Raw genomic sequence first — 72,089 nt, forward strand, 5'->3', positions numbered from 1 at the left:
CCATACTCGCAGCCTCTGACATCTCCTGTACCATGCCCACAGCCTCTGACATCTTGACATCTCTTGTAATATGCCCGCAGCCTCTAACCATCTCTTGTATCATGTCCGCAACCTCTGACCATCTCTTGTCTTATATCATGTCTGCAGTCTCTGAGGGGGGTCTGGAGAGGAGTTTAGAGTAGGAAAAGCACCAGGATGGGGGTCATGGGAGAAGTCAGACTTGTGTGAACTGTGGAGAGGAGACTATAGGAAAACGAGAACCACTAAGCTGGAGCAGACCGACTGATTCCTGCACGGTGCACCTGAGAGGAGGTCAGTGACCGTGCCGCCAGGCCAGTCTGGGGGGTTATTGATGTAAGGGGGGAGTAAATACAATAATGTAGTGGGGCACTGATATAAAGGTTTCCCCCCTATATCAGTAACCCCACCCCCCCCTTACCTTATATGTATTCTTTCTGTGGAAGGTGGTCTCTGTAGTATAGTACGCTCTTCAAATGTGCTTTAAAATGTATTGTTTTCCCTTTTTATGAACAAGAAAATAATGACGCTATGTTGTTGGGCTGGTATAATGATGCTATGGGGCTGGTATGAAATTATTTCCATGGCTGGTTTTTATTCCCAGTCTGGCCCTGCCTGAGTATAGTAGTGGCCTGCATCTGTGGGGAAGTTGGATTAGGTTACTGCTACCTCCAGTTCTCTGCAAACTTTGCATGGACAAAATTCTCCCTTGCTGTGGTTTTGTACACCCTAACTTTTCTCCTCTCCAAATGTTGGCAATTGCTGTCACCGCATCATCCACCTTTCCTCATTGCTACAGCCAAATTGGTAGTAAGCTCAAGCTGCAGGAACACCGTTGCCTTTTGCTGCTCCTTGCCTTTAACAAGGGGACCCCCAGATCCTGCCCCCCCCATGTGAATTGGTAATGGGTTACATTGTACCCCTACCATTTCACAAAAAAAGTGAGACAGCTTGGGACAAGTCCTTGTTAACGAGTCTTAACGTGCTATTTGAAACTAATAATGAAAAGTGAAGATCACAGTACCTGAAACTAATAATTCCAAGCTTGAATTAGTGATCCAGAAAGTTAACCCCAATGAACAAGTGAAACCACCAGTGTGAATCAGCCACCCCAGAGTGAAACCTATAAGGCACAGCCGCCACGCCCACCAACATCACGCTGGCATACCCTGTGGAATGGAGGCACTATTAACTAGACCCACAGGCCGCCCAAAATCGGTGCCAAAATCTCTGATCTTCACTCTAATCTTCACTTTTCATTATTAGTTCCAAATGGCACGTGAAGACTCAATCACACACAATTTTTCTTGGTGGTAATTTTCTGGAGATTTTTTTTTCTCTTCTTTACCTATTCAACACTTTCCACTTTCATTAATCTGGACTTCACCTAGATTCCCTAGTATCTTATTGTCCTATTCTTTACCAAGCATAGGACTTATTGTACGTTACACCATAATATACTAGTTCATCCTGTTGGTTTCAGCATTCACGGTCTTTATGACTATTTTCACTTCTTGATTACTGCCCTCCTTGGATGTTATCCTTGTTTGGTCCTGGGCTGTCCACGCACCTCAGCTCCCGATTAGTGATGCCCCTAAAGGGCCTCTGATCCATAGTGTCACACTCTCTTAATGTAGGTATACAGCTTGTAAGTATTTCAGAGAGTGGGGGTTTTTCCAGTAAATTCCACATCCTATTAATTTCATTTTAAATCCCTTTTCCTTGACAGGGTCAGATCCACTGCTGTCTTTAAGGCAGGGCAAAAGGGGCAGCTGCCCGGGGCCCAAAATCAGCTGCCTCATACTTGCCAACTATCCCAGTTTAAATTCCCTTGTCGCTTGAAGTTTTAGTCCTGTGCTGTGTCCCGATATCTTAGTGTGAAGTGCTGCTACTAATGCTGCCCAGCTCTGCCCTATTGTGTACAGATGACTCACCTGCAAGCCCTGTGTTTACATGTAAATACCGGCATCCATATGTAAATAGCGGTGACATACATAAGTAAATAGCTGTGGCTGGTGGTATGGATATGTAAATAAAGGCGCCATTCCTATGTAGCTCATGCCCCCCTGCAGTGAGGGGATGATGTGCTGTAACCTCTAGCAACCAATCAGTGAGCAGTAATATTGTACAGTAATCTCTAGCAACTAATTAAGCAGAAATCATTTGCTGTAACCTCTAGTAACTAATCAGTGAGCCGTAATGTGTGCTGTAACCTCTAGCAACCAGTCAGTAAGCAGTAATGATATGCTGTAACCAATGGTAACCAATCGCAAATGATGCCTGATCTGATACAGTAACTGATTTTAAGTCTAGCTGCCATTTATTGTATGTCTCAGAGCAGGTGGAGAGGGAAATTGCATGGGGAGGGCCCAAGAAAATTTTTGCCCGGGGTCCAATCAATATTAAAGACGGCCCTGGTCAGATCATATAGAAATTCTTCCCATCATACTGCAATACTCAGTTAATCCACATGCATGCTTCTGAAGAGTGGATAAATCCACGAAATGTATAAAGCTACTATATGCTGTGTTTTTGCTCATTTTATGTTTTTTCAGTAAATTTTTACTTTATTAATGTATTATGTGATATCTATTGTCTGCAATTATGTTCCAAACTGCCTTCATTGTATGTAGATCTATTTTACGAATTATATTGGATGTTATGCTTATTTATGATTACCATTATGTATTATAAATTGATTTCCAATAAATTTGAATTTGTAATCCTGCGTTCTTCATTTAAAGTCCCAATTCCTTGTCCCCTTTTTTCTCATTTAGATAGAGGTGGAGGCAATTGACCTTACCAGGTCACCACCTCATTTAATATCCCAATGTTCTCCTTTCCCTTTTCTATTAGTTGGTAGGTGAGACTTCATGTGTGGCTGACATCTCTCATTTGCCCTGTTACAAGTGGTGGGCCATCTTAAGCTGTAGCAACAGCCAATCACAGTCCAGAGCTGCATCCTCTCTCTCCCTGGGGCTTTCACTTATCACAGGGAAGGGGGAAACTGTCTTTGCAAAGATTTACTTTCAGCGTTGCTGGGTGGATGTCCCAGCTAATGCTATACTACTCCAGCACTTACTGACAAATGGCTGCTGGGAACCCACCCTGTTATTTTTATTTTTTTGTTCCAAGTGTTTTTTATTGGTAAAATCAAACAAAGTGACATGTTACATAATATATTGTACATGTTGCATCAACTTTACATAAATGTTAACAACAACTGAGTTTTTATTATGCGAATCCAGCTAGATCTTGCGTCAAATGCCCTTGCATATTCCTTACCGTGTAGCAGCGGATCTCTTATGTTGTGGCGGAATGTGTCCTACTCGGGTTATCCCAGTGTATATGGCTTGAGTGGTCTTTCTAGTGTTGGATGAAGTTAAACATACTTCATCAGGGTGTTTGTCAGGATGTAGTATTCAGGCGAGGGGTAACGTGAGTTAGTTCACTGTTTTAACCGGTGGCGCACTTGCTGGAATGGTGTGATATTGTCTCGTTAGGATCTGTGCGTAGAGACACTTTAGGGGCTTCTGTCAAGAAAGTGGAGCTTATGTGTCATCAATTGTTCGATGGTACCATGTTGAGGGTGGGGAGATGTTTAATCTAGGGGATGATGTAGGAAAAGGGGGGCAGACAAGAAAGGGGGGGTCAGAGGAATATAGAGGGGTGTGGGGGTCAGCTGGGGGTGGAGGGGTTGTGGTGTGTATCTGTGCGGGTGGTCTTGTCGGCCGTTTCTTGCCTCCCTCCCCAAAGGTTGCCTTTATTTGTTTGGGGTATGCATATTTTCCTCATGCTGTGGGGTGGAGCGGTCTTTCTGCCCACCCTGTTATGACGAGGGAAATGGCATATAACAAAGCCCACCATTACTGGGCTCTCCAAGCACAAAGACTGGGAAGCTCATTATGGTTAGTTGGTTGCTATAGCAATGGGATCCCACATTAGATCGATGGGTAATCAAAGAACAAATGGTCAGGGTTTACTTCCTCTTTAAATCACATTCACTTAACATTAAAAAAAAATTCACTTAACATTAAAAAAAAAATCACTTAACATAAAAAAAAATGCCTGTGATTTTTCTAAATACAGAATATAATAAACTTTTACAAAACTCAATATATTACTGATCAGTATTTTACAACACTAAAAGCTAGCCATATAGGTATCTGCAGCAGTTAGCAATGCAAAATAACCCTGACTTTGACATTTGCATGCTGGAAATATCTTAGCATCCAAGGCCGCGTACACACGCGGGGACTGTTCGCCCAACTTTGTCCGCTGAACAGTGTTTCGGCGGACAGTCCGCTCGTGTGTGGGCTTTCAGCGGACAGTTTCAGCGAACAGTCTGCTGAACAAAGTTTTTCGGAATTTCCGAAAAACTGTCCGCTGAAACTTTGTTTCAGCGAACAGTCCCCTCGTGTGTAGGCTTGTTCGTCAAACTAAGTTCCACGCATGCTCAGAAAGGATTTACACGCCGAAAGTTGTATTGCAGTGTATAGGACGTCGTATTTTTCGTCCCGTCGTACGTGCCGTTCACGTCATCGCGCAAGTTTCAGCGGACTGTTCGTTCATCGTGTGTGGCCAAGTCCGTCCATGCTAATTTTGAGCGGACTGTCCGCTGAAACTGTTTGACGAACAAAGTTGAGCGAACAGTCCCCGCGTGTGTACGCGGCCTAATGTTACAGAATGGGTTTGCATAGTCAAATCTTGTCCAAACCTCTGCTGGTTACTCAAATCACTCAAGTAATATGTTTGCAAATTAATTGTAGCATTTGTCATAGCAATTGCAGAGCCTCAGTGTTGTTTACCAACCATCTTGTTCAGATCATTTTTAATGTTTCAGAATAGAATTGAAATCAATTCCATACTGTTTTCTGCCATTTGCAAAGTAGATAAAACATTTCAAGTTTGGTCTCTTTCAAAATTCTTACGGTTCAGATCTAACATGGGTTTGAGGTGAACCCTGATGAGTTTACTTCCTCTTTTTTTCCCTGCAAAGGTAAAGCATAATGGACTGCTATGCATCGCATAGTAGCCCATTATGTGTCACTTACCTGACACAGGAGCCAGCGAAGTCGCCGCTGTCCCCTGTAGTCCGCCGCATCCGTTTTCGGGCAAATATCTCCTAAATCATATAGGTTTAGGAGATATTGCTTGGACCTACAGGTAAGCCTTAATCTAGGCTTATCTTTAGGTCAAAGTGGTTTGTAAGGGTTTACAACCACTTTAAACAATTGGTGACAGAATGAGAGCTTGCCAATATTTATTTTTTAGCCTGCATCGCATACTAGCACGTTATCTTATGCCCCGTACACACGATCGGAAATTCAGCCAGCAAAAGAACGATGAGAGCTTTTGGTCGGAAAACGTGACCGTGTGTATGCTCCATCGGACTTTTGCTGGCCAAATTCCCGCCAGCAAAAGATTGAGAGCAGGTTCTCAATTTTTCGGTTGGAAAAAGTTTTGATAGGAAATTCCAATTGTCTGTAGCAATTCCTACGCATGCTCGGAAGCATTGGACTTAATTTTCTCGGCTCGTCGTAGTGTTGTACATCACCGCGTCCTTGACGGTCGAGAGTTCAGAGAACTTTTGTGTGACAGTGTGTATGCAAGCCAAGCTTGAGCGGAATTCCGTCTGAAAAACCATCCAAGATTTTTCAGACGGAAAATCCGCTATTGTGTGTACGCTTACCTTAAAACAAAACTCTCCAGCGGTACGCTGTTCCTGCTGACAGGGCTTCCATCCTAACCGGTCTTCCGCCTGGGTTGGCAGGCTCAGTTTCTTTGATTGGACGAGCTGTGATGATGTCACTCCTGCGTATATGTGCGGGAGCCACTGTTCATGGCACAGGTATGCCGTTTCTTCAGAGCGCATGCCACTGATGGCTTATGGCATGTAAATATCTCCTAAATGGTGCATGTTTAGGATATATGTACTGTACCTATAGGTATGCCTTATTATAGGCTTTACCTATAGGTAGAAATCAAACAAGAGAGTTGACTCCCACTTTAAAGCAGAACGCCAGGAATTATCTTTATTGACAACTGATATTGGTCCAGTTTGGCATTATGTAATTATCTATATCTTATATCTGGAAAGGTAGTTGAAATGCAGAAAAGCACAGCAGTGTAACCCTCACTACATAGAGTGATGAACTGAGCTTCCCGTGCCAAGCTTCTCTTCTGCACAAAGAACACTGCTCCAAGTCGATCCTGGAGTATTAGATACTAGACGAGCTTGTGACTGAATAAATAATATGCAAATATTTGGACGACTGCACTCTGATAAAAAAAAAAGCAACTTCTTTATTTTTGCATACACATAAAGATAATACAGTGCAGTAGAGGAAGTAAGACCCTCTAATGCATTTCATGCAATAGAGTGCTTAATCAATTAGGGCTGCAACTAACGATTATTTTCATAATCGATTAGTTGGCCGATTATTGTTTTAATTAATGGAACGGTTAATAACCTTAAAAAAAAAAAAAAAAGTGGGTCAAATTGACGTTCATTTTCAACCACAGTGATGGGAAAATTTGGAAATAATAGAAAACTGCTCGGTCAAAGGAATTTTCAGACACTGTATGTGATTTTCATTCAGAAATTATATTAATTTTAAAAACAGAATGTTAAAAACAAGTGAAAATTTCAAACAAAATTCTTTCATTCAGCGAATGTACCAAGATTTTTTGTCTGAATATTTTCATCTAAAAATTGATCCGAGTGACCAGCATAAGGCTCGGTACACACCTACGCAGTTTGCTTTTGATCTGTTTCTCCAGGGCTTTTTGCTGTGTGTTTTTGATTTCTGCGCACGTGATTTTACTGCAATTTGCGTTTTTGCATTTTTTTTTTTTGGGCAGATTAAAAAACACAAATTGCTTCAAAAACGCATTACATGCTTTTCTGCAGCTTCTCCATTGAAGTATATTGAACCAAAGAAGCACCATTTTGCGTTTAAAAGTCCCTGACCGTTTCCAAATACGCAGCGGCTGAAAAAAAAAAAGCACAGATATGAGCGTGTCCCATAGGAAACCATGTAAATTAACTGTAGTGCAGTTGTGCAAAAAGCACCAATAAAAATATAGATGTGAACCAGGTCTAAGACATTTAGTAACATAATGGGGTTAAAATGAGCCCTTTATAGTAAAAAAAAAAAAAAAAAAAAAAAGATAATCACTACTTTAAGGGGTTCATTTTTTTTACTGTAGAACGGTGAAAGTAATATTTACAGTAGCGATTATTTGCTCTTTTTGTACTATAAAGGGCTCATTTTATTTTTTTTATTTTTTAACCCCATTATGTTACTGGCCGATTAATCGATTTTGAAAATAGTAATCGATTAATTTCATAATCGATTAGTTGTCGATTAGTTGTTTCAGCCCTATAATCAATGCAGGACCCCCAACAAGAACCAGAAGATTGCGGCTATAGCTGTATGTAGCACATAGAGATGGGCTGAACACCCCCCTGTTCAATCTGCAGCAGAACTCCCGAACAGAGAAAACACTCTGCCCCGAACGGCGGGCCCTATTAAAGTCTATGGGACCCGAACTTGAAAAATCTAAAGTCCTCATGTTGAAGGCTATATGCAAGTTATTGGCCACAAAAAGGGTATGGGGATCTGGGTCCTGTCCTGGGGGACATGTATCAATGCAATCGCCGCTGGTGTCCCACGATTGGGTCACAGAGTTGAAGAACGAGGAGAGGTCTGTGTAAACAAACCTCTCCCCGTGCTTCCCTGTGTGGCTGTCACCGATCATCTCTTCCCTTTTATAGGGAAGGACGATCAGTGACGTCACATGCCAGGCCACGCCCCCCCTACAATTAAAAAAAACATATAACGTCATACATAACACTACACTGCCTCCTTGTGGTTAACTCCTTCACTGTCAGTGTCATTTACACAGGAATCAGTGCATTTAAATAGCAATGATTATTGTATAAATGATAATGGTGTCAAAAATGTCCGATGTGCCCGCCATAATGTCGCAGTCACAATAAAAAAAAAAAAAAAAAAAAATCGCTGATCGCCGCCATTACTAGTAAAAAAAATATATATTCACAAAAATGCTATAAAACTATCCCCTATTTTTTTTAAACGCTATAACTTTTGCGCAAACCAATCAATAATTGCGATTTTTTTTTTTTACCAAAAATATGTAGAAGAATACATATCGGCCTAAACTGAGGAAAAATTTTTTTTTTTATATTTTTGGGGATATTTATTATAGCAAAAAGTAAAAAATATTGAATTTAAACGAGCGCGCAATTGTCCGTTAAAGCGACGCAGTGCCGAATCGCAAAAATGGGCTTAGTCCTTTGGCTGCAAATTGGTCCGGGGCTTAAGTGGTTAATATACAGTAGTGCCTGCAGGGGTCCCTTTAATGTGCCTGTAAAAGTGGCGCATCTGTACCGTGTATAGAACCCGCTGCAACCAAACCGACATTTCAAAAAATATATAAAAATGAATGAAATTACATTTTAAGTTGCCAGCAATAGAATAAAAACAATAAAATTTAAAAAAAAAGCGTAGGGGTCACCTCCCAATCCATGTGGATTGGGGAAACCCCCAAAACAGTTTTTCTTACTTTTATTGCAGGCGATGTTTTTTGTTTTTTTATTTTTATTTAGCTGTTGGTTGAGGACTCATCGGTTGTTAAGGATGCCGTAGCTGACTTCACGGCTTCGCTCCTTTAAAATCAGCTATTCACTTCGCACTGATTGGGCAAAGCTTTGCCCAATCAGGGCTTAAAATGGGCGCAGTGCATGCATTGCAGGGCGTTCAGCAGGGCGAACACCTGCTGAATGCCTTACAAATTCAGGTGTTTGCCGGATTTTGGAACAGGTGATGTTCCGGTCGAACTTTTGCTCTGCCCAAACCGTTCGCCAAATTCTAGTAGAGCAGTGATTTTCAGAATCCTAAGTGATCCTAATGAGATAGAGATTATATATATATATATATATATATATATATATATATATATATATATATATATCACAATATATATCTATTTGGGTGTTCTTTAGCTTCTGTGAGCAGAGTCCACAGCAGTAATGCCATTTAACCACTTAAGGACCACCGCATGTAAATATACATCGGCAGAATGGCATGTACGGTCACAAGCATGTCCCTGTACGTGCCTGCCTTCCAGCGGGTGTGAAGCTTCCCCTGCCTGTGTAGTGTAAACACAGGCAGAAGGAAGTGATGTCACTCTCCTCGGGGCAGTCTTTTTGACCGGACGGCGAAAAGAGATAGTAAGTGCACCAATCACTACACTGACATGTAGGTACACATAGGCACACAAATCACCCCCCTCCCAGTCACAGTGTCACCGATTGCAGTGATCATTTATTTACTGATCACTGCATTTAGTGTCAGTTGTGACAGTAAAAAGTGTCAGGGCAGCCCCTTACCCCCGCCCCCCCCCCCCCATAAAGGTTTAACCTGATTGCCCCTAGAGTTAACCCTTTCACCCCCTTTTGCCAGTGTCACTAAGCAATCGTTTTTCTGATCGCTGCATTAGTGTCACTGGTGCCGCTAGGTAGCTAGTTATTTTTTTAGGTTCACCGCCAGGTTTTTATAGCATTAGGTACCCCCAGGTGCACTTGCAGTGCAAAGTGGATTTTCCTTTAGTAAATAACCCCCACTGTCTCACCCTGCTCTGCACATACTCAGTCGCGCTCTATTTTTTCAGCACTGTGTCAAATGAGGCCGATCTGCTGACAGCCTAAAGATTTACTGCTGCTTAGGGGCTCTGGGCTTCAGCAAAACAGCAGCTTCCATCAAGAATAAACATGGGCAATGCTGGAGGCAATTTACAGCACCCACTGGGGGTTATTTACGAAAGGCAAATCCACTTTGCACTTGAAATGGAAAGTGCAGTCGCTGTAGAGTCGCTGTGGGACATGCAAGGAAAATTTAAAAAAAAACAGCATTTTAGCTTGCACATGATTGGTAATAAAATCAGCAAAATCCCCTCATTTCAGATCTACCCCTCAGATTTACAGCGACTGCACTTCAAAGCTCACTTGTAGTGCAAAGTGGATTTGCCTTTCATAAATAACCCCCACTAGTTTGGTAGCATAATTACAAATGTAGAACGCATGTTGCTTGCTAAAGAACATGATTTTTATCAAGTTGTTATAAAGTTCCACTGTGATCTACTGCTTCCTCCTCTGTGGGTGAGCTGATCCCCTCACTATTTAAATTATTGTAAATCTTCTGTTATGTCATTATATAATTTGCTGCTATTTGATTACTTGCTAATATTTTTATTTATTCTGTAGACTATCCTCCTGAAGAAGTGGTTCGCAGCGAAACCGGTAGAGGAAACGTTTCTATACCCCTCTTCAATAGAAACCTTATGGGGCTACCCGTCGGTAGTTTATTAAATTGTGGTGTATATGATTTTAGCAATATGGAAGTTTTGATGGATTTCATTTTTTTGCCTTTATTAAATTATTTGTAATTTTTTATAACAAAGTCTTCTATGAATTATTTATTTAGTACCGCAATATTCCCCTCAACAAACATTTTTGGGTGTGGATATCAAGGGAGCAGTCTCAGCAACTGCCCCGATATGCTTAGAATTCCCAATTCTTGACAATTATGCCCTGTACACACGAGCAGAATGTCCGTCAGAAAAAAAACATTTTACCGATGGAAATTCCACTCAAGCTTGCATACACACTGTCACACAGAAGTTCTCCGAACTTTTGACTGTGAAGAACGTGGTGAGGTACAATACTGACGAGCCGAGAAAATTAAGTTCAATGCTTCCGAGCATGCATTGGAATTTTGCGTGTCGGAATTGCTACAGACAGTCAGAATTTCCAAACTGAACTTTTTCCGTTGTAAAAATAAGAGAATCTGCTTTCAATCTTTTGCTGGTGGAAATTCCGCCAGCAAAAGTCAGATGGAGCCTACACACGGGCGGAATTTCCAACCAAAAGCTCACATCGGACTTTTGCTGGCGGAATTTCCAATCGTGTGTACGGGGCATTACTGTGCTAACACATTGATTTGGTTGGAGGGCTATGTGACTGACGGTGTCTTGTTGGGCCCTGAGCCCTACTCCACAGAAGTTATGGTTTCCATACACTGCACTGATGATGGCCAAATAGCCTGAAACATTGCACTATAGACGACTATACAAGAGCAGTTCTGGATGTGCAGCTGGCCAGAGGGACAAAAAGTAATCATTTGTGTGGCTCCCCCACTGCCCTGAAATTAGAAATAATAATTCAGCCTGTGTGAACTAGGCTTTAGAGTCCCCTTCGCATCCAAATATGAAATAATGAGTCTATTGTTCTCTCTAAGTTAATAAGATACTTAATTTATAGAAAAAAAAAAAAAAAACACACACAGGTCTGTTACATTACAGAGAGCACTAGGCAGGATGGTCAAACTCTGGTACCCACAGCCACATTCAGACAACCTGCTCAACCATTACAATGATAGCGGAAGGAAGACCATGAAAATGTGAGTTTAGTACAACAGGCCAAATTCATGAAGCTTTACACAAGGATAAGAAACTTTATTTTGGCCCATTTTCCAACCACTTTTATTAAATGAGGTTCCTTATACTGATATTAAAGGTTTGTAAGCTGAGCCCCATAACTGTCTGAATAGGACTTCAGTGGGGATTTCCAGATACAAGTTACATCATGAGCCTCAAATCTCAATGATGTCACAAGTCTCCAGCTCCCGATGTTTAGCCAACAATGACCTCACGGGGAAACTGATAGACACATTTGTCTGAAGAACATTTTAAAAAGCGGACAATGCAAAAAAATAAATAAAAAAATCACATAATTCCAGTCAGAAAAGGTTGATACAAACATTTTTATTTATGGAGATGCTACTGTTGATACATTGTGTGATGTCCGGTCTGGGAAGGTGTGTAGAGAAAACACGGGTATCCCCCAAGAATAAAGTCCAAAACATAAAACGCCAGCATGCTGGTAAAAAATGTTGTCCCCAGTCCAGCTTTCATCTAAAAAAAGAAAATAAGGGAACAAAGATAAAGTATTAGAGCAAAGCCAACGTACACCATGTTCAAATACAATACATCAAAAGCTGCAATTGTGTGCAGGTACTCTTTATGGAGGGATCGGGGGTCTAAAAGACCTCCCATCCCTTCTTTACACTTCAAAGTATTCAGATCGCCGAAAACAGCGATTCTGAATACTGTATATTTTTTAAAACCGGCGCCATTGGCAGTCGAGTAAACGGGAAGTGATGTCATGGCGTCGCTTCCGTGTTTACTATTAGCAGACTGGAATGACGCCGATTACGGCGTCATTCCAGTTCCTCCCCAGCAGCCGGAGGCATCCAATCGTGAATCGGCGCTCCCGATCAAGCGGGAGCACCGGTAACAGCGGTGAGAGGCGGCGGGCGTCCTCTCCCGCTCCTCCGGCATAACAGCCGAGCAGCTTTTAGCTGCTTCGGTTGTTATGGCTAGATAGCCAATCGCCCGCTGTAAAAAACGGTACTGGGATGATGCCTGCAGGTGTGGGCATCATCCCGGTATACCCTCGGAAGCCAAGTACGCACATCTGCGTACGCTCGGCAGGAAGGGGTTAAAAACAAGCATGAATGCAGTTCTGTAATATATTAGTAAATGTATTTTTAAAATTTCAAGTAGTGTAAGGACCTAAAATCTGACCTGGTGTTGGCCTATTGCAGTTTCTGTACAGTGAGCATGGAGTGTGAGAAGAATAAGCAGCACAAGCAGCCAATCAGTTCATGTGCTAACAAGAATGTTGTTAGGAGGAGAAAGCAGCGTGAAAGATTAGCTCATCGCTGTGCTGCTTCTCCTTTCACTGTCCAATCACAGGAGGGTCCAGGGTGATCTGGGCTCAGAAGAAGTGGGTTGAATGATGCTGGACATCAAACTCGGGTCATCTTGTGGCAGAAAAGACGTACTACAGGGAAAATTCTCTGGATTGAAAGTGAATATTGCTACAAAAGCGGCTTCATTTTTGGCTGAAGTTTTACTTAAAGTCGAGTTCCACCCATATAAAAAAATGTAGCGGCTGACTTTTAACTACTTGCCGACCGCCGCACGACGATGTACGTCGACAGAATGGCACGGGCAGGCATATGGGCGTACAGGTACATCCATGCCTTCCCGTGGGTGGGGGGCCCAATTCGTTCCGGCACCGAGGAGAGAGGATCGGTGAGTTGCACCAACACGACACTACATAGTAGAACATGCCAGGCACACTCACACCCCCCCTTCACCCCCCAATCACCCCTGCCCCCCCAGTCACAGTGAGACCAATTGCATTTTTTTTTGCATTGGTGTCATTTGTGAGTGTAATAACTGTTAGGGCAGTTAGGGTTAGCCCCCTTTAGTTCTAATGTACCCCCCTAACCCCCCCAATAAAGGTTTAACCCCGTGATCACCCCCGTCGCCAGTGTCACTAAGGCAGGGTTCACATTGCAGCGGTTTATGAGAACGGATGTGATTCGCACCGCACTGCAGTGCAAATCACATCCGATCTCTGTGCGATTCGAGTTCAGCCATACAGATAGTATGGCTGAATTCGCGCCGCAAATTCGCACGGGACCCTTTTTTTGGTCCGCAGCAGAATCGGATCGCATGGGTGTTCACACCATGCGATCCGAGTTTGCAGATCGCACTGCGATATGCGAACTGATCTGGGGGTGTCATTAACATTTCACTGACACTCCCAGCAGTTCGCATAGGGCAGTGTGAACTGCCGCCGGGAGGCATGCGATGCGGGAACCCGCCGCGGATTCGTGGCGTTCCCGCATCGCTCCAGTGTGAACCCAGCCTAATAAGCGATCGTTTTTGTGTTCGCTGTATTAGTGTCACAGGTGACGCTAGTTAGGCAGGTAGGTATTTAGGTTCGCCACAGATTTTTATAGCGCCAGGGACCCCCATATACTACCGCATAAAGCCCCCTGATTGCCCCCTAGTTAACCCTTTCACCAGTGATCACCATATAACTGTTACAGGTGACGCTGGTTGGTTAGTTATTTTTTTATAGTTTCAGGGCGCCCGCCATTTATTACCTAGTCTCACTAGTGTACACCTAAATTTAGGGGTGTCTACTTTCCAAAATGGGGTCATTTGGGGGGGGGTTTGTGCCATCTTGGCATTTTATGGCCTTCAAAACTGTAACGCCCTTAGAAAGCCTGAAGGTGGTGATTGGTTTTCGGGGCCCCGTACGCGGCTAGGCTAACAAAAAGTCCCACATATGTGGTATCCCCGTACTCAGGAGAAGCCGCAGAATTTATTTTGGGGTGTCATTTCACATATGCCCATGGCATGCGTGAGCAATATATCATTTAGTGACAACTTTGTGGAAAAAAAAAAAAAAAAAAAAAGTTTGTAATTTTCCCGCAACTTGTGGCAAAATATAAAATATTCCATGGACTCAACATGCCTCTCAGCAAATAACTCGGGGTGTCTACTTTCTAAAATGGGGTCATTTGTGGGGGTTTTGTGCCATCTTGGCATTTTATGGCCTTCAAAACTGTAATAGGTAGTGAGGAGTGAAGTCAAATATTTACGCCCTTAGAAAACCTGAAGGCGGTTCTTGGTTTTCGGGGTCCCGTACGCGGCTAGGCTCCCAAAAAGTCCCACATATGTGGTATCCCCGTACTCAGGAGAAGCAGCAGAATTTATTTTGGGGTGTCATTTCACATATGCCCATAGCATGTGTGAGCAATATATCATTTAGTGACAACTTTGTGTAAAAAAAAAAAACAATTTTTTTTTTTTGTCATTATTCAATCGCTTGAGGCAAAAAAATAAAATATTCAATGGGCTCAACATGCCTCTTATCAATTTCCTTGGGGGGTCTACTTTCCAAAATGGGGTCATTTGGGGGGGTTTTGTACTGCCCTGCCATTTTAGCACCTCAAGAAATGAGATAGGCAGTCGTAAACTAAAAGCTGTGTAAATTCCAGAAAACGTACCTTAGTTTGTAGATGTGACAACTTTTGCGCAAACCAATAAATATACAATTATTGACTTTTTTTTTACCAAAGACATGTGGCTGAATACATTTTGGCCTAAATGTATGACTAAAATTGAGTTTATTGGATTTTTCTAATAACAAAAAGTAGAAAATATCATTTTTTTCAAAATTTGCGGTCTTTTTACGTTTATATCGCAAAAAATAAAAATCGCAGAGTCAGTCAAATACCTTTAAAATAAAGCTCTATTTGTGGGAAAAAAAGGACGCAAATTTTGTTTGGGTACAACATTGCATGACTGCGCAATTACCAGTTAAAGCAGCGCAGTGCCAAATTGTAAAAAGACCTCTGGTCATTGACCAGCAAAACGGTCCGGTCTGAAAGTGGTTAATAATCAAACACTCACCTGTCCCACGGTCCAGTGTTGTGGGTGCAGGAAGCCTCGCTCCTCTCCACGGCGCCAGCATTCTAAATGTGGGTGCCTGGCTGTGGCTTCACAGCCGGGCGTGCACTGAATATGCGCGTGCCATGCTGTGAATGGGCAGACAATCTTCTGGGACCTATGACATGTCCCAGAAGATTGCAGGGAGGAGGTGATCTTCCCTTCTGGTGCCGCAGAGCCAGAGGAGGAAGTGGGAGCTGGGTGCCTATAAAAACAGGGTACCCCCGCTCCCCCCCCCCAAAAAATGACATGACAAATGTGGCACATCAGTAGGTCACCAGCACTTAAAGTGGAAGTTCCATTTTTGGGTGGAGCTCCCCTTTAATTTATAGAGTTCCAGTGTGTAAGGCTGAAGGCAGCAGATGGGGAGGGGGGGGGGACCGCTGTGCGGCAATCTTACCAGGAAGAGGGAGCGTGTACCTGTCAAAACCATGTACCCGCTCCCCCCTCCCTGCCAAAAAATGCCAAATGTGGTGGTGGAGGGTACGAACAAACGGAGGGTCCCGTTTTGGGTGGAGCTCTGCTTTAAGATTATGTCGCTAATACAAAATGTACCAAAACCTCATCTGGGAGAATGTAGCGATAAATCCATATCCCCAAAAAACAATTCATGACACCGAGACTGAATATTTAGACGTAAAATAACCAATTCTAGACAGTGTGGTACATCCTCCTTATAATGAAATAGTAAAGTCGGTGTAAGCTGCACCCCCACCATAATTATCTCCAGCATCCAATCACAGTATAACAATTCTAACTCAAGGGTGTTGTGAGGAGTCTAAAGGGGAATAAATATACCCAAAAACTATTGTACAGTTCAAATAGCACCAGAATAAGGCTAATCGGGTATTAGTAACATTGAATATTACACAGAGAAATAAAATACATTTTGTGAATTACTGTAAAACCAGAATGGAAGCTGCATTCAGTTTGGATTTTGGACTTTGCTGGCTGCATGCTTGTTCCAGGCCAGTGACTAAGGAAGAAGGTTATAAGGATGACAGTCGGTACCAATGCCATGGATTCCAAATCACAGCCACACCAAACATTGTAAAAAGGGAAAGATCAAAGCTGATATTTTCTAGTTCCACCAGGTGGCAGCACATTACCAAAGTTTTTCAGTGCCAATGCTACTAGGAAGCCTGGGCTGCTTGTTATGACGTCTAAAAGGATAAAGAATATTATTACTTTAGAACAGTTCACTAAAATTGTCGGTTTCATAATTCAATAAAAGATTTTTCGGCCATACTTCTCTTGTGGGTAACAAGGGTGCACTTACTTTTGCACTCCTGTGACCCGGAGTCAGCTTATTTTGGGCTATTGCCTGCTGTCAGCGAACATGGCAGGGAAGTTACAGGCTCTGGAAGGATCCCGATCATATTGTCGGGATCCACCCAGCTTCCTGATTGACAGCTGGCTCTGAATCTCAGCATACAGCTGCGCCCACCCCTCCTCTCAGGTGAAGCCGGAGGAGAACTGAGCAATCAGCAGTCTTGCGATTCCAAGTTTTCTGTCTTAAAGAGGAGCTCCGGGCTACTTTGGAAAAAGTCAGCAGCTACAAATACTGCAACTTTTAAAATAAGGACACTTACCTGTCCAGGGATCCTGCGATATCCTCTCCTGAGCCAATTCTTCAATTGGCTTTGGGTGCAGGCGCCGCCATCTCTGGTAAGGGAAAGGGGAAGTGAAGCCTTGCAGCTTTACAGCCTGTTACCTACTGTGCATGCGCGAGTCACACTGCGCCTTGTGAATGGTCCCGCAATCTTCTGGGACCTGTGTGTGGGGGAGGGGTAGGGGGCGAAATTACGGGTCAGTTCTCATGGTGATCTGAGCCGGAAGTGGGAGCGAGTACTTGTCTAAACCAGGAACCCCCCCCCCCCCCCTACAAAAGTGCAAAATGTGGCAGTGGAGGAAGCAAACAAAAAGGAGCTTTCCCTTTTGGGTGGAGCTCTGCTTTAAATCCTGTATAAAGGTTTTTCTTTTTATATCCCCCAAACTTCTCCCATCAAGATAAAAAGCCTTCTCTGTTCAGCAGCCCCCCTAATACTTGCCTGAGGTCCCTCTAAACCCAGCCATGTTGCAGAAGTGTATTGGCTGCCCAGGACTCCCTTCCTCATTGGCTGAGACAGCAGCGAGGCACCATTAGCTTCCGCTGCTATCAAAGTCAGTCAGCCAATGAGGAGAGAAAGGGGGTGGGGCCAGGCCATGGCTCCATGTCTGAATGGAGCAGGGGCTCGGCTTGGGTGCCCCCCGTAGCAAGCTGCTTGCTGTGGGGACACTCAACAAGAAGGAGGGGCCAGGGGCACCGAAAAGGGACCAGAGAAGAGGAGGATTTGGGCTGCTCTGTGCAAAACCACTGGAACAGCAATGAAGTATAACATGTTTACTTTTTTTCCTAGTTAAAAATAAGAAAGAAGACTTTACAATCCCTGTAATACTGATAGAGTTGTGTGAAGTCCCCAAAGCATTTGGATGACAGGTCCATGTCGGCTCTGCTATGCCGACAAGGACAGAGCCCGCTCTCCTCTATGGAAAAAGACATGCAGTCATTGGATCCCCCCACCCTCTGAATGGATTAACCCCCCACACACATTGGTGGTCACAGGAAGTGACATGGAACCCCCACCATTGGTGCTCAGTGCCAGTGAAAGTTCCATTGGTTATAAACACTTCCATATACCCAGTGATGTGACCGGCCACAGAGGAAACAAATCCCCCTACGGAAGATGGATCTCTATCTGCAGTCTTCTCTACACTTATCTACCATTCAAAGTACTGAAATTATACAGCTTGTCTGAGAGTTCACAAAAAAAAAGGGGGGGGGGGGGATGGGGAGCTGAGGTTACACTACAGAGATCAATGAGGAGAGCCGATTGGAAGGAAGAGACACCCCCACCCCCCATCATATAGGAACAGAGATGAGGCTGTCAATCACCTCGAGCTGGGGGAGGGGAGGACAGAACTTCTAAGTGCAGTATTAACCACTTCAGCTGCGGAAAGTTTACCCCCCTTCATGACCAGGGCATTTTTTTGCGATACAACACTGCCAATTGCGCGGTTGTGCGACGCTGCACCTAAACAACATTTACCTCCTTTTTTCCCACAAATAGAGCTTTCTTTCAGTGGCATTTGATCACCCCTGCGGTTTTTATTTTTTTTTTAGAAAAAAAAAAGAAATAGCGACAATAAAAAAATAAAAAAGGGAATAATTTTTACTTTCTGCTATAAAATATATACAAATAAAAATGCAATTTAATTTTTTCATCAATTTAGTCCAATATATATTCTGCTCCATCCCAATAAGTGTATATTGATTGGCTTGCGCACAAGTTATAGCGTCTACAAACTACGGGACACGGGATTTTTTTTCTAGTAATGACGGCGATCAGCGATTATTTTAGTGGGATTGCGATGGACAAATCTGACACCAAGGCCCCTTTCACACTTGTGCAACCTGAAAGTTGTGCCATTTTTGCCACGATTTAAAGCAATGCCCGTGTAATCTTTATGTCTATGGACCTCAAGTCGCACCAAAGCAGGGCAGGGACTACTTTAAAGTGGCACAGATATGAATGGTACCCATTGGAAATCATGGGGTACGACTTGTCATGCCACTTTGTAGTCCCAAGTGGCACAAGTGTGAAAGGGGCCTAAGGTCCTTATCACACACGTGTGGCTTTGGACATCACACATGACAAGTCGTACCCCATGATTTCCAATCATCATCACCCATATCTGTGCCACTTCAAAGTCGTCCCTGTACTACTCTTTTCCACTTTGATGCAAGTTGACATCCGTAGACATGAAGTTTACACCGTCATTCCCTGAAATGGCATGAAAATCGCACAAATACCAAGTCGGGTGAAAGGGATCTCACTTTTTGGGGACCAGTGACACGAATACAGGGCAAAAAAAATTAAAAATGCACGGCATTAATGACACTGACAGAGAAGGGGTTAACAGTGGCGGCGATCAAAGCATAAGATGTGCTCCTAGGAAGTGATTTCTGTGTGTGGGGGGAGGGGTGGGGGTGACTGGAGGAAGACGGAATGGCGGTCTGCCTCTCCTGAGAACGATCAGCGTGTCCCAGTGGGCATCGCGTCCGCTAGACCCGCCGATTGGGAGCGAGTTGACTGGTGGCGCACGCCCCAGACCCAGCGCACAAAATGACGTACAGGTATGTGATTTTGTGTAGGAGGGATCTGCATGGAGAGCTCCATATCAGAGTAATACACAATGACTTCTCTCTCCTCCTCTCTTTATACACAGATTTCTCTTCTATCTCTATCACTACTGGCTGCATCTAGTGCACATTTATGGATATACCTGAGGACTGTGTGTATATAAAACCTCTAGAGACGGTATATACACCCCAGATCATTATCACCTATATACTATTCTACAGTCTACTTGTATAATATCAAGGTCTCCATATATGGCTGAGAACAATTGTATTTTATCTCCAGGGCTCTCCTCTCCCCCCCCCACTTTTACTCACCAAACTCCTTTCATGTTTTAGTGAATCAGATGGAGGTCCCTCCCCTGTCACCTTTCTTTTCGGTGTCAGGAAAAGCTGTCAGCAATGATTCATGCAGACATCAGAGGAAGGAGGCAGTGGACAGAAATGAGCCTCACTGCTCTGGACTGAGACAAGTACACACTAGAGAGGGAAATCCTCTGATCACATTTCATTACAACCACTTCAACCCCCCGAAATTACCAGTCATGGAAATCCATCCCTACATTACATGTCTGTGGCAGGAAAAGGAGGTGGGGGGGAAGACTGGCTGGTACACAAAGACTGGGGGGGCAGGTGGCACAACACGGCTGCGGAGGGGGGGCAGGTGGCACAACACGGCTGCGGAGGGGGGGCAGGTGGCACAACACGGCTGCGGAGGGGGGGCAGGTGGCACAACACGGCTGCGGAGGGGGGGCAGGTGACACAACACGGCTGCGGAGGGGGGGCAGGTGACACAACACGGCTGCAGAGGGGGGGCAGGTGACACAACACGGCTGCAGAGGGGGGGCAGGTGACACAACACGGCTGCAGAGGGGGGGCAGGTGACACAACACGGCTGCAGAGGGGGGGCAGGTGACACAACACGGCTGCGGAGGGGGGGCAGGTGACACAACACGGCTGCAGAGGGGGGGCAGGTGACACAACACGGCTGCGGAGGGGGGGCAGGTGACACAACACGGCTGCAGAGGGGGGGCGGGTGACACAACACGGCTGCAGAGGGGGGGCAGGTGACACAACACGGCTGCAGAGGGGGGGGCAGGTGACACAACACGGCTGCAGAGGGGGGGCAGGTGACACAACACGGCTGCAGAGGGGGGGCAGGTGACACAACACGGCTGCAGAGGGGGGGCAGGTGACACAACACGGCTGCAGAGGGGGGGCAGGTGACACAACACGGCTGCAGAGGGGGGGCAGGTGACACAACACGGCTGCAGAGGGGGGGCAGGTGACACAACACGGCTGCAGAGGGGGGGCAGGTGACACAACACGGCTGCAGAGGGGGGGCAGGTGACACAACACGGCTGCAGAGGGGGGGGCAGGTGACACAACACGGCTGCAGAGGGGGGGCAGGTGACACAACACGGCTGCAGAGGGGGGGCAGGTGACACAACACGGCTGCAGAGGGGGGGTGGGTGATTAGTGAACACGGTGGGGGGTGATTAGTGAACACGGAGGGCGGTGGGGGGGTGATTAGTGAACACGGAGGGGGTGGGGGGGGTGATTAGTGAACACGGAGGGGGGTGGGGGTAATTAGTGAACACGGAGGGGGGTGGGGGGTAATTAGTGAACACGGAGGGTGGTGGGGGTTAATTAGGGAACACGGAGGGGGGTGGGGGGTAATTAGTGAACATGGAGGGGGGTGATTGGGGGGTCTCCAGCTCTGTTTCCCCCCGGACTTTCCTCCTCACTACTCCCGCGGTCTCCTCTCCTCCCCCCGGCTCTCCTCCTCACCTGCACAGCTCTGCGCCCCCCGGCCTCCATTTCTGCCCCCTCGGGACGGTTTCCTCTCAGCTCTCCCCTCAGTAACTGTCTCCGTTCATCCTCCATAGAGATTTCCAGTACTAAAGATGGCCGACGGGTGATGATGAAACCAAAAAAATCACTGCATTCAGCTGATCGGGAGACACCTATGGCGGGGATCGGTATTACAGCCGGAGAAGACAGATTGCCATCTTGTGGCCAAATTCAAGAATAACCATTAAAATCACCCAATACTGTTGAAATTTGAAATAAAATTAATAAAATGATATAAAATTGATATGGGTTTGGGTGATATGACATAGTTGTTGTGAGGTGCATCAGGTCAGGCGCTTCAGTAAGAGACGCTGTGATTGGTCACAGGTTCTTCTTTACTCCAGTCTCAGGCGGTCTCAGGTCACTTCTCCTTAGCGAGTTGACGGAGTGACATTCAGAGAGGAGAGCTCCTGCATTTCACTGCGATTTTCAGCGACTGACAGCAAATAACTGCGATTTTTATCATTTTTATTGATATTTATCGCTATTACTAACCCTTATTATAATATTATTCTTAATATTATAATTTTTTAGCCTTTTTTCAGGTATACAGGCATCCAACACCAGCAGGATGCCTCGGCCTTCACGTCCCGGATCCCGGCGAAGGCGCTCACGTCAGGACGGCGACGAGTCACCAATCGCCCACCGGACGCGATCCAGAGCCCCAGATCGGCGGAGACAGGAGGCGGAGCCACCCAGGAACAGGAGCCGTTCGCCAAGACACCGCGACAGGCCTGCTGAACATCTCCCAGCACCGCCGCCGGCCATGGAGCCGCGTGGCGAGGAGCAGGTAATCTGTATCATCTGTTTTGCAGGTATTGAAGATGGAGAAGACACGACCACTGTGACCTGCGCTCACCAATTCCACACGGCGTGCATCCAGCGGTGGATGGAGCAAAGCGCAACCTGTCCACTGTGCCGGGCTGCCATCCCCATTCCCCAACAGGACCACGGCCATCAGGGGAACAACAACAGGTTTGACATTCGGGTTGATGAAAATGGTAATATGTGGTTCATTGACATTGAGCAGCAGCTGATCCGCAGGGTTGACTTTCAGGTTAATGAAGATGATGATGAGTATGTGGTAATGTGGCAGTGATCCCTATAGAGTAACATCTTTTTTCTTTATATATACAGGATTGTAATAGTAATTGTTTATACTTGTAGTAGTTGTATAGTAGTTTAAAAAAAAAAATCTATTTTTATAAATATATAACAGATATTTTCTTTTTATACAGCATGCTTGTAGTAGTAATTGTAGGAGTGCAACGGATCGTCACCAATCCGTGATCCGAACGGGTCACCCCTCTCGGATGGGCACATGCCGCGATCCGCAGGGCGCTCCGCGGTCTCTGCCTTAGGAAAGGCCTTGGCTTCGGTCTAGCTCCTAAGCGGCGGCAATCTTTCTACACCCAGGCTGTTTACAATGTGATTGCTCCGACGGAGCGATCACTTGCAAACAAACCGGCTTGACGCCGGTTCCTCTCTCCCTCTCTGTACTAATCTGTACAGTAGAGGGGAGAGATTGGATGGAAGCAGCCATCCCTCCATACCCTGGCAATACCCTGCCAATACTCTGCTATACCCAGCAATACCCTGCCAATACTTTGCCATACCCAGCCATACTCTGCCATACCCAGCCAATACTCTGCGATACCCAGCAATATCCTGCCAATACTCTGCTATATTACAGTGGGGACTATATGGTGGTGGAATTTTCACAGGTTTTTGCAAATTAAATTATTATTTGCTGATCCGAAAAATGATCCGATCCGTGACTCTGATCCGAGGAATGATCCGATCCATTTGTTTTTTGATCCATTGCACCCCTAAGTAATTGTAATTGTTTATGCTTGTAGTAGTTTCATAGTAGTTTTGCAAAAAACAAAAAAAAATAAAAATTGTATAAATGTATATGTATAAGTATAACAAATATTTTCTTTTTATACAATATGCCTGTAATTGTAATTGTTTATGCTTGTAGTAGATTTATAGTAGTTTAAAAAAACAACCCCCCCCGCAAAAAAAAATTTTTTTATAAATATATGTATATATGTATAAGTATAATAGATATTTTCTTTTTATACAGCATTCTTGTAGTAGTAATTGTAATTTTTTATGCTTGTAGTAGTTTTATATTAGTTTAAAAAAAAAAAAAAAAAAATGTATAAATATATTTATGTATAAATGCATAAGTATAACATATATTTTCTTTTTTATACAGCATGGTTGTAGTAGTAATGGTAATTGTTTATGCTTGTAGTAGTTTTACAGTAGTTTAAAAAGAAAATTACAAATATATATGTATAAGTATAACAGATATTTTCTTTTTATACAGCATGCTTGTAGTAGTAATTGTAGGGGTGCAACGGATCGTCACAGATCCATGATCCGAACGGGTCACCCCGCTCGAATTGGCACAAAAAATGTATAAATATATTTATGTATAAATTCATAAGTATAACATATATTTTCTTTTTTATACAGCATGGTTGTAGTAGTAATGGTAATTGTTTATGCTTGTAGTAGTTTTACAGTAGTTTAAAAAAAAAATTACAAATATATATGTATAAGTATAACAGATATTTTCTTTTTATACAGCATGCTTGTAGTAGTAATTGTAGGGGTGCAACGGATCGTCACAGATCCATGATCCGAACGGGTCACCCCGCTCGAATTGGCACATGCCGCAATCCGCAGGGCGCTCCGCAGTCTCAGTCTTAGGAAAGGCCGTGGCTTCGGCCTAGCTCCTAAGCGGCGGCCATCTTTCTACACACAGGTCGTTTACAATGTGATCGCTCCGACGGAGCAATCACTTGTAAACAAACCGGCTTGATGCCGGTTCCTCTCTCCCCTCTCTGTACTAATCTGTACAGTGGAGGGGAGAGATCGGATGGAAGCAGCCATCCCTCCATACCCTGGCAATACCCTGCCAATACTCTGCAATACCCTTCCAATACTCTGCAATACCCTGCCAATACTCTGCAATACCCAGCAATACCATGTAATACCCTGCCAGTACTCTGCAATACCCTGCCAATACTCTGCCATACCCAGCCAACACTCTGCCATACCTAGCCAATACTCTGCCATACTCAGCCAATTATCTGCCATACCCTGCCATACTGTCAGAAACCATGAAACAAACTGAGACAGAAGTACAATCAAATCACACTTTTTTATTAATAAAAATAAAACGGTAAATAGAAAAAAGCGTAGTCAAGCATAGCCAGAGTCCTGTAGCCAGATCTGGTAGTCAGCCAGTCCAAAGTTCATAAACCAATATTGCAGTGGGGAGATTGTGGATATTACAGTGGGGACTATATGGTGGTGGAATTTTCACAGGTTTTTGCAAATTAAATTATTATTTGCTGATCCAAAAAATGATCCGATCCGTGACTCTGATCCGAGGAACGATCCGATCCATACGTTTTTTGATCCGTTGCACCCCTAATTAATTGTAATTGTTTATGCTTGTAGTAGTTTTATAGTAGTTTTGAAAAAAACAAAAAAACAAAAAAAAATTGTATAAATGTATATGTATAAGTATAACAAATATTTTCTTTTTATACAACATGCCTGTAATTGTAATTGTTTATGCTTATAGTAGTTTTATAGTAATTTAAAAAAACAACCCCCCGCAAAAAAAATTGTATAAATGTATAAGTATAATAGATATTTTCTTTTTATACAGCATGCTTGTAGTAGTAGTTGTAATTGTTATGCTTGCAGTAGTTTTATAGTAGTTTTGGAAAAAAGAATGTATAAATATATATGTATAAATGCATAAGTATAACAGATATTTTCTTTTTTTATACAGCATGCTTCTAGTAGTAAATGTAATTGTTTATGCTTGCAGTAGTTTTATAGTAGTTAAAAAAAAAAAAAAAAAAAGTATAAATATATATGTATAAATGCATAAGTATAACAGATATTTTCTTTTTATACAACATGCTTGTAGTAGTAAATGTAATTTTTTTATGCTTGTAGTAGTTTTATAGTAGTTTTGAAAAAACAACCCCCCCAACAATTTTTTTTTTTATAAATGTATAAATATATATGTATATATAGATACATATACATATCCAGTTGCCGACCGCCGCACGCCGATGTACGTCGGCAGAATGGCACGGGCAGGCATATTGGCGTACAGGTACGTCCATGCCTTCCCGCGGGTGGGGGGCCCAATCGGGGCCCCCCCCCCCGGTGCCAGCGGCGGTCATGGCCACCCCCTCGCGATCGCTCCTGACGAATGAAATTCTAGCACTAAATCACTTCCTCTCCTGTATTGTAAACACAGGCAGAGGAAGTGATGTAATCTCTCCTCGTGTCGGTCTTTTTCATTCCGGCACCGAGGAGAGAGGAACACGCCAGGCACACTTTCACCCCCCTTCACCCCCCGATCACCCCCCCCAATTACCCCTGCACCCCCAGTCACAGTGACACCAATTGCATTTATTTTTTATTTTTTTATTATTGCATTGGTGTCATTTGTGACTGCAATAATTGTTAGGGCAGTTAGGGTTAGCCCCCTTTAGCTCTAGGGTACCCCCCTAACCCCCCCAATAAAGGTTTAACCCCGTGATAACCCCCCGTCGCCAGTGTCACTAATACAGCGATCGTTTTTCTGATCGCTGTATTAGTGTCACAGGTGACGCTAGTTAGGCAGATAGGTATTTAGGTTCGCCGCAGCTTTTTATAGCGTCAGGGACCCCCATATACTACCGCATAAAGCCCCCTGATTGCCCCCTAGTTAACCCTTTCACCAGTGATCACCATATAACTGTTACAGGTGACGCTGGTTGGTTAGTTATTTTTTTATAGTTTCAGGGCACCCGCCATTTATTACCTAATAAAGGTTTAACCCCCTGATCACCCGGCGGGTGATATAAGTTTGAGGGTCAGATAAGGTCTGCGTCGCCCCAGGCAGCGTCAGGTTAGTGCCAGTACCGCTAACACCCACGTGCAAAGCATACACCTCCCTTAGTAATATAGTATCTGATTAGATCTATATTAGCGTCGCCAGCAGTTTAGGTTTCCCAAAACGCATTGTTAGCGGGATCAGCCCAGATACCTGCTAGCACCTGCGTTTAGCCCCTCCGCCCAGCCCAGCCCACCCAAGTGCAGTATCGATCGATCACTGTCACTTACAAAACACAACACACATAACTGCAGCATTCGCAGAGTCAGGCCTGATCCCTGCGCTCGCTAACAGTTTTTTTTGTAGCGTTTTGATACAGTCGCTGACAGCCTAGGTGCTTTTTTACCTGTGAGTCTCACTAGTGTACCCCTAAATTTAGAGCCCAAAATGGCAAAGAGAAGGTACACTAGTGAAGAGGCCTACACGTTTCTGAGCATGACAGATAGTGAAGAGGAAATTGGTTTAGGGTATCCCCGCGCTGTCGTCAAGGGCCTAAACTATTTAAAAGGATAGGTTGCAGCAAACTACCGACAGGGGTATGAACCCTAACCCCCAGATAATAAAAGTGAAAATCAAACAGATGGTGTTGCGCTACCTGAACTAGATATAAATATAAATATAAAGAGCCTAGTACTGGAAAGATTAAAATCTAACTATAAATCAACTAGCCTATCTAAAATAAAAATTAAGGTGTCTTGTGCTAGTGTATTCTAAAACTTGAATTCCAGAAATCATGTGTTTATATATCAACATAAGTAACTAAGCAAAAGGAAAAAATATTCCATAAAGTGCAAATGTTAAAACGTGCAATTCATAATGCATGAAAAAATGATAAAATACAGTCTATAGTGAAATTGAATAAAGTGCCAGTGATGGTTAGTTCCGTAATCTTCTTAAACATAAAAAAGTTATTAAATATATATATATAAGACAGTCTATATAAAAGCTGAAATAGGTGCTCAGTGACTTGTTCAGTGCTTCTCAAAAAGAAAAACAGGTGCCAGCAATCGTGTTGTAATTTCTGTGTCTCCAGTATACACGGCACACTAGGTGAAATGGCCCCTTACCTTACTGCTGTAAGGCAAACAGCAAATCAAGCAGCAAAAACAAGGGTCCAGGGATTCTATCCCAATTCCTAGCAGGTGGATATTGGTCCCCTCAGGTAGGTATTTTTCCTCTCAGATAGTTTCCATATAGATCTTTGGCTTCAGTATAGCTCCCAGAGGTCTCATAGGAAAGATAGAGGTACACTCGGATGGTGAAGTACGTTCGTAAAATTTATTGTAACGATATATAAAAAGAGGTACTCACAAACATACGATAAAATACAGCATTAAAAACGGACGAGCAATCCGCTCGTGTATGCGAACGTCACTTCCGGTATCCTCGTTCCGACGCGTATCGTCACTAGTCACGTGACTTCATCAGGGAATGGGATACTCTAGTACGGAAGTGTCTTTTATATGCACGTGTATGGCGGCCATTTTACTGAAGTCTCCCATAAGATAACATTGGCACCGCCATCTTTTTGGAGTCTTCCATAGGCTAACATGGTGCAGCCATCTTTTAGGAGTCAATCTCCACCCAGCATCATTTTCCACATATCTAGGCTACACCCGCGGCCATTTTTCGTTGGTCCAGGTTAGCAGCCATTTCTATACAAGGGTTATTTATCAAATGTCATAGGTCACGTTAGTATTATAGCCCCATATTTTACACTAAAAATTATCTAAAACCGTTCTTTAATATAGATTTATAAAACAAATGGTAAGGTAACATTTTATCTCATGGTTGGTATATATTAGCACTATATTCCCCCTCGATATAGTGCCCCTTTTTGTCAGGAACCGGAAATGGCGTTCAGGGTGAACCCAGAATGGTTCATTTATACTATCACAATACATAAAATAGTTTTACAGACATGTGAATTGGATATAATATAAAATGAGTATTGCAAGATCGTTACATTAAAACAAGTATCAAATCTAAAACCAAGTTAAGAGATATAAAAATAAGTAAGAATATGTATTTTTTTAAAAATCGCTGATGAAGCAGTTTAAGTCAAAATCAATGTTCAAACCTTGGGGGGTAAATGTGTCCAGAATAAAAATCCACTTAGATTCTGCTTGACTAAGTGTCCTAACTTTGTGGCCCCCCCTCCAGTGTTTCTTATATGGTTCTATGCCCCAAAAGGTCAAATGGGTGGGGTCTTTATTATGGTGGGTACTAAAGTGTCTGGATACACTATGCTTATCAAAGCCGCTAATAATGTTCTTTACATGTTCTTTTATTCTTACTCTCAGCGGTCTTTTGGTTCGCCCAACATATTGTAAGCCGCAACTACACTGTAAAGCATAAACAGCTCCCTTGGTGTTGCAGCATATGAAATCCTTAATATTATACGTGTTTCCCGTACTTGTAGAGGTGAAATTGAATTTCTTTTCGACCGGCTTTTTTACTCTTGTGCACGCATAACAGCGTCTACAGGGAAAGAATCCCTTGCCTGTAAAGAACGTTAAGCCATTATAGGGGGGGTCGGGGATGTTTTTTACTATCTTATCCCTTAGGGTTGGTGCTCTTTTATAAATGAATCGTGGATGTTGCGGTAGGATTTCCTGCAGGTGTATATCTGACCTTAGTATGTGCCAATGCTTTTTAATCATCTTCTCGATCTTCTTATGTTGCATATTATAATTCAATATTATTGGTACTCCATCACTTTTGTTCATAGTGGGTGGTTTATCCTTTACTAGTGTTGCTCTATCCATATTTTCAACTTCTATGATGTTTGTCTTGATGTCTTCACTCTTGTAGCCTTTATGGATAAATCTATTTCCAATTTTCTCTGCTTGTGTCACAAAATCTCTTGGGTGGGAGCAGTTCCTTCGTAGCCGGATCATTTGTCCTTTCGGGATATTGCTCAACCAATTCCAATGGTGGCAACTATCAGTGGGCAAATAGCTGTTCCTGTCCACATTTTTGAAATGAGTTTTAGTATACAATGATTTCTCTTCTTGTCTTATTTCTAAGTCCAGGAACGTAATGGTCTCGTCACTTATCTCCCACATTAAATTAATGTTCCTGTCATTTTTATTTAATCCTTCTAGGAAGGAGATTAGTTTGTTTTTTTCCCCTTTCCACAGTATTAGTATGTCATCTACCGTATATACTCGAGTATAGGCCGACCCGAGTATAAGCCGAGGCCCCCAATTTACCCCCAAAAAACTGGAAAACTTATTGACTCGTGTATAAGCCGAGGGTGAGACATGGCTGTCCATCCCTGTGTGTCCGTCCATCCCTGTGTGTGTGTCCGTCCATCCATCCCTGTGTGTGTGTCCATCCATCCATCCATCCCTGTGTGTGTATCCATCCATCCATCCATCCCTGTGTGTGTGTGTGTGTGTATCCATCCATCCATCCATCCATCCCTGTGTGTGTGTGTGTGTGTGTGTGTGTATCCATCCATCCATCCATCCATCCCTGTGTGTGTGTGTGTGTGTGTATCCATCCATCCATCCATCCATCCCTGTGTGTGTGTGTGTGTGTGTGTGTGTGTGTGTGTGTGTGTGTGTGTGTGTGTGTGTCCGTGCAGCCTTGTGTGTGTGTCCAGCCTACCTGTGTCCCAAGCCTCCGTCCCGAGCCGCCGTCGTCCCGAGCCTCCTCCGTCCCGTGCCGTGCCTCCTCCGTCCCGTGCCGTGCCTCCTCCGTCCCGTGCCGTGCCTCCCCCGTGCCGTGCCTCCTCCGTCCCGTGTCTCCTCCGTCCCGTGCCGTGCCGTGCCTCCTCCGTCCCGTGCCGATGGATCGCCGCTCTTCTCGGCGGCCATTCTACAATTCAAAATTCCGCCTCCGCCTGTGATAGGCGGAACACTCAATTTCCCAGCAGCCTGTGTTCCGCCTATCACAGACATCCTCTCATACTCGTCCGTAGTATGAGAATGAGCGGATGTCCGTGATAGGCGGAACACTGACTGCTGGGAAATTCAGTGTTCCGCCTATCACAGGCGGAGGCGGAGAAGGAGGCGCGGCTTTTGAAAATTAATGTCCGCCGTCTGTCTGCTCGATACGCTGATCAAGCAGTCAGACAGCGGCGACTCGAGTATAAGCCGAGGGGGCACTTTCAGCCTCAAAAAAGAGGCTGAAAATCTCGGCTTATACTCGAGTATATACGGTATATACCTTTTGTAGGTCACTAGTTCTTCGGGGGGGTTCTTAAAAATCGTCTCCTCCTCCCATTGTGACATGAAGAGACATGCCACACTGGGCGCGAATTTTGCGCCCATCGCTACACCCACTTTTTGGTGATAATAATTTCGGTCATACCAAAAATAGCTGCTTTTTAAACAGAAATCTAAACTTTTAATTAAAAATTTCCTTTGGAAGCATGGCAAGGTCGAGAATTTTCTTAGGCCCCATTTTGTGGCTTCACATGCCTGATGGTGTTGGATAATTGTGTACAAGGAAGCCACATCGGCAGTTGCCAGTATCCACGGCGTTTCTCCTTTGGGGGTCTCCTCTATTAGTTGCAGTACTTGTTTAGTGTCTCTCAAGTAGGCTCTAGTTTGTTTGACCACTGGTTGTAAGTAATTATCCAGATATTGTCCTATTCTTGAGGTCAAGGAATCGATTCCATTGACTATAGGTCTCGGTGGAGGGTTTGTGCTATCTTTATGTATCTTAGGTACTGAATAAATCACAGGAGTCCTGCACGACTCAGGAATCAAGAACTTGGCTTCCTTTTTGTTGAGAATATTTCTCTTTAGGCCTAGATGTACAATCTGCTCTAATTCCTTTCTGCATCTAAATATCGGATTGCTCGGCAGTACTTTGTATGTGTCTTTATCTTCCAGTAGTTTCTTCATGGTCTCTTTGTATTGTGTTTTAGATTGGACTACAATTCCTCCCCCTTTATCTGCCGGGCGGATGACAATGTCCTTTCTCTTTATCAGTTTACTTATGCCATTTTTTATAAATTTCGGTCCTTCTAGTTTTTTGACTTTCATTTCCTTTAGATCTTGCAATACTACTTTTTTAAAAACATCTATATGTTTATTATTATTTAAAACTGGATTAAAAACAGATTTATTTCTTAACCACTTGCTTACAGGGCACTTAAACACCTTCCTGCCCAGACCAATTTTCAGCTTTTGGTGCTCTCACACTTTGAACGACAATTACTCAGTCATGCAACACTGTACCCAAATGAATTTTGTGTCCTTTTTTTCCCACAAATAGAGCTTTCTTTTGGTGGTATTTGATCACCTCTGGGGTTTTTATTTTTTGCGCTATAAAAGAAAAAAGACCACAAATTTTGAAAAAAAACGCATTTTTCTTTGTTTCTGTGATAAAATTTTGCAAATTATATTTTTTTTTTCATAAATTTTGGCCACAATTTATACTGCTACATATCTTTGGTAAAAATAACCCAAATTTGTGGATATTATTTGGTCTTTGTGAAAGTTAGAGAGTCTCCAAGCTGTGGTGCGAATCGCACAAAATTGATCACACCTGATGTACTGGTGGCCTATCTCATTTCTTGCGACCCGAACAAGTCAGGAAAGTACAAATACCCCCCAAATGACCCCTTTTTTGAAAGTAGACATTCCAAGGTATTTACTAAGATGCATGGTGAGGTTTTTGATGTTGTCATCTTTTTCCCACAATTCTTTGCAAAATGAAGATTTTTTTTTTTTTTTTTTTTTCCTCACAAAATTTTCAATATAATAGGTTATTTCTCTCACGTGGCATGTGTATACCACAAATGACACCCCAAAATACGTTCTGCTACTCCTTCTGAGTATTACGATACCAAATGTGTGAGACTTTTACACAGCCTGGCCACATACAGAGGCCCAATATTGAAATAGCACCATCAGGCGTTATAGGAGCATAAATTACACATCTTATTTCTCAACCACCTATTACAGTTTTGAAGGCCCTGGAGCACCAGGACAATGGAAATGCCCACAAAGTGACCCCATTTTGGAAAGCTAACACCCCAACGTATAATCTATGAGGCATAATGAGTCGTTTGAATGGTTCATTTTTTTCCAGAAGTTTTGGGAAAATGTGGGAAAAAAATGAAAACGCATTTTTTTTACGCAAAGTTGTCCATTTATAAGATATTTCCAACACATAGCATGTACATAGCAAAAATGACACCCCAAAATACGTTCTACTACTCCTCCTGAGTATAACGATACCAAATGTGTGAGACTTTTACACAGCCTGACCACATACAGAGGCCCAATATTGAAATAGCACCATCAGGCGTTCTAGGAGCATAAATTACACATTTCATTTCTCAACCACCTATTACAGTTTTGAAGGCCCTGGAGCACCAGGACAATGGAAATGCCCACAAAGTGACCCCATTTCGGAAAGCTAACACCCCAACGTATAATCTATGAGGCATAATGAGTCGTTTGAATGGTTCATTTTTTTCCCGAAGTTTTGGGAAAATGTGGAAAAAAAATGAAAACGCATTTTTTTTACGCAAAGTTGTCCATTTATAAGATATTTCCAACACATAGCATGTACATAGCAAAAATGACACCCCAAAATACGTTCTACTACTCCTCCTGAGTATAACGATACCAAATGTGTGAGACTTTTACACAGCCTGGCCACATACAGAGGCCCAATATTGAAATAGCACCATCAGGCGTTCTAGGAGCATAAATTACACATTTCATTTCTCAACCACCTATTACAGTTTTGAAGGCCCTGGAGCACCAGGACAAAGGAAATGCCCACAAAGTGACCCCATTTTGGAAAGCTAACACCCCAACGTATAATCTATGAGGCATAATGAGTCGTTTGAATGGTTCATTTTTTTTCCAGAAGTTTTGGGAAAATGTGGAAAAAAAATGAAAACGCATTTTTTTTACGCAAAGTTGTCCATTTATAAGATATTTCCAACACATAGCATATACATAGCAAAAATGACACCCCAAAATACATTCTTCTACTCCTCCTGAGTATAACGATACCAAATGTGTGAGACTTTTACACAGCCTGGCCACATACAGAGGCCCAATATTGAAATAGCACCATCAGGCGTTCTAGGAGCATAAATTACACATCTTATTTCCCAACCACCTATTACAGTTTTGAAGGCCCTGGAGCACCAGGACAATGGAAATGCCCACAAAGTGACCCCATTTTGGAAAGCTAACACCCCAACGTATAATCTATGAGGCATAATGAGTCGTTTGATGGTTCATTTTTTTTCCAGAAGTTTTGGGAAAATGTGGAAAAAAAATGAAAACGCATTTTTTTTACGCAAAGTTGTAAATTTATAAGATATTTCCAACACATAACATTTACATAGCAAAAATGACACCCCAAAATACGTTCTACTACTCCTCCTGAGTATAACGATACCAAATGTGTGAGACTTTTACACAGCTTGGCCACATACAGAGGCCCAACATGCAAGGAACACCATCAGGTGTTCCAGGGACACATAGCATGCACATACCAAGAATTACACCCCAAAATACATTCTGCCGAGAAAAGAGTAAACAAAAGATTACCTGTGGTTTTAGCAGCACAGTTGTCCACAGGATGTTAGCACTGGTCCAGGCAGCAGACAGGGACTTGGTCAGCAAAAATGAACACAATTTTCCAGGCAACAGGCAGGTATACTGTCCATAGTCAATATTGGCAGCAGGCAGGGATACTGTCCATATACAGTCCAAGGTCAGTGCAGGCAGAGATCGTCAGCATTGCCAAAATATTGGTCCTGGTAGTAGGCAGGAACATGGTCCATCCATGTTGTGTGGTCAGTTCATGCGACAGGCAGAGGCATGATGGTATAGGTCCTACAGGCAGCAGGCAGAAGTAGGGCCTTGTTCAGGACAGAATGGGGATAGGGGTAGAGGCTTCTCCCACCCAAATCTCTTTGAAGCCTCCGAGTCTCCAGACCCTAGGAATGAGAAAACAAAGGAAATTGTCTTCTTCATCCAAAAAATCTATTCTGGAGCCCCTCACATATGTGAGACCCCTGTTATGAATCCCACTAGTCCACAGAGGGTACAAGATCAGTCCAAGAGGCAGGCAAAAGGCATGGTCAAACAGTCCAGGGTCAGTTCCAGATCAGGCAGAGGTATGTACAGAATCAGTAGGCAGAAGCATGGTCGAATAATAGTCCAGGGTCAGTTCCAGATCAGGCAGAGGCATAAACAGAATCAGTAGGCAGAAGCGTGGTCGAATAACAAGCCAGGGTCAGTTCCAGATCAGGCAGAGCTTTGTACAAAATCAGTAGGCAGAAGCGTGGTCGAATAACAAGCCAGGGTCAGTTACAGAGCAAGCAGAGGCATAAGGGGTTTGAAGGTAAATGGCAGGAAGTGAGGGTTAGGGTTACCATACTTCACTAATAATTCACTAAAGTATGGTAACGGCGGAAACAGTCACCTATGCAGAGGCCTGGTTGGGAAGGGCATTCGGCACAATGATAAGTGGTGTCTCTTCTCACTCCTCGTTTGCTGCACACCCGACATTTTTTCTGATGTCTTCGGCCTGTTGGTTTGGGAGGGATTTTGTCAGGAAAGTGGCGTTCAGAGAGTCTGCTAATTACATCGGATCGAATGTTTTGTGGCGGGCCGTTGGGGTATATAAGGGCAATGGTGATTTCCTCCTGGTAGCCAAGGAAGGGTATGGGTCTTTCTGTGGACTTACGATAAATGACATATGTATTGTATATGGCCAAATTAAAGAAATAAATTGCAATTTTTTTATACCACTTGTATGTTCTTCTCATGGCAAGATAGGGTTCGAGCATCTGGTCGTTCAAGTCGACACCCCCCATGAACATGTTGTACTCATGGATACAAGTGGGTTTTTGTATTGGGCCATCCCTCCTGGTGATCTCAACAAAAGTGTTGTTGTGGATCGAAGAAAGCATATAGACATCCCTTCTGTCCCTCCACTTCACAGCCAAAATTTCCTCGTTCCGTAAGCTCGCCGCTTCGCCTTTTCTTAGCCTTTTGTTGACGAGGCTTTGAGGAAAGCCCTTCCGGTTCGTTCGTACGGTGCCACATGCTGCAGTTTGCTTTCTATGGAGATTGCGGAACAGGGGTAAACTTGTATAAAAATTGTCCACATAGAGATGGTAGCCTTTCTCCAGGAGTGGGTTTATGAGTTCCCAAACAACTTTTCCACTCGATCCGATGTATTCGGGGCAATTAGGGGGATGTAGCTGGGTGTCCTTCCCTTCGTATACCATGAAGGAATATGTATACGCTGTGGCTCGGTCACACAACTTATACATCTTCACTCCATAGCGGGCCCTTTTGGAGGGAATAAATTGCTTTAGCCCCAGCCTGCCAGAAAATTTTATCAGGGACTCATCCACACATATGTGTTGGTCTGGGGTAAACAACTGGGGGAAAATCTGAGAAAAATAATTTATTAGTGGCCGAATTTTGTAAAGTTTATCAAAATTTGGGTCATTCCGGGGAAGGCACTGGGTATTGTCGTTAAAGTGTAGGAATCTCATTATCGTTAGATATCTGGTCCGGGACATTATTGAGGAAAAGATGGGCATGTGATAGATGGGGCGGGTTGACCAATATGCACGTATTTCATTTTTATTGTTTAGTCCCATACAAAATGTGAGGCCCAAAAAAATTTTAAACTCCTCCACTGTTAGGGCTCTCCACTCGTAGGGACGGGCATAAGAGGACGTTGGGTTACTTTGAATAAATTGTTGGGCATATAGGTTGCACTGGACCACAATGGATTCAAGCAAGTCCTCTGTAAAAATTAGGTGGAAAAAGTCCATCAGGGAAAAATTTTGTGTGTCCACCTGGACTCCTGGGTTGGCAGTGAAAGGGGGAACGTTGGCTTCTCCTGAGTTAGGAGGAAGCCACAAGGGGTTCTGGAGGGAATAGGGAAGGCTGGCATGGGACCTAACCCTTTGGGGCCGAGTTGACACCCCACTGGTACGTGGCCTTTGCCGAGGTACTGTGGTGCCGGTGGATGGCACTGGGTTGCCGGTGGATGGCTCTGCGGTGCTGGTGGATGGTACCGCCTCCTCACCAGTGCGCCTTCGTCTGACGGGCGGACTATCATCTTCCTCCTCTGAGGCTGTCATGGTACCACTGCTGAGGACAGGCTCGTAGTCCACGTCAGAGTCACAATCTGAATATGAGGAGGAATCCGAAGCGGAAACCTCCCCGTTGCTCTCGTCGGCTGCAAGGATATCATATGCCTCCTCAGCTGAATACAATCTTTGTGACATTTTTATCGATCACAAATGGCACTGACAGGCGACGCTGATGTGGCAGGTGACACTGACAGCACTGATCACAGGTGACACTGACGACACGTGGCACTGACAACACGTGGCACTGGAGGCAGATGGCACTGGAGGCAGATGGGGCTGACAGATGGGGCTGACAGATGTGGCTGACAGATGTAGCTGACAGATGTGGCTGGCAGATGTGGCTGGCTGGCAGATGTGGCTGGCTGACAGATGTGGCTGACAGATGTGGCTGGCAGATGTGGCTGGCTGACAGATGTGGCTGACAGATGTGGCTGACAGATGTAGCTGGCAGATGTGGCTGGCTGACAGATGTGGCTGACAGATGTGGCTGACAGATGTGGCTGGCAGATGTGGCTGGCAGATGTGGCTGGCAGATGTCACTGGGGCTGGCACTGGCAGATGGCACTGGCTATTTGCTCTGGCAAATGGGGCTGGCAGATGGCACTGCGGCTGGCAGATGGCACTGGCACTGGCAGGTGGCACTGGCGCTGGCGGCACTTGCGCTGACGGCACTGGGGCTGACGGCACTGGCGCTGACGGCACTGGCGCTGACGGCACTGGGGCTGACGGATGGCACTGGCGCTGGCAGGTGGCACTGGCGGCACTGGCGCTGGCGGCACTGGCGCTGGCGGCAGTGGGGCTGACGGCAGTGGGGCTGACGGCAGTGGGGCTGACGGCACTGGCAAGTGGCACTGGCGCTGGCAGGTGGCACTGGCGCTGGCAGGTGGCACTGGCGCTGGCACTGGCGGCACTGGCACTGGCGGCACTGGCGCTGGCGGCACTGGGGCTGGCGGCACTGGGGCTGACGGCACTGAGGCTGACGGCACTGAGGCTGACGGCACTGGGGCTGACGGCACTGGGGCTGGCAGGTGGCACGTGGCACTGGCAGGTGGTAGGTGGCACTGGTGCTGGCACTGGCGGCACTGCTGACAGATGGCACTGGGCTGACAGATGGCACTGGGCTGACAGATGGCACTAGGCTGACAGATGGCAGTGGGCTGACAGATGGCAGTGGGCTGACAGATGGCAGTGGGCTGACAGTTGGCACTGGGCTGACAGTTGGCACTGGGCTGACAGTTTGCACTGGCACTGGCACTGGGGCTGACAGATGTTAGCACAGTAGTTCACAACTCACAGATCCGCTCTCTCTCCTCACACGCTGTCTCTGTGTGAGGAGAGAGAGACACGGCAACGGGAGATGATCTCATTTGTTTATATTTGAGATCATCTCCTATTGGCAGCTGTGATCGCTCTGTGAACGGCCGCTTTGATTGGCCGTTCACGGCGATCTGTATTCGCCTGTCTCCCGGAGACACGGCGGATACAAAACTTCCGCGATGCGCGCCGCCGGGGGCGCGCATTGCGGAAGTAAACACAAAGCCGTCCAGGGACGACCGCCCGAACGAACCCGCCTGCCCCACGGCCGTCATTCGGCTATAGGGCGGGCGGGAAGAGGTTAATTCACTATGGACTATTTCTTGGTTTTCTACAGGCGGTCGTTTTTTAGAAGGGTTACTAGCTATGTATTTTTTGATGTTTAAGGTTCTGATGTATTTTTGGATCTGTATATAGGTCTCAAATTTGTCTAGGTTTTTTATCGGTGCATATTTCAGACCCTTATCCAGTACTCCAATTTCTTCGTGGGATAGGGATTTACCACTTATATTAAAAATACCTTCACCTTTTAATTTCTTCTTGGCCTGCGATCTCTTTCCGGCTCTCTTTCCTCTCTTCTTCCTGGGCTTCTCCGTGGGTCTCTTGGTTCCAATGCCCATTTTGGGGGATGGTTCTCCATCCCTCTCTCTAAAAAAGCCCTCCTCTGGTGTGGGTCTTGATAATAGTTTTGCATTCCTCCGTCTCTTTCGTCATCATAATAATCTCTTAATGGGGCAAAATGGTTGTACAATGCTATCGGATTCTGATCATTTGTGCCATTGTCTCTTTGTGGGGGGCGCCAATTGTCCCTATACCCATTTCCATCATTCATCCGATTATCCCTTTGTGGGGGTCTCCAATTGTCTCTTTGTCCGTTTCCATGGTTGTGTGGGGGGCTTTTTTCTCGTGGTCCATATTGGCCCCTATTATCTCTCTGATCTCTCTGATCGTAGATGGTTCTGTTATTGTTACCGTTACCATTATATTGTTTCTTATTGTTATATTTCCAATAAGGTTTTTTCCCTTTGTTTTGTGGGGTATTGTACGGATAGTATGGTCTTTGATCATGGTTATGCGGGGTGGAGTAATTATGGTCATTTTGTGGTTCACTATTTCTATGATGTCCTGGGGAGTGTCTTTGTTGCTCATTCGGGTATGGTCTTATTTGGGTTCCAGTCTGTTGTGGGATTTTTTCTGGTGTCGAGAAAGTAGAGATGGGGTCAGAGTAGCCTAATTTACTCTGCCATTTGAATACCTCCTCTTTTTTAAAATCATTAATGTCTCTGGTGTACTTCTTGCTCTTCCTAGTTTTAACCTCCTTATCTTTCCTATTTAAATCCTTATTTAGTTGCGTGGTTAAGGATATGAATTCCGGTTTCTCCTTATGGTTCTCAAGTTCTCCTTTGATTTCTTCTATTGTCCCCTCAATCTTACACATCTTCCTTTGCTTTCTTCTCAATAAGAGTTCCAGGAGTTCCAATCCCTTCTCATTGAAGAACTTGAACCATTCATCCATGGAGTCCTGGTCTAGGAGTCCATCATTAGGTGGTACATCCCATCTGAGACGTCTGGGTACTATTTTATCTTTTATGTATTGTTCAAAGGTGGCTATATCCCACCATAGGCTCACCTTTTTCTCCATATTATGACTTAGTTTCCGCATCAGACTTTCTAGGTCAACATTTTTTTGGGAATTAGAATCCGTGCTATTAAAAACTTCCTCTAAGTTAACTTTTCTTTTTTCCATAAAGGAAAATACTTCCATGACTGCAGCAGGGATATGTGGGATATTTAAAAGAGTAAATTGGTTTAGGGTATCCCCGCGCTGTCGTCAAGGGCCTAAACTATTTAAAAGGATAGGTTGCAGCAAACTACCGACAGGGGTATGAACCCTAACCCCCAGATAATAAAAGTGAAAATCAAACAGATGGTGTTGCGCTACCTGAACTAGATATAAATATAAATATAAAGAGCCTAGTACTGGAAAGATTAAAATCTAACTATAAATCAACTAGCCTATCTAAAATAAAAATTAAGGTGTCTTGTGCTAGTGTATTCTAAAACTTGAATTCCAGAAATCATGTGTTTATATATCAACATAAGTAACTAAGCAAAAGGAAAAAATATTCCATAAAGTGCAAATGTTAAAACGTGCAATTCATAATGCATGAAAAAATGATAAAATACAGTCTATAGTGAAATTGAATAAAGTGCCAGTGATGGTTAGTTCCGTAATCTTCTTAAACATAAAAAAGTTATTAAATATATATATAAGACAGTCTATATAAAAGCTGAAATAGGTGCTCAGTGACTTGTTCAGTGCTTCTCAAAAAGAAAAACAGGTGCCAGCAATCGTGTTGTAATTTCTGTGTCTCCAGTATACACGGCACACTAGGTGAAATGGCCCCTTACCTTACTGCTGTAAGGCAAACAGCAAATCAAGCAGCAAAAACAAGGGTCCAGGGATTCTATCCCAATTCCTAGCAGGTGGATATTGGTCCCCTCAGGTAGGTATTTTTCCTCTCAGATAGTTTCCATATAGATCTTTGGTTTCAGTATAGCTCCCAGAGGTCTCATAGGAAAGATAGAGGTACACTCGGATGGTGAAGTACGTTCGTAAAATTTATTGTAACGATATATAAAAAGAGGTACTCACAAACATACGATAAAATACAGCATTAAAAACGGACGAGCAATCCGCTCGTGTATGCGAACGTCACTTCCGGTATCCTCGTTCCGACGCGTATCGTCACTAGTCACGTGACTTCATCAGGGAATGGGATACTCTAGTACGGAAGTGTCTTTTATATGCACGTGTATGGCGGCCATTTTACTGAAGTCTCCCATAAGATAACATTGGCACCGCCATCTTTTTGGAGTCTTCCATAGGCTAACATGGTGCAGCCATCTTTTAGGAGTCAATCTCCACCCAGCATCATTTTCCACATATCTAGGCTACACCCGCGGCCATTTTTCGTTGGTCCAGGTTAGCAGCCATTTCTATACAAGGGTTATTTATCAAATGTCATAGGTCACGTTAGTATTATAGCCCCATATTTTACACTAAAAATTATCTAAAACCGTTCTTTAATATAGATTTATAAAACAAATGGTAAGGTAACATTTTATCTCATGGTTGGTATATATTAGCACTATATTCCCCCTCGATATAGTGCCCCTTTTTGTCAGGAACCGGAAATGGCGTTCAGGGTGAACCCAGAATGGTTCATTTATACTATCACAATACATAAAATAGTTTTACAGACATGTGAATTGGATATAATATAAAATGAGTATTGCAAGATCGTTACATTAAAACAAGTATCAAATCTAAAACCAAGTTAAGAGATATAAAAATAAGTAAGAATATGTATTTTTTTAAAAATCGCTGATGAAGCAGTTTAAGTCAAAATCAATGTTCAAACCTTGGGGGGTAAATGTGTCCAGAATAAAAATCCACTTAGATTCTGCTTGACTAAGTGTCCTAACTTTGTGGCCCCCCCTCCAGTGTTTCTTATATGGTTCTATGCCCCAAAAGGTCAAATGAGTGGGGTCTTTATTATGGTGGGTACTAAAGTGTCTGGATACACTATGCTTATCAAAGCCGCTAATAATGTTCTTTACATGTTCTTTTATTCTTACTCTCAGCGGTCTTTTGGTTCGCCCAACATATTGTAAGCCGCAACTACACTGTAAAGCATAAACAGCTCCCTTGGTGTTGCAGCATATGAAATCCTTAATATTATACGTGTTTCCCGTACTTGTAGAGGTGAAATTGAATTTCTTTTCGACCGGCTTTTTTACTCTTGTGCACGCATAACAGCGTCTACAGGGAAAGAATCCCTTGCCTGTAAAGAACGTTAAGCCATTATAGGGGGGGTCGGGGATGTTTTTTACTATCTTATCCCTTAGGGTTGGTGCTCTTTTATAAATGAATCGTGGATGTTGCGGTAGGATTTCCTGCAGGTGTATATCTGACCTTAGTATGTGCCAATGCTTTTTAATCATCTTCTCGATCTTCTTATGTTGCATATTATAATTCAATATTATTGGTACTCCATCACTTTTGTTCATAGTGGGTGGTTTATCCTTTACTAGTGTTGCTCTATCCATATTTTCAACTTCTATGATGTTTGTCTTGATCTATATTAGCGTCGCCAGCAGTTTAGGTTTCCCAAAACGCATTGTTAGCGGGATCAGCCCAGATACCTGCTAGCACCTGCGTTTAGCCCCTCCGCCCAGCCCAGCCCACCCAAGTGCAGTATCGATCGATCACTGTCACTTACAAAACACAACACACATAACTGCAGCATTCGCAGAGTCAGGCCTGATCCCTGCGCTCGCTAACAGTTTTTTTTGTAGCGTTTTGATACAGTCGCTGGCAGCCTAGGTGCTTTTTTACCTGTGAGTCTCACTAGTGTACCCCTAAATTTAGAGCCCAAAATGGCAAAGAGAAGGTACACTAGTGAAGAGGCCTACACGTTTCTGAGCATGACAGATAGTGAAGAGGAAGACACTCATCTGTCAGATTCAGGCTCAGAATATGATCCTGTAGAGGACAGCGGCTCCATGACAGATAGCTCTGACGACGGAGATGAGGTCCCTGTTAAGGACAGGTGTGCCCGATCCCGAATGTATTCTGTTGTTCAGGTGCAGGAACCGCAGGTCACTCGTATGGAGCAGAGACGTACTAGAGCCGCTCATCCTTCTGGTGAACTGGCAAGCACCAGCGGCCTAGTACACCCTGGACATACATCCAGCACTGCAGTAGCACGTGGTGACGTGGCGAGTCCCATAAGTGCAGTTCAAGCTGGCGAGATGGCAAGCACAAGTAGTGTCCCGCTGCCACCAAGACAAAGACAAAGACAGGCCCGTCGTACCCATAGTGCCCTTCCTGCAGAATTTGCCAATCCTGATTGGGTGCCCACCACTTCTGCAGAACCTGTACTTGCCCCGTTCACTGGCCAACCTGGCATTAACGTGGAAACAGTTGATTTTTTACGACACTTGATTTTTACTCACTGTTTTTCACCGAAGATCTCTATAGATCTATTGTGGACCAAACCAATTTGTACGCTGGTCAACACATCGCCACTGTTCCCCAGTCCGCCCTTGCCAGACATTGGAAACCAATTACGGTTTCCGAATTTAAGATCTTTCTGGGCCTCTCCCTCAACATGGGCATAACCAAAAAGAGTGAATTGCAGTCATATTGGTCCACTGACCCAATTCCCCATATGCGCGTGTTCTCTGCTTCCATGTCCAGGGCATGATACGAGCAGATTTTGCGGTTCATGCACTTCAGCGACAATGAACTCTGTCGTCCTCGTGGAGACCCTGCATACGATCGGCTCTACAAAATTCGGCCCCTCGTAAACCACTTCAACCAACGTTTTGCAGACTTGTTTACTCCCCATCAAGTTGTCTGCGTTGATGAGTCCCTGATTAAGTTTTCTGGTCGCTTGTCATTCAAACAATACATTCCCAACAAGCGTTCCAGATACGGGGTCAAGATTAGGGATGAGCTTCGTGTTCGAGTCGAACGCATGTTCGACTCGAACATCGGTCGTTCGTGCGTTCGCCGAATTCCGAACGTTTGGGCCGTTCGCGGCAAAATTCGCGTGGCCCACAATGCACTGCGATGGCGCAATGCATTGCTGTCTCACGATTGGCCAAGCATGCACTGTGACCCCGCATGCTTGGCCAATCGCAGCGCCAGTGGCGGGAAGAGCAATGGTTGGCCACAGGCATCCTGCCTGTGGCCAATCATAGCTCAGACTGTGTAGTGCACGCCCCACACTATATAAAGCTGCCTTTCAGGCGGCCTCGTGTAGTGTTTGTTAGCATCTGAAAGCAGTGGGTGTTCTGTGTACCTTCAACACAGTTACACACCAATCGTTTTTGGCTGATTTACTATTTTGCTCTTGTGTAGTGGTTACTGTCTGTGCCCTGACTGCAGTATACACCACTATATTCACCTCACCTATATAGCTAGTGATCTAGCTTTAATAATAGAGCTTGCAGTCAGTAGTGTTAGTGCGTGCTGTCTGCGTGCTCTGTACCCAGTACATACCACTATATACACCTACATAGCTGTTCTCTATTTGGGCCCGATTGACATCTGCTGGAGTTATTGGAAGTTGTGTGTGCTTCCAGCACAGCACAGTATACATCTGTATATACCCCTTTAACTCTGCTGTTTTCTTGTTATTGTCTGCGTGCCCTGACCGCAGTATACACCGTGATATTCACCTCACCTATATAGCTAGTGGTCCATCTTTAACAATAGAGCTTGCAGTCAGCAGTGTCACTCAGGAGATAGTGCGTGCTGTGTGCCTGCTCTGTACCCAGTACATACCGCTATTATCCACCTACATAGCTGTTCTCTATTTGGGCCCGATTGACATCTGCTGGAGTTATTGGAAGTTGTGTGTGCTTCCAGCACAGCACAGTATACATCTGTATATACCCCTTTAACTCTGCTGTTCTATAAAAAAGGCATCTGCAGGAGTTAGTGGGTGTTGTGTGCCTCCAGCACAATATAAACTACCCAACTACTGTTTTACCCAACTCCCTTCAGGCCATTACCATGTCTGGAAGGCCAGCAAGGAGAGGCAGACAGGCGCGAGCCGATAAAAGAGGGCAAGCAGGCTCTGTGTCTAGAGACAACAGTGCTGGTCGTGGACGCGGTGCATTGTCATCAGCACGTGGCCATGGGACATGCTTGTCCTTCTTTTCTGCAGCTGGACATGTTGAACCGCAACATGCCAACGACTTGGTAGAGTGGATGACCAAGCCCTCTTCATCCTCCTCATCCTCTCTCACCCAGTCTCAGGGTAGTAGAAAAGCAGCTGCCAACACATCGTCGTCCCTCCTCTCAATGTCATCATCAGTGACTCCTTCCCTAGACCCACCACGTCCTCCTGAGGAGTCTCCTGAACTCTTTGAGCACAGTGTTGGGTACATGCTCCAGGAGGATGCCCAGTGTTTGGTGGGCTCTGATGATGACACTCAGCTAGAGGAAGGCAGTAGCGTGAGCACAGAGAGAGGGGATGCTCAAGAAGGACAGCAATCTGGCAGTCATGTTCCACAAGCTGCAGCATACTGCCAGGTTTGCTACAGCGATGAAGAGGGAGGGGATGATGAGGGCACTGACTCCACGTGGGTGCCTGGAAGGAGGGAGGAGGAGGAGGAGGAGGAGGAGGCACATGTCCAACGAGGCAGGATGCCCTCCGGGGGCCAGCTTAGGGGCAGCACACCGACTGAATCACACCGCAGAGCTCCGCCTGCACAGAGCGCTTCCTCTGCGCAGAGCGCTTCCTCTGCGCGTTATTCTAAAAGTTCTTTGGTGTGGGCCTTTTTTGAGACGAGTGCATCAGATCGCACCGCTGCTATTTGCAACATATGTCTCAAGCGTATCTCACGTGGCCAAAACATCAGCCGCTTGGGCACCACATGCTTGACCAGACATATGTTGACCTGCCATGCAGCTCGTTGGCAAGCATACCTCAAAGACCCACACCAAAGAACAAAGCGGACCTCTCCTTGCTCCTCATCAGCTGGCATCTCCAACCCCACTAGACCTTCAGTCCTCTCTGAAACCTGCTCTGAGAGGAATGAAGGTGTAGAATTAGGTGTGTCACAGCCAAGTGCTTCCGGGAACTCTGCTAGTGGTACATCCACGTCCGATTATAGCAGACAAATGTCCCTGCCCCAGCTGCTGGACCGGCGGAAGAAATTTACTCCCAGCCATCCACATGCCCAGCGGTTGAATGCTAGCTTGGCTAAATTGCTAGCACTTCAACTGCTGCCTTTTCAGTTGGTAGACTCGGCCCCCTTCCGTGAGTTTGTACAATGTGCGGTTCCTCAGTGGCAGGTCCCCAAACGCCACTTTTTCTCACGGAAGGCAATTCCGGCTCTCTACCGGCATGTGGAAGGCAATGTCCTTGCCTCGCTGGACAGGGCGGTCAGCGGTAAGGTGCATATTACCGCTGACTCATGGTCCAGCAGGCATGGACAGGGACGTTACCTGTCTTTCACGGCCCATTGGGTCACTCTTCTGGCTGCTGGGAAGGATGCAGGACAAGGTGCAGTAGTATTGGAGGTTGTTCCGCCACCACGCCTCCAAAATGCTACTATTGGTTGTGACACACCTCTCTCCTCCACCCCCTCCTCTTCTTCTTCCTCCATGGCCTCTTCCAGTGCTCTGTCCTCAGAACCAGCGGTGCTCCGTAGGCGTTGCAGGGGCTACGCAAGTACGCAGGCAAAACGATGCCATGCCGTGCTTGCGCTGGTTTGTTTGGGGGACAGGAGCCACACTGGGGCGGGTGTTTTGTCAGCTCTGCAGGGGCAGACCGAGAGGTGGTTGACGCCACGCCAGCTTAAGCCAGGAATGGTGGTTTGCGACAATGGCACCAACCTCCTCTCCGCCCTCCGACAGGGACAACTGACCCATGTGCCCTGTGTAGCTCACGTCCTTAACCTGGTGGTGCAGCGGTTCTTGGGCAGGTACCCCGGCTTACAGGATGTCCTGAAACAGGCCAGGAGAGTCTGTGTGCATTTCCGCCGATCATTTAATGCCTGTGCTCGGCTGGCTGAGCTCCAAAAGGAGTTGAACCTGCCCAAGAACCGCCTTATATGTGACATGCCCACCAGATGGAACTCAACATTGGCCATGCTGCAGCGGCTGCACACGCAGCAGAGGGCCATCAATGAGTACCTGTGCGACTACGGCACCAGGACAGGGTCAGGAGAGCTTGGTTTTTTCTCACCACGCCAGTGGGGCATGATCAGGGATGCATGCACTGTCCTGTCACCGTTTGAGGAGGCCACAAGGATGGTGAGCAGTGACAGTGCATGCATCAGTGACACTATACCTCTTGTCCACCTCTTGGAGCATACGCTGCGTGGAATAATGGACAGGGCACTTGAGGCAGAACAGAGGCAGGAAGAGGAGGACTTCCTTGCCTCTCAAGGCCCCCTTTATCCAGACAGTGTTCCTGCTGTGCCACCCATCACACAGGAAGAGGGTGAGGAGGAGGAAGAGGAGGAGGAGGATGATTGTGTCAGCATGGAGGTGGAGGCTGGCACTCAGCATCAGCAGCAGCAGTCTTATAGGGATGATTTACAGTCCCAAGAAACACGTGGACTTGTACGTGGCTGGGAGGAGGTAGCTGCGGATCATGTTGTCCTTAGTGACCCAGAGGACTCCGGACCGAATGCCTCAGCTAACCTACGCTGCATGGCCTCCCTGATCCTGCAAAGCCTGCGGAAGGATCCTCGTATTCTTCGGATCAAGGAGAGGGACCATTACTGGCTGGCCACTCTCCTTGATCCACGGTACAAGGGTAAGGTTGCCGACCTTATCTTGCCATCGCAGAGGGAGCAGAGGATGAGACATCTCCGGGAGGCCTTGCAGAAAGCTCTGTGCAACGCGTTCCCAGAGACTGGGAGGTCACAAACTCCTGGTCCTGGACAACGTGTTGCTGAGGCATCAGTCAGAAGGAGCGGTGGAGAAGGTGGCCGTCTGACTGATGCTTTCAGACAATTTTTTAGTCCGCAGCCCCAAGGTATGATTGGTTCCAGCACCCATCGCCAGCGTCTAATTTACATGGTGCAGGAATACCTAGGGGCAAGGTCAGACTTGGACACCTTTCCCACTGAAAATCCTCTGGCTTACTGGGTCTTGAGGATGGATCACTGGCCAGAGCTTGCACAGTATGCAATTGAGCTACTGGCCTGTCCTGCATCCAGCGTTCTTTCGGAACGCACCTTCAGTGCTGCTGGTGGCTTCGTTACCGATCACAGGGTGCGCCTGTCCACCGAATCAGTTGATCGACTGACCTTCATCAAGATGAATCAGTCTTGGATCACCCACAGCTACCAAGCACCTGAAGCTGATGTAACCGAATAATTTTTTTTGAAATACCACATCCCTTCAAGACTGCCTATGCTGATGCTGAGTGACTGTCCTGTTATGTTGATTGTCTATCCTCTTCCTCCTCCGCTGATATGTTGGAAGAACATTTTTGGTTCTGGGTGATGCCAGCAGCCCAATTTTTCTGCCCCTGTTTAACAGGGGCGTTTAAGTAAAATTTTTGATGCAATGCTTTGCAGCAGGGCTAATTCCTGCAAAAAAACTAGAGTGTATGGCAGAGGTTGCAGTGTGATGGCACCAGTGCCTAAGGCCCAATTTTTCTGCCCCTGTTTAACAGGGACATGTAATTACAATTCTTGATATAATATTTCACAGGAGGGCCCCTTCCTGTGCCCACCCAGAGTAACTGTGAGGACTTATAGTGTTGTGGCACCAGCACCACAACCACCAAAGGTCAATTTTTCTACCACTGTTCAACAATGGCATGTAATTACAATTCTTGATATAATCGTTCACAGCAGGGCGCTCCAGCGGCCACCAAGGGTCACTTTGAGGGCTTACAATGTTGTTGCAAAACCAACACCTTGTTCCGCCATTTCTGCAGAGCATATAGGGCAGGCCCCTACTTTCAAACATGCAATTTACAAACATCTCCTACTTGCAAACGGAAGGAGACAACAGCAAGTGAGATGAAAAAAGATGGACGACAAAACAAATTATACAGGGGTGATAACCCTTCCCTATGTTTTCCAAAAAGCTTAAAGATATTTTTTTTGACTGGAGCTACACTTTAAAAATGTACCGGTTGAAAATGACAAACAGATTCAACTTAACACAACAAACCTACACAGTCCCTGTCTTGTTTGCACCGCCTGTATACTGCTGTTCTGAGTATATAGGGCCTGGGGGCCACACGCATTTCCTTTTTTTTTAATATGGGTACGGGGTTCCCCTTAATATGCGTACAAGACCCAAATAGGCTGGTAATGGGCAGGGAGGGCTACCCATGCCATTTTTCTGAATGATTTTCAACCATATTGCAGGAACCAGATATAACATTAAAACCGCAAGCAGTTTTAAATGGTGTTATTTCCGTTTAATGTCATTTTGTGCAGGGACTGTTCTAAACACGGGAAACACGTGGCACTTCACAGGCATACTATAGACACCCCCCAGGCACAATATTTAAAGGAATATTTCACTTTTTTTTTTTCACTTTAATCGTCATTAAAATCAGTGCTCCCGCCAAAACGGTAGTTTTTAAAACTTTTTTTTGCAGTGACCCATGTCCCCTGAGGCAGGAGGCAGATCGCCAAACCCTTTTTAGCACACTATCTTGCATATTAGCCGTTAAAATTAGCACTTTCCAATTCGAACGTTCGAGTCCCATAGACTTCAATGGGGTTCTAACGTTCGTACCGAACGCGGGGGTCGTTCGCAAGTTCTGGTGCGAACCGAACCGGGGGGTGTTCGGCTCATCCCTAGTCAAGATGTATAAGCTCTGTGACAGGGCCACAGGCTATACACTTAGTTTTATGGTTTATGAGGGTAAAGATAGTCACGTAGAGCCGGAGAACTGCCCTGACTACATAGGAAGCGCTGGCAAGATAGTGTGGGACATGGTGTCACCCTTATTCGGAAAGGGGTACCATTTATATGTGGACAATTATTACACAAGCGTGCCACTGTTTAGTCACTTGTTTGATCAGCAAATTGGAGCATGTGGCACCGTGCGACCTAATCGCCGGGGCTTTCCCCAGTGGCTTGTAGATTCTCGTCTTAGGCTGGGGGAGAGAGCCTGCCTGCGGAGTAATAATTTGCTCGCTATGAAGTGGAGGGATAATAAGAATGTTTTCGTTCTTACCTCCCTTCATGCAGACACGATGGTCCAAATTTCTACGGTGACTGGTATTGTGGAGAAACCCCTCTGTGTCCACAAATATAACCAAAATATGGGAGGGGTGGACCTCAATGACCAGTTGTTGGCGCCGTATCTAGTTGCCCATAAGGCCAGACGCTGGTACAAAAAAGTGTCTGTTTATTTATTCCAATTGGCTATACTGAATGCTTATGTGCTATACAAAGCTTCAGGACGATCCTTCTTTAAATTCCAGGAGGATATCGTCAGAGCCCTTCTGTATCCAGGCGGTGCTCCACCTCACCTTCCCCAACCAAATGCAGTAAGCCGACTGCATGAGAGGCATTATTCTTATGTCCTCCCGAGTACCCCTACCCAACGAGCCCTCCAAAGAAAATGTTGTGTCTGCAGAAAGCACGGATATAGGCGTGACACCCGCCATTATTGTCCCCTCTGTCCTGACAATCCTGGTCTTTGCATTGGTGAATGTTTTGAACGCTACCATGAACTAGTTGAGTATTAGCGTAGGGTACAACATTGCACAGGCTAGGCACACGTTCACAGGGTCTCCCAGGTAGCCATCGCATTTTGAGAGACCCAAACCACTGGAGCCGTTACAACAGAACTGTTAAAGTTACATAAAAAAGTGTTTAAAAAAAAAAGTAAAAAAACAAAAAATACAAAAAAATATAAAAAATAAAATAAAATAGTTGTCGCTTTATTGTTCTCTCTCTCTCTCTATTCTCTCTCTATTGTTCTGCTCCTTTGTACTGTATTCTATTCTGCAATGTTTTATTGTTAACCATTTTTTGTTTTCAGGTACGCCATTCAGCTGTAGCGCGGATTTATTTATCTTGACAGCAACAGCGTTTTGCTCCCACGATACATAAAGCCGTGACTCCAGCACTGTCGGAGGTGATTTCACCACCACAGTTAAAAAAGAGTATATATGCCGAAGCATGGGGGCATAAGGGGTGGAGGAGCGATTTGCTCCTACCTTTTGCGGGAGGATGCCCCCATGCTTCGGCATATATATATATTTTAGGCACAGATTGTGTTAAATGTGTTATTTTTTGCTATTTTTTTTTTTTTTTTGTATTTGCTTTGCAGGTATGGTAAGTCCTACTGTTATACTGTAATGTTACTTTGTTTTATTGTTAACCATCATTTGCTTAGCAGGTACGCCATTCTGCTGCAGCACGGATATATTTATCTTGACAGCAACAGCGTTTTGCTCCCACGATACATAAAGCCGTGACTCCAGCACTGTCGGAGGTGATTTCATCACCACAGTTAAAAAAGAGCATATATGCTGAAGCATGGGGGCAGAAGGGGTGGAGGAGCGATTTGCTCCTACCTTTTGCGGGAGGATGCCCCCATGCTTCGGCATATATATATTTTAGGCACAGATTGTGTTAAATGTGTTATTTTTTGTATTTGTATTTGCTTTGCAGGTATGGTAAGTCCTACTGTTATACTGTAATGTTACTTTGTTTTATTGTTAACCATCATTTGCTTAGCAGGTACGCCATTCTTCTGCAGCACGGATTTATTTATCTTGACAGCAACAGCGTTTTGCTCGCACGATACATAAAGCCGTGACTCCAGCACTGTCGAACTTGATTTCACCACCACAGTTAAAAAAGAGCATATATGCCGAAGCATGGGGGCATAAGGGGTGGAGGAGCGATTTGCTCCTACCTTTTGCGGGAGGATGCCCCCATGCTTCGGCATATATATATTTTAGGCACAGATTGTGTTAAATGTGTTATTTTTTGCTATTTTTTTGTATTTGCTTTGCAGGTATGGTAAGTCCTACTGTTATACTGTAATGTTACTTTGTTTTATTGTTAACCATCATTTGCTTAGCAGGTACGCCATTCTGCTGCAGTGCGGATTTATTTATCTTGACAGCAACAGCGTTTTGCTTGCACGATACATAAAGCCGTGACTCCAGCACTGTCGGAGGTGATTTCACCACCACAGTTAAAAAAGAGCATATATGCCGAAGCATGGGGGCATAAGGGGTGGAGGAGCGATTTGCTCCTACCTTTTGCGGGAGGATGCCCCCATGCTTCGGCATATATATATTTTAGGCACAGATTGTGTTAAATGTGTTATTTTTTGCTATTTTTTTTTTTTTGTATTTGCTTTGCAGGTATGGTAAGTCCTACTGTTATACTGTAATGTTACTTTGTTTTATTGTTAACCATCATTTGCTTAGCAGGTACACCATTCTGCTGCAGCGCGGATTTATTTATCTTGACAGCAACAGAGTTTTGCTCCCACGATACATAAAGCCGTGACTCCAGCACTGTCAAAGGTGATTTCATCACCACAGTTAAAAAAGAGCATATATGCCGAAGCATGGGGGCATAAGGGGTGGAGGAGCGATTTGCTCCTACCTTTTGCGGGAGGATGCCCCCATGCTTCGGCATATATATATATTTTAGGCACAGATTGTGTTAAATGTGTTATTTTTTGCTATTTTTTTTTTTTTTTTTTGTATTTGCTTTGCAGGTATGGTAAGTCCTACTGTTATACTGTAATGTTACTTTGTTTTATTGTTAACCATCATTTGCTTAGCAGGTACGCCATTCTGCTGCAGCACGGATTTATTTATCTTGACAGCAACAGCGTTTTGCTCGCACGATACATAAAGCCGTGACTCCAGCACTGTCGGAGGTGATTTCACCACCACAGTTAAAAAAGAGCATATATGCCGAAGCATGGGGGCATAAGGGGTGGAGGAGCGATTTGCTCCTACCTTTTGCGGGAGGATGCCCCCATGCTTCGGCATATATATATTTTAGGCACAGATTGTGTTAAATGTGTTACTTTTTGCAATTTTTTTGTATTTGCTTTGCAGGTATGGTAATGCCGCGTACACACGAGCGGACTTTTCAACATCCAAAGTCCGAAGGACTGAGTCCGTCAGACTATACGATCGTGTGTGGGCTGCAACGGACTTTTGACTCACCAAAGTCCGAAGGACTTTAGAATATGGAACATGCTTCAAATTTTCCCGACGGAACTCCGTCGGACCCGGTCCCCTTCGAAAACTCCGCTCGTGTGTATGCTACTCCGACGGACTAAAACCGACGCTAGGGCAGCTATTGGCTACTGGCTATGAACTTCCTTATTCGAGTCGGGTCATACGTCATCACGTTCGAATCCGTCGGAGTTTAGTGTGATCGTGTGTGGCCAAGTCCGTTCGGCCGAAAAGTCTGTCAGAACTCCGTCGGAACTCCGGCAGAACTCCGGCGGAACTCCTTTGGAAGTCTGTCGGACATAAGTCCTCTCGTGTGTACGGGGCTTAAGTCCTACTGTTATACTGTAATGTTACTTTGTTTTATTGTTAACCATCATTTGCTTAGCAGGTACGCCATTCTGCCGCAGCACGGATTTATTTATCTTGACAGCAACAGCGTTTTGCTCGCACGATACATAAAGCCGTGACTCCAGCACTGTCGGACTTGATTTCACCACCACAGTTAAAAAAGAGCATATATGCCGAAGCATGGGGGCATAAGTGGTGGAGGAGCGATTTGCTCCTACCTTTTGCGGGAGAATGCCCCCATGCTTCGGCATATATATATTTTAGGCACAGATTGTGTTAAATGTGTTATTTTTTGCTATTTTTTTGTATTTGCTTTGCAGGTATGGTAAGTCCTACTGTTATACTGTAATGTTACTTTGTTTTATTGTTAACCATCATTTGCTTAGCAGGTACGCCATTCTGCCGCAGCACGAATTTATTTATCTTGACAGCAACAGCGTTTTGCTCGCACGATACATAAGGCCGTGACTCCAGCACTGTCGGACTTGATTTCACCACCACAGTTAAAAAAGAGCATATATGCCGAAGCATGGGGGCATAAGTGGTGGAGGAGCGATTTGCTCCTACCTTTTGCGGGAGAATGCCCCCATGCTTCGGCATATATATATTTTAGGCACAGATTGTGTTAAATGTGTTATTTTTTGCTATTTTTTTTTTTTGTATTTGCTTTGCAGGTATGGTAAGTCCTACTGTTATACTGTAATGTTACTTTGTTTTATTGTTAACCATCATTTGCTTAGCAGGTACGCCATTCTGCTGCAGCGCGGATTTATTTATCTTGACAGCAACAGCGTTTTGCTCCCACGATACATAAAGCCGTGACTCCAGCACTGTCGGAGGTCATTTTACCACCACAGTTAAAAAAGAGCATATATGCCGAAGCATGGGGGCATAAGGGGTGGAGGAGCGATTTGCTCCTACCTTTTGCGGGAGGATGCCCCCATGCTTCGGCATATATATATTTTAGGCACAGATTGTGTTAAATGTGTTATTTTTTGCTATTTTTTTGTATTTGCTTTGCAGGTATGGTAAGTCCTACTGTTATACTGTAATGTTACTTTGTTTTATTGTTAACCATCATTTGCTTAGCAGGTACGCCATTCTGCTGCAGTGCGGATTTATTTATCTTGACAGCAACAGCGTTTTGCTTGCACGATACATAAAGCCGTGACTCCAGCACTGTCGGAGGTGATTTCACCACCACAGTTAAAAAAGAGCATATATGCCGAAGCATGGTGGCATAAGGGGTGGAGGAGCGATTTGCTCCTACCTTTTGCGGGAGGATGCCCCCATGCTTCGGCATATATATATTTTAGGCACAGATTGTGTTAAATGTGTTATTTTTTGCTATTTTTTTTTTTTTGTATTTGCTTTGCAGGTATGGTAAGTCCTACTGTTATACTGTAATGTTACTTTGTTTTATTGTTAACCATCATTTGCTTAGCAGGTACACCATTCTGCTGCAGCGCGGATTTATTTATCTTGACAGCAACAGAGTTTTGCTCCCACGATACATAAAGCCGTGACTCCAGCACTGTCAAAGGTGATTTCATCACCACAGTTAAAAAAGAGCATATATGCCGAAGCATGGGGGCATAAGGGGTGGAGGAGCGATTTGCTCCTACCTTTTGCGGGAGGATGCCCCCATGCTTCGGCATATATATATTTTAGGCACAGATTGTGTTAAATGTGTTATTTTTTGCTATTTTTTTTTTTTTTGTATTTGCTTTGCAGGTATGGTAAGTCCTACTGTTATACTGTAATGTTACTTTGTTTTATTGTTAACCATCATTTGCTTAGCAGGTACGCCATTCTGCTGCAGCACGGATTTATTTATCTTGACAGCAACAGCGTTTTGCTCGCACAATACATAACGCCGTGACTCCAGCACTGTCAGAGGTGATTTCACCACCACAGTTAAAAAAGAGCATATATGCCGAAGCATGGGGGCATAAGGGGTGGAGGAGCGATTTGCTCCTACCTTTTGCGGGAGGATGCCCCCATGCTTCGGCATATATATATTTTAGGCACAGATTGTGTTAAATGTGTTACTTTTTGCAATTTTTTTGTATTTGCTTTGCAGGTATGGTAATGCCGCGTACACACGAGCGGACTTTTCAACATCCAAAGTCCGAAGGACTGAGTCCGTCAGACTATACGATCGTGTGTGGGCTGCAACGGACTTTTGACTCACCAAAGTCCGAAGGACTTTAGAATATGGAACATGCTTCAAATTTTCCCGACGGAACTCCGTCGGACCCGGTCCCCTTCGAAAACTCCGCTCGTGTGTATGCTACTCCGACGGACTAAAACCGACGCTAGGGCAGCTATTGGCTACTGGCTATGAACTTCCTTATTCAAGTCGGGTCATACGTCATCACGTTCGAATCCGTCGGAGTTTAGTGTGATCGTGTGTGGCCAAGTCCGTTCGGCCGAAAAGTCTGTCAGAACTCCGTCGGAACTCCGGCAGAACTCCGGCGGAACTCCTTTGGAAGTCTGTCGGACATAAGTCCTCTCGTGTGTACGGGGCTTAAGTCCTACTGTTATACTGTAATGTTACTTTGTTTTATTGTTAACCATCATTTGCTTAGCAGGTACGCCATTCTGCTGCAGTGCGGATTTATTTATCTTGACAGCAACAGCGTTTTGCTTGCACGATACATAAAGCCGTGACTCCAGCACTGTCGGAGGTGATTTCACCACCACAGTTAAAAAAGAGCATATATGCTGAAGCATGGGGGCATAAGGGGTGGAGGAGCGATTTGCTCCTACCTTTTGCGGGAGGATGCCCCCATGCTTCGGCATATATATATTTTAGGCACAGATTGTGTTAAATGTGTTATTTTTTGCTATTTTTTTTTTTATTTGCTTTGCAGGTATGGTAAGTCCTACTGTTATACTGTAATGTTACTTTGTTTTATTGTTAACCATCATTTGCTTAGCAGGTACGCCATTCTGCTGCAGCGCGGATTTATTTATCTTGACAGCAACAGCGTTTTGCTCCCACGATACATAAAGCCGTGACTCCAGCACTGTCGGAGGTGATTTCACCACCACAGTTAAAAAAGAGCATATATGCCGAAGCATGGGGGCATAAGGGGTGGAGGAGCGATTTGCTCCTACCTTTTGCGGGAGGATGCCCCCATGCTTCGGCATATATATTTTAGGCACAGATTGTGTTAAATGTGTTATTTTTTGCTTTTTTTTTGTTTTGTATTTGCTTTGCAGGTATGGTAAGTCCTACTGTTATACTGTAATGTTACTTTGTTTTATTGTTAACCATCATTTGCTTAGCAGGTACGCCATTCTGCTGCAGCACGGATATATTTATCTTGACAGCAACAGCGTTTTGCTCCCACGATACATAAAGCCGTGACTCCAGCATTGTCGGAGGTGATTTCATCACCACAGTTAAAAAAGAGCATATATGCTGAAGCATGGGGGCATAAGGGGTGGAGGAGCGATTTGCTCCTACCTTTTGCGGGAGGATGCCCCCATGCTTCGGCATATATATATTTTAGGCACAGATTGTGTTAAATGTGTTATTTTTTGTATTTGTATTTGCTTTGCAGGTATGGTAAGTCCTACTGTTATACTGTAATGTTACTTTGTTTTATTGTTAACCATCATTTGCTTAGCAGGTACGCCATTCTTCTGCCGCAGCACGGATTTATTTATCTTGACAGCAACAGACACGATACATAAAGCCGTGACTCCAGCACTGTCGAACTTGATTTCACCACCACAGTTAAAAAAGAGCATATATGCCGAAGCATGGGGGCATTAGGGGTGGAGGAGCGATTTGCTCCTACCTTTTGCGGGAGGATGCCCCCATGCTTTGGCATATATATATTTTAGGCACAGATTGTGTTAAATGTGTTATTTTTTGCTTTTTTTTTGTATTTGCTTTGCAGGTATGGTAAGTCCTACTGTTATACTGTAATGTTACTTTGTTTTATTGTTAACCATCATTTGCTTAGCAGGTACGCCATTCTGCTGCAGCGCGGATTTATTTATCTTGACAGCAACAGCGTTTTGCTCCCACGATACATAAAGCCGTGACTCCAGCACTGTCGAAGGTGATTTCATCACCACAGTTAAAAAAGAGCATATATGCCGAAGCATGGGGGCATAAGGGGTGGAGGAGCGATTTGCTCCTACCTTTTGCGGGAGGATGCCCCCATGCTTCGGCATATATATATTTTAGGCACAGATTGTGTTAAATGTGTTATTTTTTGCTATTTTTTTTTGTATTTGCTTTGCATGTATGGTAAGTCCTACTGTTATACTGTAATGTTACTTTGTTTTATTGTTAACCATCATTTGCTTAGCAGGTATGCCATTCTGCTGCAGCACGGATTTATTTATCTTGACAGCAACAGCGTTTTGCTCGCACGATACATAAAGCCGTGACTCCAGCACTGTCGGAGGTGATTTCACCACCACAGTTAAAAAAGAGCATATATGCCGAAGCATGGGGGCGTAAGGGGTGGAGGAGCGATTTGCTCCTACCTTTTGCGGGAGGATGCCCCCATGCTTCGGCATATATATATTTTAGGCACAGATTGTGTTAAATGTGTTATTTTTTGCTATTTTTTTTTGTATTTGCTTTGCATGTATGGTAAGTCCTACTGTTATACTGTAATGTTACTTTGTTTTATTGTTAACCATCATTTGCTTAGCAGGTACGCCATTCTGCTGCAGCGCGGATTTATTTATCTTGACAGCAACAGCGTTTTGCTCCCACGATACATAAAGCCGTGACTCCAGCACTGTCGAAGGTGATTTCATCACCACAGTTAAAAAAGAGCATATATGCCGAAGCATGGGGGCATAAGGGGTGGAGGAGCGATTTGCTCCTACCTTTTGCGGGAGGATGCCCCCATGCTTCGGCATATATATATTTTAGGCACAGATTGTGTTAAATGTGTTATTTTTTGCTATTTTTTTTTTGTATTTGCTTTGCATGTATGGTAAGTCCTACTGTTATACTGTAATGTTACTTTGTTTTATTGTTAACCATCATTTGCTTAGCAGGTATGCCATTCTGCTGCAGCACGGATTTATTTATCTTGACAGCAACAGCGTTTTGCTCGCACGATACATAAAGCCGTGACTCCAGCACTGTCGGAGGTGATTTCACCACCACAGTTAAAAAAGAGCATATATGCCGAAGCATGGGGGCGTAAGGGGTGGAGGAGCGATTTGCTCCTACCTTTTGCGGGAGGATGCCCCCATGCTTCGGCATATATATTTTAGGCACAGATTGTGTTAAATGTGTTATTTTTTGCTTTTTTTTTTTTTTGTATTTGCTTTGCAGGTATGGTAAGTCCTACTGTTATACTGTAATGTTACTTTGTTTTATTGTAAACCATCATTTGCTTAGCAGGTACGCCATTCTGCTGCAGCGCGGATTTATTTATCTTGACAGCAACAGCGTTTTGCTCCCACGATACATAAAGTCGTGACTCCAGCACTGTCAGAGGTGATTTCACCACCACAGTTAAAAAAGAGCATATATGCCGAAGCATGGGGGCATAAGGGGTGGAGGAGCGATTTGCTCCTACCTTTTGCGGGAGGATGCCCCAATGCTTCAGCATATATATATTTTAGGCACAGATTGTGTTAAATGTGTTATTTTTTGTTATTTTTTTTTGTATTTGCTTTGCAGGTATGGTAAGTCCTACTGTTATACTGTAATGTTACTTTGTTTTATTGTTAACCATCATTTGCTTAGCAGGTACGCCATTCTGCTGCAGCGCGGATTTATTTATCTTGACAGCAACAGCGTTTTGCTCCCACGATACATAAAGCCGTGACTCCAGCACTGTCGGGGGTGTTTTCATCACCACAGTTAAAAAAGAGCATATATGCCGAAGCATGGGGGCATAAGGGGTGGAGGAGCAATTTGCTCCTAACTTTTGCGGGAGGATGCCCCCATGCTTCGGCATATATAAATGGTGCATGTATGCCCACCATTAGAAGTGGGTGGATGAAGGGAGGTATTCTAATGGTGGGCATACCCACCGATCAATATTTTTTTTTCGTTCAGCCCACAGGCTGCATGAAAAAGAAATTACAATATATGCCCAACCAGTTCCAGCAACATACTGGTATGTTGCTGGATTTTGAGTGCTTATGCCAGAATGATGCCTGCAGGTTTAGGTATTATCTTGGTATCATTCTTTTCAGCCAGCGGTCGGCTTTTATGTAAAAGCAATCCTAGCGGCTAATTAGCCTCTAGAATACTTTTACAAGCAGTGGGAGGGAATGTCCCCCCCCCCCCCCCCGCACCATCTTCCATGGTTTTCTCAGACTCTCCTGTCCCAACAGGGAACCTGAGAATGCAGCCGGTGGTTCCGCCAGCTGACCATGGAGCTGATCAGAGACCAGAATGGCTCCAATCATCTCTATGGCCTAAGAAACCGGAAGCTACGAGCATTTTATGACTTAGATTTTGCGGGATGTAAACAGCGCCATTGGGAAATTGGGAAAGCATTTTATCACACCGATCTTGGTGTGGTCAGATGCTTTGAGGACAGAGGAGAGAGGAGAGATCTAGGGTCTGATAGACCCTCATTTTTTCAGTACCTGTCACTACCTATTGCAATCATAGGGGATATTTACATTCCCTGAGTTAACAATAAAAATGCTAAAAATATATATATATATATATATATATATATATATATATATATATATATATATATATATATATATATAAATGAAAGGAACAGTTTAAAAATAAAATAAAAAAGCAAAATAAATAATAAATAAACAAAAAAAACCACCCCTGTTCCCCCTGCTAATGCGCAACGTCGAACGCAAGCATCGGTCTGGTGTCATATGTAAACAGCAATTGCACCATGCATGTGAGGTATCACCGTGAAGGTCAGATCAAGGGTACTAATTTTAGCAGTAGACCTCTTCCGTAAATCTAAAATGGTCACCTGTAAAGACATTTAAAGGCTTTTAAAAATGTATGTAGTTTGTTGCCGCTGCACGTTTCTGCGCAATTTTAAAGCATGTTGTGTTTGGTATCCATGTACTCAGCCTAAGATCATATTTTTTATTTCATCAAACATGTGGGCAATATAGTGATTTTTAGTGCATTAAAATGAAAAAAAGTGTGTTTTTTCCCCAAAAAATGCGTTTGAAAAATCGCTGCGCAAATACCGTGTGAAAAAAAAATGAAACACCCACCATTTTAATCTGTAGGGCCTTTGCTTTAAAAAAAATACTTAATGTTTGGGGGTTCAAAGTAATTTTTTTGCAAAAAAAATATTTTTTCATGTAAACAAAAAGTGTCAGAAAGGGCTTTTTCTTCAAGTGGTTAGAAGAGTGGGTGATGTGTGACATAAGCTTCTAAATGTTGTGCATAAAATGCCAGGACAGTTCAAAACCTCCCCAAATGACCCCATTTTAGAAAGTAGACACCCCAAGCTATTTGCTGAGAGGCATGTAGAGTCCATGGAATATTTTATATTTTGACAAAAGTTGCGGAAAAAAGACATTATTATTATTTTTTAACTTTTTTTTTTGCACAAAGTTCTCATTAAATGATATATTGCTCAAACATGCCATGGTTATATGTGAAATTACACCCCAAAATACATTCTGTTGCTTCTCCTGAGTACGGGGATACCACAAGCGTGAGACCTTTTGAGAGCCTAACCGCGTACAGTACCCCAAAATCCAAGTACCACCTTCAGGCTTTCTAAGGGTGTAAATTTTTGATTTCATTCCTCACTGCCTATCACAGTTTCGGCGGCCACGGAATGCCCAGATAGCACAAAATCCCCCCAAGTGACCCCATTTTGGAAAGGAGACACCCCAAGCTATTTGCCGAGAGGTATGGTGAGTATTTTGCAGACTTTCATTTTTGTCACAAAGTTTTGAAATTTGAAAAAAAGAAAAAAATATAAAAAAAAAATGAGAGCTGCAAAATACTCACCATGCCTCTCTGCAAATAGCTTGGGGTGTCTACTTTCCAAAATGGGGTCATTTGGGGGGGGGTTGTGCCATCTTGGCATTTTATGGCCTTCAAAACTGCGATAGGTAGTGAGGAGTGAAATCAAAAATTTACACCCTTAGAAATCCTGAAGGCGGTGCTTGGTTTCGGGGCCCCGTACGCGGCTAGGCTCCCAAAAAGTCCCACACATGTGGTATCCCCGTACTCAGGAGAAGCAGCAGAATTTATTTTGGGGTGTAATTTCACATATGCCCATAGCATGTGTGAGCAATATATCATTTAGTGACAACTTTGTGAAAAATAAATAAAAATAAATAAAGTTTGTAATATTCCCGCAACTTGTGGCAAAATATAAAATATTCCATGGACTCAACATGCCTCTCAGCAAATAGCTTGGGGTGTCTACTTTCTAAAATGGGGTCATTTGTGGGGGTTTTGTGCCATCATGGCATTCTATGGCCTTCAAAACTGTGATAGGTAGTGAGGAGTGAAATTACAAATGTATGCCCTTAGAAATCCTGAAGGCGGTGCTTGGCTTTTGGGGCCCTGTACGCGGCTAGGCTTCCAAAAAGTCAACCACATGTGGTATCCCCATACTTAGGAGAAGCAGCAGAATGTATTTTGGGGTACAATTCCACATATAACCATGGCATGTGTGAGCAATATATCATTTAGTGACAATTCTTGAGGTATCTTGGGTGGCTATACTGCTAAAGGTATCAGGGATATAGATAGACCACAGTGTAGGGGGTATCAGGAATGTAGTGGGGTCACAATAAAAGGAGTATCTTATTATATATGGTAAAAATGCTGGGGGAATTTCTAGGGTACAGAGAGGGATCCGAGTGCTGGGAGATATCCGTGGTGTAAAGGGGTCAGAGTGATGGGGGGACATATGGAGTGCAGAGAGGGATCAGAGTGCTGGGGGAATATCTGGGACACAGAGAGGGATCAGAGTACTAGGGGGATATCTTGGGTGTAGAGGGGTCAGAGTGCTGGGGGATGTCTGGGGTGTAGAGAAGTCACAGTGCTGGGGGGAATCTGGGGTGTAGAGGGGTAACAGGTTGGGAGGAATATCTAGGGTGTAGAGGGGTCAGAGTGCTGGGGGAAAATCTGGGGTGTAGAGGAGTCACAGTGGGGTGCAGAGAGGGATCCGAGTGCTGGGAGATATCTGGGGTGTAAAGGGTCAGAGTGATGGGGGGACATATGGAGTACAGAGAGGGATCAGAGTGCTGGGGGAATATCTGGGGCACAGAGAGGAATCAGAGTGCTGGGGGGATATCTTGGGTGTAGAGGGGTCAGAGTGTTGGGGGATGTCTGGGGTGTAGAGAGGTCACAGTGCTGGGAGGGAATCTGGGGTGTAGAGGGGTAACAGTGCTGGGAGGAATATCTAGGATGTAGAGGGGTCAGAGTGCTGGGGGGAAATCTGGGGTGTAGAGGAGTCACAGTGCTGGGGTGATATCTAGGGTGTAGAGGGGTCAGAGCGCTGGGGAGTTATTTATTTGGAGCTGAGAATCCAGGGTGTGGAGGTGGTAACAGGATAACAATGGTAGGGGGAAACCTGGTGTATGTGTGAGGGGGGTTAGTTGGGTGTAGTTAGGAGTGATGGATGTATATAAGATGTAGAAAGTTTACAATGTTGGGGGTGTCTGAGGCCCTGTGAGGCTGAATGCACACAAATAAAATTGATGTCCTTTTTGTTCTCACAAATAGAGCTTTCTTTTGGTGGTTTTTGATCACATCTGTGGTTTAAAGTTTTTGTGCTATAAACAAAAAAGACCGACAATTTTGAAAAAAACAAAACAATATTTTTTACTTTCTGCTATAAAACATTATCAATAAAAATCCCAATAAGCGTATATTGATTGGTCTGTGCAAAAGTTATAGGGTCTACAAACTACGGGATATATTTATTAATATTTTGTTTTTACTTTTGTTCACATTCGGACAGTCTCCTATGTGATGCATATTGTTACTGTTTTTATTTGTTAACCATTGTTTGCTTTTCAGGTACGCCATTCAGCTACAGCACTGATCTGTTTATTCTGACAGCAACAGTGTTTGCTTTTAGAATACATAAATCAGTGACTACAGCGCTGTATGAAGCATATGTGAAGCATGGGGGCTCGAGTGGTAAGCGGGCGGATCACCCCTATGCTTTGGCATATGATTTTTACTCTTTTTTGACACAGATTGCAATAAAAAAGTTGTTTTATTGAGTTAATGTTTTATTGTTACTATGTTTTATTGTTAACCATTGTTTGCTTTGCAGGTATGCCATTCAGCTGCAGCACTGATCTGTTTATTCTGACAGCAACAGGGTTTGCTTTCAGAATACATAAATCAGTACCTACAGCACTGTAGAAAGTGATTTCACCACTGCAGTTAAAAAAAAGAGCATATATGCCGAAGCATGGGGGCTGGGGTGGTAAGAGGGCAGATCACCCCTATGCTTCGGCATATCTTTTTTACTCTTTTTTTTGGCACAGATTGCAATAAAAATGGTTGTTTTTTTTGAGTTAATATTTTATTGTTACTGTGTTTTATTGATAACTGTTGTTTACTTTGCAGGTACGCCATTCAGCTGCAGCACTGATCTATTTATTCTGACAGAAACAGGGTGTCGGGGCTGGCTTAGCCCTTCCTCCTCTGGGCTGGCCGCGCAGCTGTCAGCTAATTGCCAGCTCTCTTCTTTCTCCACTGTTACCAGCTGTTTCCGATGATGCTCATCTGGCCAGCCTATTTAAAGTCTCCAGCTCATTTCTCCATTGCCTTCACGTTTGGTCACATCACTAGGAACCATCTCCTGCTGTTGTTTCAAGACTGGCTTGCTGACATCCCACCTGGCTTCCATCCTGCTTGCAGTTGCTCACCTTGGATCCCTGACGTCTGGACTGGCTGATTACCCGATCTGGTTTATGAACTTTGGACTGGCTAACTACCCGATCTGGCTACTGGACTCTGGCTTGCTTGACTACGCTTTTTCCCTTTTTACCTTTTTATTTTATTAATAAACAAGTGTGATTTGATTGTACTTCTGTCTCTGCCTATTTCATGGTTCCTGACACAGGGTTTGCTTTCAGAATATATAAATCAGTGACTACAGTGCTGCAGAAGGTGATTTCACCACCCTTTTAAATAAAAGAGAATATATGCCAAAGCATGGGGGCTGGGGTGGTAAGAGGGTGGAACACCCCTATGCTGAGGCATATATTTTTTACTCTTTTTTTGGCAAAGATTGCAATAAAAAAAAGTTGTTTTATTGAGTTAATGTTTTATTGTTACTATGTTATTTTGTTAACTGTTGTTTGCTTGTGCATTTTTGCATCTTATTACACTGATCTTGGTGTAAGCAGATGCTTTAAGGGCAGATGAGAGATCTAGAGTCTAATAGACCCTATTTTTTTTAAAAGAGAACCTGTCACTACCTATTGCTATCATAGGGGATATTTACATTCCCTGTGATAACAATAAAAATAATCAAAAAATTGAAAAATGAAAGGAAGAATCTAAAAATACATTTTAAAAGCAAAATAAACAATGAAAAAAAAAAATGAAAGCACCTCTGCCCCCCCCCCCCCCATGCTCGAAGGCAAAGACGAACGCAAGCATCCTTCCCGTGTCATATCTAACAGCACTTGCATCATGCATGTGAGGTATCGCCATGAATGTCAGATTGAAGACAGTAATTCTAGCACTAGACCTCCTTTTAATGCTTTTAAAAATGTATGTAGTTTGACGCCACTGCATGGGCATGAGTCATTTTAAAGCATGTTGTGTTTGGCATCTATGTACTCGAAGTAAGATCATCTTTTATATTTCAAACAATTTGGCAATATATTGTGTTTTTGAGTACAAACACCCCCCAAATGACCCCTTTTTGGAAAGTAGACAACCCAAGCTATTTGCTGAGAGGCATGTTGAGTCCATGGAATATTTTATTTTTTGACACTTTTTTTGGAAAGTGCAATTTTGTTTTCTTTTTACACAAAGTTCACAATTAAATTATATATTGCTCCCACATGCCATGGGTATATGTGGAATTACACCCCAAAATACATTCTGCTGCTTCTCCTGAGTATGGGGATAACACATGCATGTGACCTTTTGGCAGTGTAGCTGCATCCAGGACCCCAAAAACCAATCACCGCCTTCAGGATTTCAAAGGTTGTAAATTGCTAATTTCACTTCTTCCATATCTATCACAGATTCGGGGGCACTGAAATGCCAAGATAACACAACCCCCCACTCCCCTCATTACCCCTTTTCATAAAGTAGACACCCCAAGGTATTTGCTAAGAGGCAAGGTGAGTATTTTGCAGATATCATTTGTTTTGAAAAATTAAGAAAGAAAAGGATTTTTTTTTCTTTTTTCAATTTTTCAAAACCTTGTGACAAAAAGTGAGATCTGCAAAATACTCAACATGCCCCTTATCAAATTGTGTCTACTTTCCAAAATGGTGTTTTAGTGCTATCTTGGCATTTCAGGGCCTCCAAAACTGTGCTAGGTAGTGAGGAAGTGAAATGAGCAATTTTCACCCTTATGCCGCGTACACACGGTCATATTACTCGGGGGACTTGGTCCGCCGGACAATCCGCCCGTGTGTGCGCTCCGGCAGACTTTTTTTCCCAAAAGTCCAGCGGACTTAGAAAGTAGTTTTGACTCAAAAATTGTCTGTCGGACTGCGAGTCCGGCCGTGTGTGTGCTAGCCCGCCGTACTTTTGAAATGAACAGACTTGCCCACACACGGAGGAAAGTCCGTTCATTTTGAACGCGGCTCCAGGTAGCCAGGACTAGCGAAGGAAGTCAATGTTGCCGCCTTCGGCGGCAAGATTGACACGTCGCTTGCCCCTTCACCTGGTATGGATGAAAAAACTGCATGGGGTCCCCCCCAGGTCCATAAAAGAACCTTATCCGAGCACACGGGCCGGCCAGTCTGGAAAGGGGGTGGGGACGAGCAAGCCCCCCCCCCCTTCCTGAGCAGTACCAGGCCGTGTGCCCTCAACATGGGGGGGTTCTTTGGGGAAACGGGGGCTGTGCGGCCCCCACCCCAAAGCACATTGTTCCCATGTTGATGCTCCAAGGCCTAGAATTTCGGAGAAGGAGGAGGAGCCAAGATCACTGACAGTGAACCCCAGAAGAGGAGTTTCAGTGCTGCTGTTTGTTTTGCAGAAATACCAATCAGCTGCAGCACTGATCTGTGTATTCTGACAGCAGCAGGGTGCTGCTCCCAGAAAACATACATTATGTGAGTGCCTGCAGGAGGAGATTTCTGATCTGCAGTTTAAAAAAGAAACAAAGGAGCGTGTATGCCCAAGAATTAGGAGCGTGGGCAGGGCCAGATTAAGAACATCATTGTTCTTAATCTAACTCATCGTATCTTGAGTTTTGTTGAACTATTGTTTAATCACTAGCAGCTGGGGGTATCTTGAGTTTTAAGAAGATCATTGGCCTGGTGCTGAGGATTTTGGTGGGGTTTTTTATAAAAAAAATGCAAACAATTTTTTGTTATAACAAATTAAATGAAATAGCGAGAGGGAGGATGAGAGAGAGAGAAGGGGGGTGAGAGAGCAGTGAGGGATAAGGGAGGGAGGATAAGAAAGGGGATGAGAGAGGGAGAGAGGATGCGCATGAGCATGCATGGGAGTGACAGCAACGCAGCCCGGCCAAGGCAAAGCACAGAACCCGGAAGGAAGACCGGTGAAGATGGAAGCACCTGGGACCCGCTGGATTGATAACAGCGTGGCGCTGGAGGGCTCAGTCTGATAGGTAAGTGTATCCTAATGTGCTAATGGGCAGTGCACAAGTGCATAGTTGCCAACATTTCAAAAATATTTTTAGGGACACTTTTTTTTTACAAGTGGTATATTTAATGTAGATGACATCCCCAATGTTCTTCTATACATCACAGTATAATGGGCAGAACAAATATGAGGACTAAAAAGATTTCCTTTAGTTGAACTAACAAAAGTGTGCCCATTTTAGAGCTGGTAACATTGAGGATATTCAATATAATTTTAACCACTTGGCGTCCGCGCTATAGCCAAATAACGGCCACTAGACATTCAAAAATTCGTACGTTCGGGAGGACCCGAAATATGAATTACAGTGCATCCGAATTCTGTACTTTTGTTTACGAATTCCGGATTTTGGACGATGACTCAGTCATTATGCTTATTATGACTTGTAAATGACTTCTGTGATAGAAGTCAATGTAAGATGCCATCAGTGAAGGACTTTCCTCCTCTCTGGGCAGGCTGCCAAGAAAAGATCAAAGTGATACAATGTTTCTTCTTCAATAGGCTGAATGTGCTCTATATCACAGTGCTGGTGCTGGTGATCATCTCCTGCACCCTCTTCTTTGCCTACCCTGACCTTCCCTTGCCTCCATTATCTCAAGATTCCTGAATTGTCAGAATTTCACATATAAAAAAAGAATGCTTGTAGTTGTCGATCCCAGTTTCACCTCATACATGTGTTATGTCATGGTGCTGGTGTCAGATCACTCTATCACGGTGCAGGTATCAGTGCTCTATATCACGGTGCTGGTGATCATCTCCTGCACCCTCTTCTTTGCCTACCCTGACCTTCCCTCGCCTCCATTGTCTCAAGATTCCTGAATTTTCAGAATTTCACATATAAAAAAAGAATGCTTGTAGTTGTCGATCCCAGATTCACCTCATACATGTGTTATGTCACGGTGCTGGTGTCAGATCACTCTATCACGGTGCAGGTGTCAGTGCTCTATATCACGGTGCTGGTGATCATCTCCTGCACCCTCTTCTTTGCCTACCCTGACCTTCCCTCGCCTCCATTATCTCAGGATTTCTGAATTTTCAGAATTTTACATATAAAAAAAGAATGCTTGTAGTTTTCGATCCCAGATTCACCTCATACATGTGTTATGTCACGGTGCTGGTGTCAGATCACTCTATCACGGTGCAGGTGTCAGTGCTCTATATCACAGTGCTGGTGCTGGTGATCATCTCCTGCACCCTCTTCTTTGCCTACCCTGACCTTCCCTCGCCTCCATTATCTCAAGATTCCTGAATTGTCAGAATTTCACATATAAAAAAAGAATGCTTGTAGTTGTCGATCCCAGATTCACCTCATACATGTGTTATGTCACAGTGCTGGTGTGAGATCACTCTATCACGGTGCAGGTGTCAGTGCTCTATATCACGGTGCTGGTGCTGGTGATCATCTCCTGCACCCTCTTCTTTGCCTACCCTGACCTTCCCTCGCCTCCATTATCTCAAGATTCCTGAATTGTCAGAATTTCACATATAAAAAAAGAATGCTTGTAGTTGTCGATCCCAGATTCACCTCATACATGTGTTATGTCACGGTGCTGGTGTCAGATCACTCTATCACGGTGCAGGTGTCAGTGCTCTATATCACGGTGCTGGTGCTGGTGATCATCTCTTGCACCCTCTTCATTGCCTACCCTGACCTTCCCTCGCCTCCATTATCTCAAGATTCCTGATTTTTCAGAATTTCACATATAAAAAAAGAATGCTTGTAGTTGTCGATCCCAGATTAACCTCATACATGTGTTATGTCATGGTGCTGGTGTCAGATCACTCTATCACGGTGCAAGTGTCAGTGCTCTATATCACGGTGCTGGTGCTGGTGATCATCTCCTGCACCCTCTTCTTCTTCTTTGCCTACCCTGACCTTCCCTCATCTCCATTGTCTCAAGATTCCTGAATTTTCAGAATTTCACATATAAAAAAAGAATGCTTGTAGTTGTCGATCCCAGATTCACCTCATACATGTGTTATGTCATTGGCCATGTGGTGGGACTATGTGTGCACAGCTAGTAATTATTTTGTGGCTGCAAATATGACCTGTAGGTTTGTAAAGTTCACCATCCCTGTGATGTGCTGACTTCCTCCTGGGGCTGCTTATTATGAGGGGCTCCCACCATCCCTGTGCTATGCTGACTTCATATTGGGGCTGCTTATTATGAGGGACTCCCACCATCCCTGTGATGTGCTGACTTCCTCCTGGGGCTGCTTATTATGAGGGGCTCCCACCATCCCTGTGCTATGCTGATTTCCTCCTGGGGCTGCTTATTATGAGGGACTCCCACCATCCCTGTGATGTGCTGACTTCCTCCTGGGGTTGCTTACGGTGCAGGTGTCAGTGCTGTGTATCACAGTGCTGGTGTCAGTGCTTTATGCCATGCTGCTGATGTCAGTGCTCTCTATCACGATGCTGGTGTCAGATCACTCTATCATGGTGCAGGTGTCAATGCTGTATGTCACGCTGCTGATGTCAGTGCTCTCTATCACGGTGCTGCTGTCAGTGCTGTATATCATGGTGCTGGTGTTAGTGCTTTATGTCATGCTGCTGATGTCAGTGCTCTCTATTAGTGATGGCCGAACGGTTCCCCCGGCGGTCGTTTTGCGTCGAATTTCGGCTGTTCGCGGTCCGCCCGTTCGGTAGACTATTGCCGCCATTCACCCTGCGGACTTCCGTGTTTACTGTGTAAAAGAACTTTGACCTATGATGACACATCCATCATGGGGTACAGGACAGCCAATTGAGACATTACAGCACATGGACACTTGGACATTCCCCCTAACTTATAAATACACCTGATCCGGCGGCCATTTTACATTCTTTCTTCTGTCACTATAGGGAGAGGTTGCTGTGTGGAGCAGGGAGAGATTGCAGTGACCCAAATCGCTAGCTATTTGGTACACAAAAGTTCTTTTCAGGACTGGTATAGGTGTTAGGTGTAGTTCAGGATAGGCACTGCTGTGCTAGTGATTGTTGCAGCAGCCTGAGTGTCTTTTGTCAGTTTAGAGAAAGGGACAGGACGGTGTGTGCTGCAGGGACAGTCAGTTTAGTCATTAGCTGTTACTATCAGGTCCACAAACGTGCTATTCCAGTTATTGTTCCAGTAGCCTCTGTTTTGTCAGTTTATATAGGGACAGGCAGGAAGCAGTGTGTGAGGCAGTGAGGGTCAGTTTAATCAGTAGCTGTTACTAGGGATGATCTTCGTGTTCGAGTCGAACGTACGTTCGACTCGAACATTGGCTGTTCGGGCAATCGGCGAATTCCGAACGTTTGGGCTGTTCGCGTCAAAATTTGAGTGACGCGCGCGCGGACCACAATGCACTGCGGTGGCGCAGTGCATTGCTGCCCCATGATTGGCCAAGCATGCACTGTGACCCCGCATGCTTGGCCAATCGCAGCGCCGGCAGCGAGGAGAGCCATGATTGGCCACAGGCATCCTGCCTGTGGCCAATCATAGCTCAGGCTGTGTAGTGCACGCCCCACACTATATAAGGCCGCCTTTGAGGCGGCCTCGTGTAGTGTGTTAGTTAGCATCTGAAGCAGTGGGTGTTCTGTGTACCTTCAACACAGTTACACACCAATCGTTTTTGGCTGATTTCCTATCTTGCTGCTGTGTAGTGGTTGTTGTCTGTGCCCTGACTGCAGTATACACCACTATATTCACCTCACCTATATAGCTAGTGATCTAGCTTTAACCACTTAACAACCGCCCATTGCCGATTAACGGCTTCAGGGCGGTTGTTTAACTCTGAGAGGCCGTTAATTAACGGCCTCCCAGAATTCTGCACTCGAGAGCATCCGTGACCGCCGGGTCCACAGGACCCGGCGCATCACGGATTACGGTAAACGGCCGCTCATAGCGGCCGTTTACCACGTGATTGCTCCGTCAAATGACGGAGTGATCACTTGTAAACAAACCGGCGTCATGTTATGACGCCGGTTCCTCCCTCCCCTCTCTGTACCGATCGGTACAGCGGAGGGGAAAGAGATCGGTGTCAGCAGCGATGTGGGCTGCATCTGCAGTGCCCACATCGCTGCTCACCGAATTTAACCCCTCAATTCCCTGCCAATACTCTGCAATACCAGTGCATACTCTGCAGTACCCTGCCATTACTCTGCAGTACCCCGCCATTACTCTGCAGTACCCCGCCATTACTCTGCAGTGCAGTACCCTGCCATTACTCTGCAGTACCCTGCCATTACTCTGCAGTACCCCCCATTACTCTGCAGTACCCTGCCATTACTCTGCAGTACCCCCCATTACTCTGCAGTACCCTGCCATTACTCTGCAGTACCCCGCCATTACTCTGCAGTGCAGTACCCTGCCATTACTCTGCAGTACCCCCAATACTCTGCAGTACCCTGCCATTACTCTGTAGTACCCCCCAATACTCTGCAGTACCCTGCTATTACTCTATAGTACCCCGCCAATACCCCGCCAATACTCTGTAATACCCTGCCATAAATTGCCATACCCAGCCATACTCGGAGATACCCAGCCATACTTGGTGATACCCTGAAATACCCAGCCATAGACGCCCCCCACCCCTCACCGCCCTCCGGTGCTTCTACCAACTCGCCAGTACGATCAAAGCCAGAATCTTTTTTTTTCTTTTTTATTTCAGGCTTCCCAGCCTAGAGGTGAGATGTGGGGTCATATTGACCCCCCAGATTTCACTGTAAAGAGGACCTGTCACCCCATATTCCTATTACAAGGGATGTTTACATTTCTTGTAATAGGAATAAAAGTGATCAAAAATATATTTTTGGGGAAAAAAATGTCAAACTAAAATAAATAAAGTAAAATGAACAATAAAAAAATAAAATAAAAATTAAAGCGCCCATGTCCCCATGTGCTCGCATGTGCCACACATGTGAGGTATCGCCGAGAATGTTAGAGCAAGAGCAATAATTCTAGTCCTAGACCTCCTCTGCAACTCAAAACATGTAATGAGTAAAAAAAAAATTAAAGCGTCGCCTATGGGGATTTTTTAAGTAGCGACGTTTGTCGCCATTCCACGGGCATGTGCAAATTTGGAAGAGTGACATGTTTGATATCTATTTACTCAGCATAACTTCATCTTTCACTTTATGCAAACATTGGGCTAACTTTACTGTTTTTTTTGTTTGTTTTTTAAGCACAAAACTGTGTTTTCCCCCAAAAAAACGCGTTTGAAAAATTGCTGTGCAAATACCGTGTGAGATAAAAATTTGCAACGACCACCATTGTATTCTCCAGGGTCTTTGCTAAAAAAAAATATATATATATAATGTTTTGGGGTTCTCTGTAATTTTCTAGCAAATAAATGATGGTTTTTACATGTAGGAGAGAAATGTCAGAATTGGCCTGGGTGCTCCAGAACGCCTGATGGCGCTCCCTGCATGTTGGGCCTCTGTATGTGGCCACGCTGTGTAAAAGTCTCACACATGTGGTATCGC

At 44.5% G+C, this 72,089-nt stretch overlaps 1 protein-coding gene across 1 annotated transcript; it reads right to left on the reverse strand.

The window, feature by feature from the left end:
- Window positions 1-11,848: 11,848 nt before the first annotated feature.
- On the reverse strand, window positions 11,849-39,436 carry LOC143986808 (uncharacterized). The gene is made up of 3 exons (XM_077485216.1): window positions 38,610-39,436; window positions 19,916-21,052; window positions 11,849-12,018 (listed from the first exon to the last, which is right to left on the reverse strand). The coding sequence occupies exons 1-2, from the start codon at window positions 39,434-39,436 to the stop codon at window positions 20,134-20,136; spliced, it is 1,746 nt and encodes a 581-aa protein (XP_077341342.1). The 3' UTR covers window positions 11,849-12,018; window positions 19,916-20,133.
- Window positions 39,437-72,089: the final 32,653 nt, after the last annotated feature.

This window comes from Lithobates pipiens, unplaced genomic scaffold, assembly GCF_037356315.1.
Source record: "Lithobates pipiens isolate NorthernLeopardFrog02 unplaced genomic scaffold, aLitPip1_a1.2 Scaffold_18, whole genome shotgun sequence".
Taxonomy (NCBI): Eukaryota; Metazoa; Chordata; class Amphibia; order Anura; family Ranidae; genus Lithobates; species Lithobates pipiens.

What these genes read in the sequence shown, in the direction of transcription:
- LOC143986808 (XM_077485216.1), bottom strand. Translation starts at nt 39,436, where the DNA reads ATGGAGAAAAAGGTGAGCCTATGGTGGGATATAGCCACCTTTGAACAA. An exon ending in CGGATGAATGATGGAAATGG is followed by an intron (nt 21,053 to 38,609) that starts GTATAGGGACAA and finishes CCCCCTCTGCAG; the next exon opens with CCGTGTTGTGTCACCTGCCC.